This window comes from Microtus pennsylvanicus, chromosome 1 (assembly GCF_037038515.1).
Source record: "Microtus pennsylvanicus isolate mMicPen1 chromosome 1, mMicPen1.hap1, whole genome shotgun sequence".
Taxonomy (NCBI): domain Eukaryota; kingdom Metazoa; phylum Chordata; class Mammalia; order Rodentia; family Cricetidae; genus Microtus; species Microtus pennsylvanicus.
The window spans coordinates 29,692,015-29,760,358 of NC_134579.1; the positions used below are offsets into that span (position 1 = coordinate 29,692,015).

At 46.7% G+C, this 68,344-nt stretch overlaps 1 protein-coding gene across 1 annotated transcript; it reads left to right on the forward strand.

Annotated features, from left to right (window-relative positions):
• The first annotated feature begins 17,671 nt into the window (after positions 1-17,671).
• Positions 17,672-39,404, forward strand: Ifnar1 (interferon alpha and beta receptor subunit 1). Its single transcript, XM_075959992.1, has 11 exons — positions 17,672-18,084; positions 22,371-22,491; positions 27,425-27,603; positions 29,241-29,395; positions 29,486-29,627; positions 30,332-30,446; positions 32,696-32,895; positions 33,148-33,287; positions 35,865-36,012; positions 36,635-36,774; positions 38,414-39,404. The coding sequence occupies exons 1-11, from the start codon at positions 18,012-18,014 to the stop codon at positions 38,639-38,641; spliced, it is 1,641 nt and encodes a 546-aa protein (XP_075816107.1). The 5' UTR covers positions 17,672-18,011; the 3' UTR covers positions 38,642-39,404.
• The last annotated feature ends 28,940 nt before the right edge of the window (positions 39,405-68,344 follow it).

Consider the following 68,344-nt stretch of genomic DNA (forward strand, 5'->3'; position numbering starts at 1 on the left):
CAAGGGCCAAGCTGAGCTACCAGCTGCTATTTCTTAGATAACCCAGCCATTTTTGCTGCTCAAGCCCTTTTTTTGGCCTTTGGCCAATGCTCTGCATTCCCTTCCGTCCCTACCCCTCTCCCCTCCGAGCTCTCCTCAAATGACTGGTTCAGTTTGCTGGTTATGTCTGCTCTGGACTCTCCCAGATGTCACTCCATGCTCTCAGTGCTAGGACCCCATGTGGCCTGACCATGTGCCATAATCTCTGAGTTCACGTGTCTATCAGGAAGACACTGTTCCTTGGGGTCATCTGTCACCTCCGACCCTTGCAATCTTTCTGCCTCCTCTTTGGCATAGATTCCTGAGCCCTGAGGGGAGGGCTTTGGTGTCGACATTCCAGTTAGGACTGCGGGTTCCAGAGTCTCGCTCACTGCACAGTCCAGCTGCTGCTCTCTGTGTTTGTTATTCCACTCGGAGGTTCTCAGCCTCCGGAATGCTGCCACCCTTAATACAGTCCCTCAGGTTTGGTGACCCCAGCCATAAAATTATTTTCGTTACTACTTCATAGCTGTAATTTTGCTACTGTTATGAGTCATAATGTAATATCTGTTTTCCGGTGGTCTTGCGCAACCCCTGTGAAAGGGTCGCTTGTTCCAACGAGTTAGTAAGAACAGGACAGTGAGAAGTGGAGATTGTAAAGACAACCTTAAGTGTGTGTCACTGGGAAGGTTCGTCAGTGAATATGATTTAGTAGCACTCCTTAAAACTTTCTTCCTTTTGGACCCACAGGTCTCCTTAGGATTATATTTCTAGCTATGCCAAACATTGTTAAAACAAGACAATGACATGCAAGCCCCAGACCATTGAAACATGAAATAAAAGAACCAAAACCCCAAAATCATTGACTCATGAAATGAAGTCTAAAGTGCTAAGAAAGAAAAAACAAGTCTTAATAACCAGAGTTACTAAAAATCGTTGTTCACTTAAAATGCATGACTTCAAATTAGTCAGATTACACCCAAGACCTTAAAAAGGAAATAGGTACAACCGCTTTATATTTTCTTTAAAAGATGTGGCGCTCTCTTTCCACTCCCAATATATTGGGGGCTCTCCGCTAACCAGGCGCTGAGATTGCAAGCATGTGCCTGGTTCAATTAGTTCATTGAACCTAGGATTTCATGCACGCTTGTCAAGCATTGTACAGATGGCCAACATCCCAGCAGCTGACAACGTTCCTCATCCCTCTCTTTATTTCATTTTGTACATTTTCATAACGTAGTCTTAAACTATGTAGTTAAATAACCGTCTCATAGGCAGGCTCAAACTGTTTACTGATAGTGTCAGGGACCCATAATCTGAGAAAGAGGCAGTCATTCCGGAGGCCGGTGCTCGACACATCACCTCTCCGCACTTGCCTCGCTGGTGCCTCACTAGTCCCAGCAACCGAGGGCCCCCGGCCCCGGGAGTCCCCACACCAGGTTCCAAACCGAAGTCAGCGACCCCTGGATATCAGCTCTCAGCCTCAGAGCACGAACCACCTCGATGCAAAACCGAAAAGCGAACAACCGCGATGGGGACCTCTGCACAGGCGCACAGACGGCGCGTTTGCGTTCACCTCCGCTACTGGACAGTTAAAGGCTTCCCGGTAGTGGGGTGGGCCACAACCTGTCACGGGTCGGAATTTAGGGGAGCAAGGCTTTTGCAGTGGTCTACTTTCCCACTCCGTGTCCGCCTCCACCTCTTAGGGGGCGGAGCGTTGGCGGGGGGCGGGGCGGGGCGGAGGAGAGTGACACGACGGAGCGGAAAAGGAAGAGCTTTCATGGAGGAAGTCTGCCAGAACGGAGGGGGCGGGACGGAGCGGAAGGGGAGGAGCTCTCACGGACGGAGCCTAGTGGGACGGAAGGGTGGGGCGGAGGCGGAGGGGCGGAGCGTGGGTAGCGGAGAAACAACGGAGCTGTCACGGTTGGGAGCCCAGCCGAGCGAAAGGGCGGGGCGTAGGCGGAGGGGTAGGGAGCCGGAAATAGGAAAGGGGCGGGGCAGAGGCGGGGGCGGGGCGGAGGAAAGGGGCGGAGCGGAGGCGAGGGCGGGGCGGAGGAAAGGGGCGGGACGTATGCAGAGGGGTGGGGAACGGGGAGTAAGAAAGGGGCGGGGCGGGCACAGGGGCGGAGTTCTCCGAGGGCGGCCCGGACCAAGGCTTTTTTGGCGCGCCACTCGAAGTGACCGTGGACTTTGGAAGTCGTTCAGCTGACGTCCAGACACTATGCTCGCTCTCCTGGGCTCGCAGGAAACCAATCAAAAAGACTGTGATCTACATCATGTGTGATAGTCACTCTTTATTTAACAGAGATTGGAAGCCTGTTACGTCACGTACTTTCCTGAATGCCTCCGTGGTCAGGAGCAATAAAGGACATGAAGTTAATTCTTGAGACTAAACTTATGAATGAGTCTTGTATCAGTTAGATAGCCATGTTTCAAATTGTATTCTGCTGTAGTTGTGAGTATGATAAAGTGTTTTTTAAGAAAATATGAAACTCGCTCCCACTGTAAGGAGCTCCCTTGAATGCAGTAGCCATCCACTGACAGATGAGCTCTATCTCCAGGAACACGGAACGACACAGATAACGAATCGTGCTGGGTTAAGAGGACAGTGGGGCAAGTTTCATATTCACGCAGTCAGTCGTTGTCAGTCACGCTAAGCTCAGGGTGTTGCACGCGCTAGGCCAGCACTGACCACTGAGAAACACCCTCTTGTCCAGTGCACATTTCCGTTGGTATAAGACTTTGCTTTGTAGCCAAAGTAATCTCCAACTCCCTGTAGCCCACACTGGCCTCAAGGTTTGGTCCTCCTGTGTCAGCCTCGTCAGTTCTGGGATGACACGCAGCAGGCACCATTCCCAGTGATGTCCCTTTCTGAAGACTAATAACAGTGATGACACAAGCTTTCCTAACAGGTCGTTTGTGCTGGAATTTGTGCATGTTGACATGTCATGATTCTGATACTGGTGGTGTAATAGAATTAAGGAGACAGGAGGAATAGGTGGTTTGGGAAAGGGCAGAGGAAACTCACACCACACAGTGCTGAGGTCTGTCCTGGGGATAGGCAGTCTATTCAGAAAGGGTCAAAGGGGGTCATCATCAGGTCAGTTTCCACTGATTAATAAGGAAGTTAAAGACCCGAAGTCACACAGCTGTCTTGAAGCAGGCCGGTCAAACCTGCGTTGTCTCATGGATCTTCTGTTTCTGTTTCCTCGAAATGCTGATGTAAGTAAGCACTCAGAGAATTGATGTGAGAACCCTGTTAAAATTGACTAAATGTCTGAAGTAGTCCAAGTAGTAACTTGGCTCATATGCATCACAGAAGAATCAAGGTAATCACAAAAATATTGATAGGACATGATCTCAAAGGAAATAAATTCTTTTCTTATTTTTTTAAAGATTGATTTCTTATGTTTACAGTGATGCTGCAGGCCAGACGAGGGCGCCATATCTCGTTGCAGATGTTGGAATTGAACTCAAGACCTCTAGGAAGAGTAGGCAGTGTGCTCTTAACTGCCGAGCCATTTCTCCAGCCCTGGCAGTAAATTCTTAAGCTAACTATGTTGGTGAACAGCAAATGTATTTGCAAATGCTGTATGTACATTAGCTCATTCAGAGAAGTTAACACAAATTTTATGTAGTGATGTTTGTAATCTAATGAATAAAGCTCGCCTGAAGATCAGGGTACAGAACTAAGCCACTAGTTAGCCACAGAGGCCAGGCAGTGGTGGCACACACCTTTAATCCCAGCACTTTCAGGAGACAGTGGCATGCAGATCTCTGTGAGTTCAAGACCACCCTGGGCTACACGAGATTTTGTATATCTAAAAGAAAAACAGAACTCACACAAGGGAGATCCTAGCACTTGGGATCCCATGCCTCTAATCCCAGGACTGATATTCCTGGCTGGAGAGAGGAATACAGGGTGGGAGGAGACAGAAGCTCAAGGCAATCTGAGGATTCCTAGGACAGGTTCACCCCTTTGGTCTGAGCATTGGTAAGAACTCTAGTGACTGGCCGCTCTGCTTCTCTGATCCTTCAGCTTTTACCCTCTGATAACTGATTCTGAGTTTTTACTATTAAGACCAATTAGAATTCATGCTACAATTTTATTCTTGAATTTTTATTCTATTTTTGGTTTTTCAAGACAGGGTTTTTCTGTGTAGCCCTGGCTTTCCTGGAACTCATTTTGTTGACAAAGCTGACCTTGAATTTACAGAGATCCACCCACCTCTGCCTCCCAAGTGCTGGGATTAAAGGTGTGTGCCACCACTGCCCAGCTATTTATAAATTTTTATAATCTTTTTATGGTTGCTTGCTTAAAAATCGACTTGTGGTTTGGGGAGAGACCTCATTGGATAAAGCACTTTCTATATAAGCATGAGGACCAGTGTTGAGATCCCCAGACCCTACATAAAATCTTACAGGTGTGGCAGCCACCTTTAATTTCAACACTTGAAAGTCAGAGACAGGGTATTAGGGCAAACTGGCTAGCTAGACTAGTCAAATCAGCAAGCTGCTAGTTGGGTGAGATGTCTTGTCTCGGTAAAGCAGAGAGCAATTAAGGAGAACACCTATCTTCAGTTTCAGGCCTTCATACCCATACATTTGCACCTGTAAACACATTCACAGCACGCACACATGCACTCACATGCACACACGCGCACACAGGCACAGCTTGCACATTGCCGAGAAGTCCGCGCACACTCTGGAGCTCCCTCGGCTCTCCTTTGTTGGGACCAGTGTCTCCTCCATTGTCCCATGAATTTCCTAAATGGGGAAGCTCTCCCTGGGACCATAGTGCTGACTACAGTGTCTGACATATTGTAAATCCTCACTCTGAACATGTTTACTGAGTTCATGATTGGCTTTAACCTTCTGTTTTGTTTTGTTCTGGTGTAGGAGGGTCTTCTGTCTATGTGTTACATTCATTGGTTAAATAAAGAAACTGCCTTGGCCTAGTTGATAGGGCAAACTCAGGTAGGTGGAGAAGACAGAACAGAATTCTGGGAGAAAGAAGGCAGTGTGGCAGACGCCATGGCTCTCCTCTCCGAGATGGACGCTGGTTAGACTCATGCCTGTAAGCCACAGTCAAGTGGCGATACACGTTAATGGAAATGGGTTAAACAAATATGTAAGAGTTAGTCAATAAGGGGCTGGAGATAATGGGCCAGGCAGTGTTTTATTAATACTATTTCCACGTGGTTATTTCAGGTATAAACTAGCCGGGTGGCGGGGACGCAGCCCGCTCCTCATTACTACATTGTTCTTTCAAAGTGGCTATTTAAAAAGTGTTTCTGGAAGAGATTCAGATAAATGGACACCAGTGGCCGCCTGTGCAAATGTCCAGACTCCACGCTGTGTCTTTCATCAAAGTGCCTTACGGGAACATTCTTTCTCCAGGTACAAGTCTCAGATGGAAATAACACATCTTTCTGGTCTGAAGAGAAATTTATTAATTCCCCAAAATACAGTAAACCAAGTTTTTTTTGAGACAGCATCTAACACTATACCCCCAGGCTGGCTTCAAACTCATGACAATTCTCCTGCCTGAGCTCCTGAGAGCTGAGGTCCTGATTGAGGTTCATGCATGCCTTACCTCAATTTTTTCACTTGGGGCTATAATTCCTCAATTTGGCACACATTCTTTAAAGTATGCACACACACAATAATAATAATAAATTTATTTTAAAATGTTTTAATATGTTGTGATGGCTATTCTTGGTTATTAACTTGACTACATCTAGAATTAATTAACACCCAAGAGGCTGGGTACACCTGTGAGGGATTTTTCTTGACTGAGTTGTTTGAAGTGGGAAGATATGAAACCAAAACACCAGCCACATCCTTATCCATTATTACTGTCTCCATGCCACACTGATACCCATTATTACTGTCTCTGTACCACATCCTTATCCATTGTTACTGTCTCTGTGCCACATCCTTATCCATTGTTACTGTCTCTGTACCACATCCTTATCCATTGTTACTGTCTCTGTACCACATCCTTATCCATTGTTACTGTCTCTGTACCACATCCTTATCCATTGTTACTGTCTCTGTACCACATCCTTATCCATTGTTACTGTCTCTGTACCACATCCTTATCCATTGTTACTGTCTCTGTACCACATCCTTATCCATTGTTACTGTCTCTGTGCCACATCCTTATCCATTGTTACTGTCTCTGTACCACATCCTTATCCATTGTTACTGTCTCTGTACCACATCCTTATCCATTGTTACTGTCTCTGTGCCACATCCTTATCCATTGTTACTATCTCTGTACCACATCCTTATCCATTGTTACTGTCTCTGTGCCACATCCTTATCCATTGTTACTGTCTCTGTACCACATCCTTATCCATTGTTACTGTCTCTGTACCACATCCTTATCCATTGTTACTATCTCTGTACCACATCCTTATCCATTGTTACTGTCTCTGTACCACATCCTTATCCATTGTTACTGTCTCTGTACCACATCCTTATCCATTGTTACTGTCTCTGTGCCACATCCTTATCCATTGTTACTGTCTCTGTACCACACTGATACCCATTGTTACTGTCTCTGTACCACATCCTTATCCATTGTTACTATCTCTGTACCACATCCTTATCCATTGTTACTGTCTCTGTGCCACATCCTTATCCATTGTTACTGTCTCTGTACCACATCCTTATCCATTGTTACTGTCTCTGTGCCACATCCTTATCCATTGTTACTGTCTCTGTACCACACTGATACCCATTGTTACTGTCTCTGTACCACATCCTTATCCATTGTTACTATCTCTGTACCACATCCTTATCCATTGTTACTGTCTCTGTGCCACATCCTTATCCATTGTTACTGTCTCTGTACCACATCCTTATCCATTGTTACTGTCTCTGTGCCACATCCTTATCCATTGTTACTGTCTCTGTACCACACTGATACCCATTGTTACTGTCTCTGTACCACATCCTTATCCATTGTTACTATCTCTGTACCACATCCTTATCCATTGTTACTGTCTCTGTGCCACATCCTTATCCATTGTTACTGTCTCTGTACCACATCCTTATCCATTGTTACTGTCTCTGTACCACATCCTTATCCATTGTTACTGTCTCTGTACCACACTGATACCCATTGTTACTGTCTCTGTACCACATCCTTATCCATTGTTACTGTCTCTGTACCACATCCTTATCCATTGTTACTGTCTCTGTGCCACATCCTTATCCATTGTTACTGTCTCTGTACCACATCCTTATCCATTGTTACTGTCTCTGTACCACATCCTTATCCATTGTTACTGTCTCTGTGCCACATCCTTATCCATTGTTACTATCTCTGTACCACATCCTTATCCATTGTTACTGTCTCTGTGCCACATCCTTATCCATTGTTACTGTCTCTGTACCACATCCTTATCCATTGTTACTGTCTCTGTACCACATCCTTATCCATTGTTACTGTCTCTGTACCACATCCTTATCCATTGTTACTGTCTCTGTACCACATCCTTATCCATTGTTACTGTCTCTGTACCACATCCTTATCCATTGTTACTATCTCTGTACCACATCCTTATCCATTGTTACTGTCTCTGTGCCATATCCTTATCCATTGTTACTATCTCTGTACCACATCCTTATCCTTTGTTACTGTCTCTGTACCACACTGATACCTATTGTTACTGTCTCTGTACCACACTGATACCTATTGTTACTGTCTCTGTAGCTTACAAGAATAAGTTTCTGTTTCCTAAGCCTAATGTATCCTGGAAACCATATTTCTCAACCTATGCTGAACTTGTAACCCTGTGATGTACAGCTACCCCTTTGCCTTGCTAAAGTCCTGACGGCTGTGGTAATTCCCCTTGCACATGACGTGTTCTTGCCCTTATCTACCCTCCACAGGCAGCCTGGAGCCCTGAGTCCCCACTTCTCTGTCCAGGTGCTAGGAGCAGTTATCTCAACAGCTGCTTTCTACCAGCCCTAAACCTTCCTAGTAAAAGGAACATCAAAACCCAGTGCGGGGCTACCCTCTGAAAGTCCGACTTCGGGGGAGACAGTTGTCTGGCCAATCCCTTGTGCACTCCTAAATATATCTTGCTTAGTCAGACAGCTGTGGAAAAGACCCACCCTAAGTCCCAATCTTCTGGGGTGGGAAAATCCACCTTTGATCTGGGTCACACCTTCAGGACACGGAGGAAGGAAGGTTGCTCTCTGCCTGCTTGCTCTCGCTGACGAGTCCATTCCTTCACTGGCATTAGAGCCTGCTACTCCTAGATTCTTATGAGTACTGAAGACCAGCCGAGACATTTTTTGGACTTCGTACTGGGAGACAGCCATTGTTGGACTAGCTGGACCACAGTCTCTAAGCCACTCTAATAATCCCACACATACATGCATACATACATACATGCACGCATGTGTCTGCTTTATCAGTTCTGTTCATGAACCCTGACTAACATGGATGTCTATGTCCATATTCCACATTAATGTGGCTAAGTCCACATTCCATCTTTATAAATCTTCTCCAGCTACCATTCCTCCTCAGGTATTACCATGACCCCGACTAGGGAGTCATTGCGTGTCTGTATCGGTTATCTAAATGATTCCATGAGCAAGTGTCATTGACTAATTTATGAAATTACTTTTAGGGAAAACAGTTCAAATACTGAAGTAAAAACTCTCCACGGTGTAACTCTGCACCTTAGACTTCTAACTGTGCTGTGGGGAAGGAAAGCTTGCCCGAGATGGGGGAATCGAAGCTTTACAGTTGGGTGCAGTATTATGAAGTGTATCCGCAGCTTTGTCTTCTGTGTGTTAGAGTTATGGAGCACCAGCCTCTGGGACCCAGTTTGCTTTTTATGTTTCCTAATCCTTATTTTTACTACATTTACTTGTGTATTATGCATGCTGCATTTGTGGGGGGATCAGAGGTCAGTTGTGGGGGTCTGTCTTCCCACCAGGAGGGTTCCCGAGATTTATTTCAGGTCATTTGCCCTTCATTAAGTGCTTTCTGATGAGCAACCTTGCCAAACCCCAGCTTGCTTCTGAAATAGATCACTGATCGATCACTTGGCATAGCCTAGAACAACCTGGAATTCCTTGCCTGGCTTGAGGAATTGTGTAGATAGGATTGGCCTTGGGTATGTCTGTGGAAGGCTGTCTTTATTGTTAATTGATGTCAGAAGGCAAAGTCCTCTGTAGATGGTGCCATTTCATAGACTGGTGGCCCTGGGCTAGATAAGAAAGCTAACTAACCGGGCGGTGATGGCGCACACCTTTAATCCAGCACTCGGGAGGCAGAGGCAGATGATCTCTGTGAGTTCGAGGCCAGCCTGGTGTACAAGAAGAGCTAATTCCAGGACAGGCTCCAAAGTTACACAGCAACCCTGATGTGGGAGTCCCCTCTGTGTGCTGTGATTGCCATTAATGAATAAAGAAACTGCCTTGGCCTGTTGATAGGGCAGAACTTAGGTAGGCAGGGAAGATGGAATTGAATTCTGGGAGAAAGAAAGGCAGAGAGAGACATCAAGGGGCCGCCACCTAAGATAGACATGCTGAAACTTTGCTGGTAGACCACGATTAACGGAGGTGGGTTAAATTAAGATGTAGGAGTTAGTCAATAAGCAGTGACTTAATTAATACAGTTTCTGTGTGATTATTTCGGGTGTAAGCTAGACTAGCTGACTTAGTGTAGCCTAAGAGTGAGCCAGCAAGTAGCATTCTTCCGTGGTTTCTGCTTCAAGTTCCTGCACCAACTTCCCTTAACAACAGCCTGTGACCTGGAAATGTAAGTCAGATAAACCCTTCCCTCAGCAACAGAATGAAACTGGTATGATTCTTGAGGCCATTGTTGCTAAATTAGAACCCTTATTTGCATAATTTCCACGTAGTCACCTAAGCAAGGGTTTCTCTGCACTGGTGACATTCGGGCCAGGTAATTCCTTGTGGGAAAGCTGTCCTTGCCTCATGGGATTCTTAACATCATTTGGCTCTATCAAATGTCAGTAACACACTCCCTCACTGTAGAAACAACCAACATTGTCACGTGTCCTCAGGCAGCAATGCCACAAGGTGATTCCTGAGAATGAATGCATGGGCACTATCCCCCCCCCCCCCCACATAGGGTTTCTCTAAGTAGTCCTGGCTATCCTAGAACTTTCTCTGTGCACCAGGCTAGCCTTGAACTCACAGAGATCCACCTGCCTCTGCCTCCCAAGTGCTGGAATTAAAGGCATGTGTCACTATCGTCTGGCTTACAGGAACACTCTTAAAGCCAAAGTTCTATATTGCTAGCCAGTGGCTACCTGGGAAGCTTGCCCCCATCATGCAGCCCCAAGCCTCACTGATCTTTGCTTTTTATGCAAAAAAATATAATTCTGGTTGGCACACCCTCAGTTAGAACAGTCAGTGGAGAAGCAAAACTACAGAAGCCAAAAGCAAGGCTAGTACATTTGGGGACTGTCTTAGTGTTCTATTGCTGTGAGGAGACACCATGACCACAGCAACTCTTACAAAAGAAAGCGTTTAATTAGGGCTTCCTTACAGTTTCGGAGGTTTAGTCCATTATGGTGGGGAGCATGACTGCCTACAAGCAGACATGGAGCTGGATAAATAGCTGAGAGTTCTACATCCAGTTCCATGGGCAACAGGAAGAGAGACAGAGAGAGACTGAGCCTGGTGACACATCCCTCTAACAAGGCTACCTGTCCTAATCCTTGTAACTAGTGCTACCAAGCATTCAAATCAATGGGGGTCACTCTAAGTCAAACCCCTACAGGGACTTCCCCAGACCCTGGAACTACAGACAAGATCTTGGATGGGTGAAGTCTTTGTTCCTGTTTTGGCAGGTGTTGGGGCCGGCGAGCTAGGTTCTAAGGTCAGAATGGTGCATCTAACATGGTATCTATTGTACTAAGGTCTGAGTGCCTATTACAGCAACTCTGGGCATACAGAACCGGTTCTTAGGAGACAGAGAATCTTGGATAGCATGATGAATTCTTCCTTATGGTGCAAAAGGAATTAGGAAAAAGTAATATATATCAAAAAAATCAAAAAAGCATCTAAGTTTTTTGTATTTTCTTTATTTTGTAAGATTGACAAACCTTTAGCCAATCTGATAAAAAGAGAAGAAACAAATTAAAATAAGAGATCAAAAGAATGCCATTACAACAGAATCAAACAAATTACAGGGCCTTATTAGAGTATGCTCCATAAAATTATACTCTAAAATTCTGTAAGACATAGGAATAGAGATTCTGAATGCATATCATCTACCAGAATTACAGCCAGAAGATATAAATAACGGGCGTATCACAAGTGATGAGACAGAAGTTGCGATCAAAAGCTTCCTCTCAGCCTCCGGCACTTGCTCACTCAGTCAGCACTCAGGAGCATGTGAGTTTGAGCTCAGCCTGGTCTACAGAGTGTAGTAATAGGAGCTGCGGGGCTGCGTCCCCAGCACCCCGGCTGCCTGCTAGCTTATGCCCCGAAATAACAACACACAAACTGTATTCATTTAAACACTGCTTGGCCCATTTCTATCTAGCCTCTTCTAGGCTAATTCTCACATATTAATTTAGCCCATTTCTAATCATCTGTGTAGCACCAAGGTGGGCTTACCGGGAAGATTCTAGCCTATGTCCATCCTGGGTCAGAGCTTCATTGCGTGTGTCTCAGAGAGCAGAGCTATCATCTGTCTGGGAGAGGGGAGCATGGCGTCTCTGAGCTCACTTCCTCGTCCTCCCAGCATTCTGTTCTGTTTACTCCTCCCACCTATGTTTTAACCTATCAGGCCAAGCAGTTTCTTTATTACTTAACCAATAACCTTCCTCCATCATTTCCCCTTTTTTCTGTTTAAACAAAAAGGAAAGGCTTTAACTTTAACATAGCAAAATTACATATAACAAAACAGTTATCAAGCAAGAATTACAGTTACAATATTTATATCTATTTTATCTTTTATCATAACAATGGAAAACTATAACTATCTATCTTTTCTGCAACTCCATCAAAGACTCCAGAAGAATACAATATTACCTAAGCAAACAAAAAGTAAGCAATTTTCAAAACTCTAGAAATGACAGAGACATCTCGCTGCCTGTACAGTCACCCAAAGTTCCTCTGTACCGTTGGGGCATCCATCTTCAGCCTTCAGGCCCATGGTATCCAGCAGACATTTCCATGAAGCAGGAAAATTCAAAGTCAGTTCAGTCACTATCTGTTGTGTCCTGCAGAATGTCTTGCAGACTCCTTCATGAATCAGGAACCCCGAAAGATCATCTCACCTTTAGGCAAGTTCAGTAGTCCTCTCTCTGCAGGTTCTCTGTTTCCAGTTTACACAATAGTCCAGGCTAGAGCAGTTTATTGCCCAAATGGCTATCAAACTCCATAAGGATCCTCTTCGATGCCCATCTTCCTCTTGAAGTAGATTGGTACTGCCAGGAGCAGAGTGTCTCATTGTCATGAAAAATCCTAAGTTATTAAAACATTAAATGCCATATTCTGCAGTCTTTGAAAGATATGAAGAATGTCTATCTAACTGAAATGTAACTCTATATATCTAGAAAATCTAACTAACATGACTACAAGCTTGACTATTACTGATGATTATCCATTAACCTATATTTCTTAATTATACATTATATTTTTTAATGAACTACACAATCACAATATCTTAATCAATAGCAGAAATATGCATATACATATAACAAAATTGACCTTAAATCTCTATCAATAAAGCAAAATCTATACTAATACAAATTATTCATATCTATATCATATCCCCCTTTAAATGTAAAAGAACGTTTATAAACCATATTTGGGAACATGGGCGCAGTTTTTTCTCTCCAAACTGTCCTGCTGAATGGGGGCGTCGTTAATTAGGTCTTTCATGGTATAACCTGTGTGCTAGTTTCATCTCAGTTGGCAGTTGAGCGAAGCAATTTTCTGAAGATGTTCACAGCAACCCTTCAGGAGGGATTTCCAGACAGAGATAGGAACTCTGGGAAGGAATCAGAGAAGCAGAGGTTCACCAGCGAGATACAGAGGAAGTGGGACACACAATACTGAGGAGAGGTAATGAGCCATGTGGCAGAATGTAGATGAATATAAACAGGTTAGTTTACATTTTTAAGAGCAAGTTCGGAACAAGCCTAAGCTAAAGTGGGGCTTTCGTAATTAATAAGTCTCCGTGTAATTATCTGGGGGCTGGAGGTCCAAAGAAAGTCTAACTTCAAAAACCAGGTAAAGAAACAACAAAGAAAACTACATACTAAAGAAACTGCGGGTATAGATGAAATTTTTTTTTTTGGCAAAATACTTGCAAACCAAATTCACGAACACCTTGAGAAGAATATATATTATATTCAAGTGAGCTTCATCCAAGAAAGGCAAGCTTGGTCCAGCATATGCAAATCAATGAGTGTAATACACTACATAAACAAATTTGAGGACAGAGACACGTAACTAACTCAACTGACACCAAAAAGGCATTTGACAATGGTGAACATGACCTCTTGATAAAAGTCCTGGGAACAGCTGGGCAGTAGTGGCACATGCCTTTAATCCCAGTACTGGGGACGCAGAGGCAAGAGGATCTCTGCAAGGTTGAGGCCAGCCTGGTCTAAAGAGTGAACTCCAGGACAGCTACAGCTGTTACACTGTTGTGTTAAGAGCGGCGGGCTACTTTCCCGGCACCCGGCCACCCGCACAGCTAGCTTTATCCGAAATAATTACATGGAAACTGTATTTTTTTAAACACTGCCTGGCCCATTAGTTTCAGCCTCTTAACCCATTTCTAATAATCTATGTAGCACCACGAGGTGCGCTTACCAGGAAAGATCTTAACCTGTGTCTGTCTGGAGCGGAAGAACCATGGCAACTCCCTGACTCAGCTTCTTTCTCCTAGCATTCTGTTCAGTCTACTCCGCCTACCTAATTTTCTGTCCTCTTAAAGGGCCAAGGCAGTCTCTTTATTTAACCAATGAAATCAACACAAAACAGCAGACTGTCACATCATTACACAGAGAAACTCTGTCTTGAAAAACAAGAAAAAAAAGTCCTGGAACTGTTAGAAACATATGGCACATACCTCAAAATAGTAAAGGATACATATATACAACCTATAGCCAATATTAAATGGAGATGAAGAGCGAACATTTCTTCAAAAATCAGTAATGAGACAAGGACGCTTACTCTCTCCTCTCTTGTTTGAAATATTGCTCATAGTCTTAGCTATAGCAATTAAATAAGAGGAGGTCATAGAGGGACTAAAAATGGAATACCAAGAAGCCACACTATCTCTACTTGCAGATAACATGATTCTATACTTTAAAACTGCTATAGAAGCTACTAGAAAACTGGAGCTAATAAACACAGAAAAGTTGCAGGATACAATCAATACTTTAAAAGATAGTTTTCATATATGCCAACAATATAGTCACCAAGGAAGAAGTTAGGGGGCCTATCCCATTCAAATAGCTTCCCAACCCCGCCTAAAAAGTTCCTAGGGCTATACAAAAAAAAAAAGTTCCTAGGGATACACCTAAAGAAGAAACACCTCTGCAATGAAAATCTCAAGACACTGAAATGGAAATCCAAGAAAATATTAAACAATAGAAAGATCTGACAGGCTCTCCAATTGGCAGAACTGACATGTGAAAATGAATCTATAGATTTAATGCAATATGCATCAAAATTCCAATGTCATATTTCACAGATGCAATAAAAATAATTTGGGGATTCATATGGAACCACAAGCAATGACTAACAGTCAAAGCAGTCCTAACGTTATACACACCTCCAAATTATACTCTAGAGGTATGGAGATAAAGACAGCCTGACATTAAAACAGACCACTGAACAGATCACAGGCCTGGATAGAAACTGACCAAGCTGTGTCCATCCAACTCTTGACAAAAGAGGCATGCGGAGAAAAACACTCAGCAAATGATGCTGGCCAAACTGGATGTCCACCAGCAGAAGAATGAAACTAGAGTTGTGTTTTTCACAAAAGCCAATTCTAAATGGATCAAAGACCTTAATTTGAAACCTGAAACATCTAGACAAAAACATAGGGGACACTGTGCAACACACGGGGGAGGCAAGAAGTGTCTGAGCGGAACTCATCCCCGGCATCCACCGACGGCACGTCACACGCTGAGCTTCTGCTCATCCACAGGGACATCAGAGGAACACACAGGCCACAGGATGGGGGAATCTTCACCCGTTACACCTCAGACAAGGTTCTGATATGGGAAACCCACGAAGAGTTACAGAAGCTAAATACCAAGGAAATAAAACTACCAATCACCAAATGGACCAATGGGTTGAATGAAGTTTTCAAAAACATGAATACATGGCCAATAACTACTTTTAGAGTATTCAATGTCCAGATCCATCAGCAAATGTTGGAGATGCCACCCCACCCCTGTCAGAATGACTGTCATCAAGAAGTTTGACGAATGTTGGAGAGAATGCGGGAAAAAGAAACTATTACTCACCACTGATGGATGCAAATCAATTGTCACTGTGGAAACCATTCTGGGGTTCCTCAAATCAGAACCACCACACGAGCCAGCTATTTCCCTCTGTGCGCTCTCCACACCCCGTCACAGAGATACCTGCACCCTCCTGTTTACTGCTGCTTTGTCGACTGCTGCTTTGTCACTATAGGAGGGAAATGGACCCAGCCTACTTATCCACCAGCAGATGAGTGGATCCTGAGAATCCGGTACATATAAGAAATGAAATACTATTCAGCTATAAAGGAAAACAATCACAAAACTTGTCAGAAAAAAAATAATGTGTACCAGGCTTTTTCTTTCTGGCTACCAACCAGCTCTGAAATCAGGACACGGAGACTTAAAATCAGTTATGAATGTTCAGCCTTATCTTAGCTCTTATTTTAATCTGTTTTTCTTTATCTCTGTTTTGCCTCAGGGATTTTTTTTTTCTTTTTCCTTACTTTCCTGCTGTCTCTGCATCTGGCTGGCCTGGTTTCTGGCTCCAGGCTCTCCCTTTTGTCTCCCCTGGTCTCTTCTCTCTGCAGCTTTCTCTCATTCTATTTATTCTCTGCCCTGGCAGCCCCACCTATCCCTCTCCTGCCTAGCTATTGGCAGTTTTTTTATTAGACCAATCAGGGACCTTACATGGGCAAGGTGAACCAAATGCAACACATCCTTACAACATTAAACACATGCAGCATAAACAAAGGTAACACACCTCTACATGGCTAAGGTAATATTCTGGAGCATTAACAAACATAACACATCTTTGCCCAGTTAAAATGATATTCCACAACATGAATGGACTTAGAATACATAATTAAGCAAGGCCACCATCTTGGGAGGAAAATGTTCTCCTTCATTTGTGGGTCCTAGCCTATGGCTACATGTGTCTAAGTAAACATGTACATGAGGGCATAACATGTTATAGAACATGAATAGGTAAATTACCACAGCTAACGGGCTTATCAGGAGTTCACACGTACACTTTGTGAAACACAAGTCTTTAGTTGGGCATTGGCTACATATGATTTCATGAAGTGCTGTTGGTCTTACTGTGAGACCCGAATTTTAGGTTATGTTTTCATTGACTATTTTTGTTGTTGTTGTTGTTGTTGATGTGCATTGGCGTCTGTCTGTATGCATGTCAGTGTGAGGGTGTCAGATCCCCTGGAACTGTTACAGACAGCTGCGAGCTGCCATGTGGTTGCTGGAAATTGAACAAGGGTCCCCAGGAAGAGCAGCCAGTGCTTCCAACCCCTGAGTCATCTCTCCAGCCCCTCATTGACTATCCTTCTAGAATGTAGTTCTAAATACTATTGAATATAGTGTACTTGAGTCTTTGAACAGGAATTCTAGCTATCCAGATTATAGAGGCAAAGTTTATATCAACTATGTTTAAAGTATCATTATTTTCAAAGCCCAGAAACTACCTGGGAATACTGATTTGTTCTTGAATTTCAAAGGTCAGAAATATGAGAACACAGAAAATTTCTTGGTATTTGGGGATTGTTTCTTTCTCCACTGTAATAATTCTATATTGTATCATTGCTGATGTATAAACATGCTTTTAAAAAATGACTTAAACAACAAATAAATAAAAATCTCTTTAGGAGGTAGTTATGGAAAACAGTTAAAGAGTTAGAGAGATGTCTAAGAGCACACTGTAGAGGACTGGAATTCGGATACCAGGACCCAGGACCCTCAAGGTAGCTCCTAAGATCGGTAACTCCGGTGCCAAGGTATCTGGCACGTTCTACTGGCCTCCATCGGTACCAGGCATGCACATAGGTATAGCGCACATATATACACTTAGGCAAAACACTCATACACGAAAAAACCAACCTAAAAACTATTTTTAGGAAAAGAATTCAAATGCTGTGTAATTGAAAACCCACCAAACCATCGCATGAATCCCAGTGGGATTTCAATCAAAGAATCAAGCGTAAAAATCGTGTGCAGTTGAGATAGTAAATGTGTAGCCCGTGCCGTCCCGCTCCCAGGGCCCTCGGATCCCGGGCGTTCGGGGATGCCCACACCAAGCTGCAAGCAAGCCCGTGCACCGTCCCCGGATGAGAAAACACCCCACAGCCTCCACACCAGCTCCACCCCAGAACAAAAACAGGAAGCTGAGAAGCTAGGGGTGGGGAGTGGAGGGGGTGGGGTGTTATCGGTAGGATCTGAGCAGGCGTACTGGCTGCACCTCTCGTTTTCCCCCTGAGATAATTATCATAGTCGGTCTTTACGAAAGTGGGAGTGGGCGTGACAGGGCGTCTACGATCAGAGGTCACGAGTTTAAGGCTAGACCGCCCGGGACTTTCCAAGCCGCTAGCTCCCGGAGAAGGCGGGGCGTCGCGGAGGGGCGGGGTTTATAGGAAGGGGCGGGACGTCGCGGAGAGGGCCGCGTTGCTCTGGGATCCTCTCCGGCTCCACAGCGCCTCTGGAGGAGGCCGGGGATGCGAGCCACTGGTCTGGCTGCCCGACACCATGCTCGCTCTCCTAGGCTCGGCGGCCCTGGTGCTGGTGGCCGGGGCGCCTTGGGTGCTGCCTGCAGCCGCAGGTGAGCCGAGGGGCCTGGGCGAGGGCTGGGCGGCAGGGAGGGAGAGCCCTGGGCGGCTGGCTTTGGCCGCTAGCTGGGCGTGGGTGGCTCGAATCCCCGCGCGTTGACCCCGTCACCCTCCCGACGGAAGCGGCTCCTGCGCCCCTGATCAGCCTGGGGACGCTGTGCTGGGCCCAAACCTAAGGCCGGATGGCGGTGGGAGACCAGACAGCCGCAGAAACTCGCTCTCCCAGCCTAGGGCGGTTTGTCCCGGCCGCAGCAATGAGTGAGATGAGAGTCTCCTTACGGGCCAGCCGAGGTTGTAGCAGGCTACCAAAACAATAACAAGCAAGCCAGGAAACCGCCGGGCTAGTTTGTTGCATCAAGAGAGCGGTGACTTCTCTGTGGGGAGGGGGGATAGATAAGAGCGATCTTTTCATAGTGGCCTAAGTACCCCGAGGAAGACAGCCCGGCATGCTAGCCAGGACTCCTGGGGTTTTGTGAGGCTGCTAGTAAGTTCCGATTCCTCTTAGAAATCGGTACACCTGGGAGATACGGGACACCCCAAGTCTCACCCTGCAGATAGCACCCAGTCCTGGAAATTCGTGCAAGTGGCCCGATGCAGCCCCAGGTGATGTTTTGAAGCCCTTGGTCTTGGAAAGCTTCACGATCGTGTTTACTTCAGTATAAAAGGGAACCCCTCCCTATTTTCATGTAAAATGGACATTGAGGAGGGTGTACATTAAAAAATTAATTTTAGCCAGTTGTCCCAGCACTGGAGAGACTGAGGCGGGGGTTGAGGTGAGAGGATAATGGTGAGAATGTGTCTCAGAAGAACTGACCTCAAACTGGACTAAAGCATAATTTACAGGAGCATTTACTGGACTCGCCGCTAAGTCTTTTAAAGGGGTAAACTAAACTTTCAGCGCTGCCATTCCACAGATGAGGAAACTGAGGCACTGAGACATTAACTAGCTCACCTAACACTGTGGACCAGTTACTGACTGAATCGAAAATCGTACCTTGTGAGTCTATTCCTGGGAGGCTTGTGGCTTAACTACGCTGGGCTGTTGTTGTTTTGATGTGTGCGTGTGTGCACAGTGTGCTGCCATGTGCTCCTGAAACGGGAGGTCAGAGGTCATTGTCAGGTGCTGTGCTCTGGTGCTGTCCACCTTTTCTGGACAGGGTCTCTGAACGTGGAGCTGGAGAATAGATTGGCCACTCATCAAGCACCAGGCCCCCTCCTGCTGTCATCTGCTGGGCCCTGGGATGACTGGCGCGTGCTGCCAGGCCCAGCTGGAGGCAAACTCAGGTCCTTGTGTGTAGCGCGAATTCTGGTTGATCTTTATAATAAAAACCCAGAGTCAGATATTAGGGGGTGAAAGATCAGAGAAGCTGAGCAGCCAGCCACTAGGTCTTACCTCTCCAATGCTCAGAAGGAAATGGGTATCCCATCTCTACAAGTCCTTAGACTAAATGCTATGAACTCCTGTCTCCTCCCGCCATATATCCCCCTCTCTGCCCAGCCATATCCCTGTAGGTCTCCACCTCCCTAGAGCTGGCATCAGAGGCGTGCGTATATCCCCCAAGTACTGGGATGAAGGGTGTGAGCCACCACAGCCTGGCTCTGATTCTCTTTTAGACTTATCTTGTATAGTCCAGGATGGCCTTGAACTCTCAGAGATCCGCCTGCCTCTGCCTCCTGAGTGCTGGGATTAAAACTGTGTGCCCCCAGTGCCTTGCCTCTATGGCTCACGAGTGGCTCGCTCTGATCTTCAAGCAAGCTTTATTTGTTAGATCACAAATAAATTATCACTACACTCATGCTTGCGCGGCCAGCACATTTGTCAGCTGAGCTGTTTCCCTGCACCCTTGTGTTCGGGTTTATTAAGACAGGCTCTCACTATGTAGCCTGGCTAGCTTTGAACTTGAACGCTCTTGCCTCTGCTGCTTGAGGACTGGGATTACTGGCATGTGCTACCGCGCCACGCCAGAGCTGGGTTGTTTTGAGATGGGTCTCACTGTATGGCCTTGGCAGAACTGGAACTCATAGATATCAACCTACCTCTGCCTCTAGAGTGCTGGGATTAATGTTGGTCCTTAGACCAAATGTCAAAAAAAAATTAATTAAATTAAATCATGCTTTGTATCCTAGTAAAGGAGAGCATCGCATGCCCCCAGGACTCTAGTCCTTTCTTATATATCGTTTGCAATACACAATAATGCAAGGACCTCAGGTGTGCCTGATGTATCTTGTGACCAAAGTCATGGGATGGCTGCGATGTTTTCCTCGAGGATTCCTCAAGGTCATGGTACTCCTGAAACCCCAGCTGTTCATCTTATATCTGCCCGGTTCAGTGACTCTGCTGAGTTCCTACACCATCCATTCACTTAGGAGTTGGTCACCCAAGTACCAAAATACCTCTACCATTGGGCTCTTTCAGTTAGCACTAGGAAGATGCATCCTCCCTGGCTATACCTCATCAGATCTCCACTTCATCTCGGGCTTACATTCATTTTGATTAAAATATTATGAACTGGGGTCTAGAGAGATGACTCAGCAGTTTAGAATATTGGCTGTTCTTTCAGAGGACCCAAGTTCAGTTCCCAGCACCCATGTGGCGGCATTCAAACACCTGTAACTCCAGGTCTAGGTAGATCTGATGCCTTTTCTGACCAGACAAGGACATGGTGTACATGCAGACAAAGTACTCCTACATATAAATATGAAAACGAATATTATGAACAGAATATTCTAACTGCTACAAATGCTATTGGATCCTCTGTTAATCTTATATGCCCAGTTACTGCCCTTCCAACAAATGGGATGGGGCCCAAGTTAAGATAAGGATAGCAGGATAGATGCAGGCTAGGGATGAAGTTCAAAGGCTCTGATGGGGTCCTGGAAATGTAGTTCCTAGCATATGCCAGACCACGACTTTAATCCCCAACACTGAGAAAGTAAATACTGAGAGTGGAGAGACTTGATAGATACCTCCCCCCGACAGGTAAAAAGAAAAAAGAATCAGAAAATGTTTTCTCCAGTATCTCCTCATGTAATCTAACTGTAATCTGTAAACTTCTGGGTTAGAAGCGTGTCAGGATAGGACATGATAGCCTTGCGGCAGACATTTTCAAAATAGGATATAACAGTGGAACCAGATGTGAAAAGATTAAAAATTACAGCCTAGGAACTGGAGTCCATACTCTCTCACGTACCAGCACTCCCATTTCCTCACTCTTTCAAATTCACGGTCTCTTTTCCTGTAACTGTGTGTGTGTGTTCGTATGTATTCCTAAATGTGTAATTAACACCCTTCTTAATCTGTATAATGTTTCCTGCTTATGTGTTTTCAGGCTGACCATTTGATACTGGACATCCAATGATTGACGTGCTCACTGCATTCCCGGTTGCCCGTACTTCTTCGTTTTGTTTCTCTAGGATAGAGGCCTCCTGAGCTTTTCCCTTCCACATTAGCATGTCTGATGCTCAGCTAGGTCATGTTAGGCAGTCATGTTGAGGAGCCATCGTGGGTGTAGCCTCTGGCATTTCTAAAAGACACAGTCAATTCCCTGTTTCCCTGGCTCATAACGCTCCCTCTTCCCCAGCAGTCCCTGAGCCTTAAGTACAACTTGGGACTCCACGACTTTGCATTTTGATCAGTTGTATTTTTCTGTTATGCTCTCCCTCTGTTGCACAGAGAACTACACTTCCCTGGGGGTGTAAGGACAAACATTTAAAACAGAGTTAGGGATTATGATGGTTTATGACATTTGTAGGTTCTCTGCCAAGATCCATGACTTCACTAGGCCTGGGCAGCTGACGAAGTTTCCAGTGCCAGGAAGGGTTTCTGTCTTGTTAAGCAGATCTGAAGTTCAGTTGGTGAAGCCATTGGTGACCACCAGTGTGTGTGTGCCCCTACTGCACCCAGAGGGTTAGTGTACATGCTGGTGTGGTGAGCCATTGGTGACCGCCAGTGTGTGTGTGTGCCCCTATTGCACCCAGAGGGTTAGTGTACATGCTGGTGTGGTGAGCCCTTGGTGACTGCCAGTGTGTGTGTGCCCCTATTGCACCCAGAGGGTTAGTGTACATGCTGGTGTGGTGAGCCATTGGTGACCGCCAGTGTGTGTGTGCCCCTATTGCACCCAGAGGGTTAGTGTACATGCTGGTGTGGTGGTGGCTCTTAGACATCACAGCTAAAAAAAAAATGAAATGAATGCAATCAGTCGTGTTATTGATGTGAATAATAACAATTTATAAAATATCTTTATATAAATAATCATTTTGTTGTTTGTTGGCTTTCTAGGTGAAGATCTGGAACCTCCTGGGGATATAGACGTCTATATTATAGATGACAGCTTTACCCTAAAGTGGAGCCACAATGAAGAGTCAGTGAACAATGTGACTTTCTCAGCAGAATATCAAACGTAAGTGACTAACTGGCTTGCTGGAATGATACGGAGCAGTATTGTAATTGTTTTGCTGTTGTTGTTTTATGGGGTTTTTTTTTTTGAGACTGGGTTTCTCTGTAGCTTTGGAGCCTGTCTTGGAACTCTCTGTAGACCAGGCTGGCCTCGAACTCACAGAGATCCGCCTGCCTCTGCCTCCCAAGTGCTGGGATTAAAGGTGTGCACCACCACCGCCTGGCTCCATGATTTCTTTTTAATGTGGGAAGCATTCATGTTCATCATAGAGTTCTACTTCCCATCACATTTGTGACTGTCTCAGTGGAGGCCGAGCTGAGCTGAAGGGCTGGTGAGACGGCTCAGCGGGCAGAAGTGCATGCCGCCAAGCTTGAGAGACTAAGTGGATTTCCAGGAAGGAAAGAACCAGTTCCTGCAAGTTGTCCTCTGACCCCTACTCATGTGCCGTGGTGTGTTTGCACAGATACATGCGCACGCACGCACAAACAAACAAAATAAAGAAGACGTTTCTTGAGGTCTGTGGTTGAGAGTAGTACACAGCCTCTCCCATCCCTTCTCTGCATGGATGTCACATATTCATTCACTAAATGTGTTATGGTGTCTGAACTGTCTTGACATGTGCAGAGACCCCGGAAGGCATGCTGGGTCCTGGAACAGCCTCTCACAGCCTTCTGCAGTCAGTTTTCCTTTCATTACCGTCATACACAAAGGTTTCACTTTTTAAAAATCAGGCTAATTTATGTGCATGACTATTCTGTGTGTGTGTGTGTGTGTGTGTGTGTGTGTGTGTGTGTGTGTGTGTGTGTACCATGTGCATGCCTGGTGCCTGTGGAGGCCAGAAGAGAGCACAGGACTCCCAGGAACTGTAGTTAGGGAAGGTTGTGAACCATGTGTGTGCTGAGGACCTAACAGGCCCTCTGCAAGAGCAGTGAGTGCTGCTACCCACTGAGCTGCCTCTCCAGCCCTAGATTAAATACAGTTCATATGCATGAGTGTTTCAGACCCTGCATTTCCATAGACTGAATGCTTTCGTCAGTGCCTCTTTCTCGGCACTGACTTTCTGCCTCCCATTTGCCAGGGCGATCAACAGAGGACCTCTAAGGCAGGCCCAAAGAGGGCCCAGCTCAGGAGGTGCTGCCCTCCATCTCCTGCTCGGTGTGGGGTCCCCAACCCCTTTGTCCCTGTGTAGGATGGAGTCAGCAGTGAAGGAAGGTGTCAGGACCCCAGTGCTTCCCCCACCACTGTGTTTCCACGTGTTACTAAGACAGTGACCCAGAGATTCCTAACTGTGTCTGTGTGCACAGGCAGGTTGTCTCTCTAGCGGGTTTCCCGTACATTCCGTTTTGAGTTTTGATACCATTTGTTCTTTGCCTTAGGTTGGGTTCTTCACCCAGCAGCTGGCTTAGGTGTAGTGGGGATCTTCCCAGACGCCTTTAAAGTTACCCATAAGAAAGAGCAGACGGCCAGAGTCTCACGCAAACACTATTATCCCAGACCCAGTTCACGGTCATCTGTGCCCTCTGTCCTGGCAGGTGCATCGTCCTCACCCTGTAGCGCTGCTGGCCTTGCAAGCAGTCCCCTTGCAGAGACCTGCACACTAACAGCAGTGGGGCGGAGTTGTGCAGACTGAGTCTGCCCTCCGCTGCTCTCAGTGTCTGCGTTGTCCCTGTGGTGTTAATGGAGGTGACAGCTGTGGCAGCTGTGGTAGTGAGTAATTTATCATCCGAGTCAGGGCAGTTCCGAGAGTGAAAGGAGCTGTCCAGGTACTCCGGGGAGGAGGAGGAGTTTAGCTCTAAAGTCTGTCTGAGCACAGAGTGAGTGGTTTTGTGTAAAGTACTCTGTGGTGCTAGGGAGATGCCTCAGCAGTTCGGGGCACTCCTGGGGACTCGTCGCCAGGTCAGGCCGCTCACAACCGTCTGTAACTCCAGCTCAGGCGATGTCTGTGGGTCCTGTATTCTCACGTACATACCCACATACTTAAATTAAAAAACAATGTTTTAAATAAAATAAAAATAATTTATGTAAGCAAAACCTGAAGTGCCCAGAGGGTGATGGGAGTGGTGAGCTGGGGTGTGAGCAGACCTGGCCTACTCCGTGTCTACTGTGTGTTCCTCACCATGTGGACAGGCAGCACTGATGATAGACGGAACGAGTGAGCCCTTCAGTCTCTGCATCTAGAACACACACTGCCTAAACATCACTGTCACTATGTCTCAAATGACCTGTCTGCTGGCAGAGTGGCTCACGCCTAGGATCCCAGCACTCAGGGGGCAGAGGCTGGAGGATAGCAATGACAGGCGATCCTGGGCTATGCTGTGTGTTCCGAGCCACCCTGGAATACCGAGGGAGACACTGTCTCTAGGGAAACCAATCGGAAAGACTGTGATCTACATCATGTGTGATAGTCACTCTTTATTTAACAGAGATTGGAAGCCTGTTACGTCACGTACTTCCTGAATGCCTCCGTGGTCAGGAGCGATAAAGGACATGAAGTTAATTCTTGAGACTAAACTTATGAATGAGTCCTGTATCAGTTAGATAGCCATGTTTCAAATTGTATTCTGCTGTAGTTGTGAGTATGATAAAGTGTTTTTTAAGAAAATATGAAACTCGCTCCCACTGTAAGGAGCTCCCTTGAATGCAGTAGCCATCCACTGACAGATGAGCTCTATCTCCAGGAACACGGAACGACACAGATAACGAATCGTGCTGGGTTAAGAGGACAGTGGGGCGAGTTTCATATTCACGCAGTCAGTCGTTGTCAGTCACGCTAAGCTCAGGGTGTTGCACGCGCTAGGCCAGCACTGACCACTGAGAAACACCCCTCACCACATTTTTTATTATTTAATTTTTCTTATTTTTGTTTGTTTGTTTAGATATTTATTTGTGGAGTCTTACTATATAGCCTAGAATGATTTCAAACTTACTATGTAGCCCAGGCTGGCATCAAAGGTTCAATCCCCCTGTCTCAGCCTTCCCAGTGCTAGGATTCTAAACATGGATCACCATCCCCAGCCATGCCCCATTTTAAGACTATTAATACAAGTCACCTAACATTTTCTGATTGGACATTTCTGCTGGAATCCATTTGTTTACATTGACATACCAAGGCTTTGTTTCTGGTGTTGTAATAGAAGTAAGGAGAATGGGGCTCTAGAGAGGGCTTGGCAGCTGTCTGGCCTTGCAGAGGACCCAACTCAGGTGCTCAGCACAGGTCAGACAGCTCACAACACCTAGAACCCCAGCTCTAGCTGTTCCCCACAATAACGTGCACATGCCCACACATAGACACATGTGCACATAATTCTAGAAAAAGTCTTTGAAGAATTAAAGACCCCAGGAAACAGAGTGATTGGTTTGAGATTGGGCCAAGGAAAACATGCCACACAGTACTGAGTCTATCCTAGGATAGGCAGTCTGTTTTTTGAGGGTCAGAAGGCAGTCATCATCTGTAAAGGGAGGACCACACTTCTTTTCCCAGCCACCCAGACCCAAATAATCACACAGAAACGATATTAATTACAACACTGCTTGGCCAGTGGCTCAGGCGTATTCTAGCTAGCTCTTGCATCTTAAATTAACCCATTTCTATTAGTCTGTGTATTGCCACGTGTCCATGGCATTACTTCATTTTCTACATGTCTTGTTTCCTTGGTGACTGCCTGGCATCTGTTTGCCTCTGCCTACTCTCTCTATATATCTCTGTTTGGATTTTCCTCCTGGCTTTATTCTACTAAGCCATTGGCCAAAACAGCTTCTTTATTAACCAGTAGTAATAAAACATAGCCATAGCATATGGAAGGGAATCTCTCATCGATTATCAGACCAATTACCAAGCTTCCATAAGGAAGTTGAAGTCCAGAGACACAGGTCCAGAAGTCACACCGCTGTCCTAGGCCGGCCACATCTGCTCTGTCCAGAGACACAGGTCCAGAAGTCACACCACTGTCCTAGGCCGGCCACATCTGCTCTGTCCAGAGACACAGGTCCAGAAGTCACACCGCTGTCCTAGGCCAGCCACATCTGCTCTGTTTCATGGATCTTTTGTTTCTGGTTTCTTGAAATGCTGATGTAACCACTCAGAGAACTGACGTGAAAACCTTGTTAAAAATTGACCAAATGGCCAGGTGATGGTGGCATTCCAGAGGCAGAGGCAGAGAGATCTCCAGGTTTGAGGCCAGCCTGGTCTACAGAGTGAGTTCCAGGACAACCAAGGCTACATAGAGAAACCTGTCTCAAAACCCAGCAATAACAAAAGTTAAATATCTGACTTATTCCACGTAGAAACCTGTCTCAAAACCCAGCAATAACAAAAGTTAAATATCTGACTTATTCCACGTAGTGACGTAGCTCATATGTATCAGAAAGGTGTCAAAGAGTAACCAGGTAAGTGTTAGCAGGACATTATCCCAAAGGAAATACTGTTTTAAGTATAATTTCCATTTTATTTTTCCCAGATGTTTTTCTTCTGTCGTTAATGAAGCCACTTCTTTGGTGGACTTTGGTGGAGGTCGTAGGGCAGCACCAAGAGGCCTGTGTCCAGGCTTCCCAAGTAGATCCGACCACCTCGCTCTCTGGCTCAGCTCACGTAGTAACCCAGCGTGGGAAGCTGGAAAGCACATGACCTTTGAAGGCATCTGCTTTAGAAACGTCCCTGTCCCTGACGGCAGCAGCCTCTGCTGTTCCAAATGACAAGCTTCTTAGTGGGCTTTCCTTGGGCACCTCCTGGGCGCACTTTGCCCCGTGGCCTTTTTCTACAGCTGTTGTTAATGTGTTGGTATTGTTTCTGACCCTTCCCTTCCGCTCACATGCTCGGCACACGGTGACGCTCAGCATGGGAAGTAAGTTCTTAAGCGAACTACGTCGGTGCATAGGACATGTCTCTGCAGCTTCTGTGTGGACCTGAGCTCATTCAGTCTTTTTTCTCAATTAAAAGAGACGAGATGGAGAACTGGTTAAAGATGCCCGAGTGTCAACACATTACGGGGACTGAATGCGAATTCTCCTTACGGGATGCAGATATTTTCACCTACATGAAGTTTCGTGTGAGAGCTGAGAAAGGAAAGCGCACTTCTTCGTGGAATGAGGTCGAGCAGTTCATTCCATTTCAGAGAGGTGAGAAGGCATCGCTGGCCGCCTCGTTCCCTAATAAGTGTCACCAGAGAAGTCCTCGGCCTGGTGCCGCTCCTTCCCGCAGGTGTTAGTGGCTCTCTGGGTGTGGTCACCTGGAGCCTTTTAGTAGTCCTAAAGTCAGTGCTCCCTAGTAATCCAGAGACTTTATTGCCTCATTCATTTTGATATTTTGATTGTCTGTATAAGAGAATTTTGAAAGGAGGCTAGACAAACGGCGAGAACCTACTGGCTGCGGATGTGGGTCTGTGCTGGTTAGTTCACAGGGTAATGAGATGTTTTTAATGTAGGTTTTTTAAAATCACGCCTTTAAGTTCTTGGTTTTGGAAATTACTTTTGTAACAATGTGTCTGATAATTTTATCTTTGTGAATCCACATTTTGTAATTTTGTCTACTTTCATGGGCAGTATGCTGAGTGTCAGAGTCCATAGCCAGTGTAAACAAATCTTCAACAGCTTCCGTGATTTCTATGGCAGCACAAAGAGATCTAGAGACCAGAATTCAAGACGCACTGCCCTGTCCCCGTCTTAAGGCCTGGCCTGTGTCCACTGTCATTTCCTCCCATTTCCTTCTCATCGCTGTCTGTTCACTTCCTTGCTTCTCACATGTTGTCACCTCTGCAGATGGCAGCGGCCACCTCTTCTCCCGGGTGCACTCCCGGTCCTCAGGCTGGGTGCGTCTGAGCGCAGCATGCACAGGGCTCCAGTCCCTCGAAGCTCTCTCCCAGCTCCCCCGGAACTGCTTGCTCCTGGGTCTCCTGGTGTCCTGTTGTCTCTCTAGGAGATGTCAAGCTTGGGCTGCAGCCTGCCTTAGTCATTGGCCCTGCTTTTGACTCCCAGCATTCCATTCCCTGCCCCAGGCTCCCTCTGAGCATTAGACTGGTGTCTGCCGAGATGGCAAAGCCGTCTCACGGTGAAAATGGTCAAGCACAGCGCTCAGTCTCACTCACAACCCTTCCTGCAGCCCTCGCCATCTCAGGGAATGACATCGGCTGGTAATTTGCTCGACCCTAGACTCATTTTGATCCTCTTCTACATTTTATACCTCACAAATGTCACGTGAGGATGTCTGAAACGTCCCTTTTTGCCTTTTTACTGAGGCCCTTGTCGTCTTCTCTTGATTTCTTTCTGACCTCGCTGCTTCCTATCTTTGGCCAGGCTGATCATTCCAGAACCTGAATGGGATTTGGCTCTTGGCCATCCTCAGCCCCCAGTGTCTTCTTAAATTGTTACCACTTCCTTCTGCACAGCTTCCAACCACATGTCTGACTCCTCCTGAGCCCTCTCACGCGCTCTGTGCCCTCAGTGTCCCGTCTTAGAGAGTTCACATGTGGTCCCCGGTCCTGGGCTGCCGTTCTGCCGTCTGCACAGCTTGGTGCTTTGTTCCGGCTTCTGCTCGGAGGTTTCGGAGCGGCTGGCTTTCCTATTTGTGCCCTTCCTGTTCTTCACGTGTTTGTCTGCAGCACCTGCGTGCAGACCTTGGTTTAGGGTTGTTCTTGCCATGTCCTCCCAAAGTGTCAGACCCATGAGGGCTGTCCTCTTTCTTACCTCCAGGCAGATGCTTGTCATGAACATTTTAGAGGAGTCTCTGAAGTCCTGTAATTGTTCTCTGATGTCAACAGCTCACATTGGCCCCCCGGGAGTACGTTTGGAAGCTGAAGACAAAGCTATATCAGTCCGCATCTCTCAACCGGGAGAAGGTGGGAAGATGTGGGCAGCCGAAACTTACAACTTCAGGTACCAGATAGTGTTCTGGCAGAAGTCTTCAGGTGTGACCGTAAGTGTCTCTTGACCCCGATTCCATGTGAGAGAGAAGGCGCTGAGTGAATTCTAAAATTTGACTCTTTATTTTTTATCTTTTTTGTAGCAAAATGTTACAACTAAGTATTGCATAGAAAAGATTTTAAAACTGTCACCAGAGACTACTTACTGTTTAAAAGTTGAAGCCATGCATCTGTCCCTCGGGAAGCAGAGCAACTTCAGTGAGGTGCAGTGTATAAACACCACAAGTAAGTGTGAACTCTTGACCTTAGGTCAGTAACCCACTACGGACAGCATGGAATTTGCACATCTTCCATGACGGAGTTGAATGAAGGTTTAATAATTATTAAAACAGAGCATTGGGTAGGGGCGTGTGATTGAACGCTTGTCCAGCACACACACAGAAGGAAGGGAAGGTAATAGCACTTACAGAATCAAGTCATTTACTTAGTAATTTTTGTCTCAATAATAATAAAAATTAATTCTACTTAAAAGTTAAAATTTTATAGTATCATAAATGCTTATTTACTTGCCTGCAATCCCTCATGCAGCTGCTAGCAGAATAGTTGGTATCCAAAGCCTCTACAGATGAAATGTCCACAGTGCTAGCACTGCCAAGCTTACCAGAAATTAGGTCAGGGGTGGGAACTGGTCTTGTTCGTGGTTTTAACTGTAAATTTAGTATGTTTTGTCTCTTAAAATCAGACAGGATAAATACGGTTCTGTCGCACTAGTTTAAAGGCTGGAGAGATGGCTCCGAGGTTAAGAGCCCTGGCTGCTCTTCCAGAGGTCCTGAGTTCAATTCCCAGCAACCACATGGTGGCTCACAGCCATCTATAGTGAGATTTGGTGCCCTCTTCTGGTGTACATACTTACATTCAGGCAGAGCATAATTTTTTAAAAAAAAAATGTTATAAAAAAATGTATGTTTAATGGATTCTTTGACTTCTAGAGGCAAATAGATTGCCTGTGCCAGAAAACCTAGAAGTGGATGCCCAGGGTGAGAGCTATGTTCTCAGCTGGGACTATGCATCTCCAAATGTGAGCTTCAGAGCAGAGTGGATCCCGTAAGTCCCTTTCCTACCTTTTCTTTACCCAGTGTGCTTCGATGTCCATTCACGCTGCCTCTGTGTGCCACTGACCGCACACAGAGTGACTGACTGAGAGTGGGTGAGGTGCTCTGGGAAGCCGCAAGTCTTATTATAGGTTCCCTTATTGTAGGTCTCAAGGGGACATGGTGGCCTGTGATAGAACAAGACACCCAGTGGCCAGGCCTGGCCCCGTACACATCCCAGCCCATATACAGATGCACACACCATACTCATCCACGTGTGCGCACTCGCCGGCTCACACACAAAGTGACAGGACACCCGGTGGCCGGGCCTGGCCCCGTACACATCCCAGCACATATACAGATGCACACACGATATTCATCCATGAGTGTGCGCACACTCGCCAGCTCACACACAAAGGAAAGAGAAGTAATGTCGCCAAGGAGGGTGGCTTCATCCGAAACCTACCTTGCTCCTGCGGTTGTGGGCAGAAGCCCTGTCTTGAAGCTGTAGAACTCAAGGCCTCATCTCAAAGGCCATTAGGAGGGGACTGTGACCTCTACACCTGGATTAAGGGTTCATCTCAAAGGTCATGTCCACAAAGGAGATGTGCTGTTCCTTTAACTCGGAATGGTGAATGGACCCTTAAGCTAAATCTTCAGAAGCCCTCCTCCTGCCAAACAATGTAGCCTGACAGAAAAGCGAAGCAGCCACCATCTTTTCAGCTCTTGCCCACACTGTGGAGGGATTGTAGGAAGTGTGTGGTATGGGGGGGGGGGGGGGGGCGGAAGCCTTGAGGGTGTCCGAGAAGAGCAGAACAGACATCTGGACAAGGAGAAGTGACTTAAGAAAACAAAAAGACTTGGCACTGGCCGCCTATCTCAGAAATCTTTGGGCCATTGGCAATTTTGGTCTGTGAGGGGAGGTGGCCTGGGGTCTGTTTGGCTATATGTGGCCGGATTCTATGTGGGGCCCTGTGCTCAGGTGGCAGAATGCCTGAGGAAGGCACCTAGGAGGTTTGCAGTTCTGGCCTTCAGTTGAGATGCTTCGAGCTCTAGTGTCTTGGCCAGTAGATTTTCTTCTCCAGCCTCAGGGAGGTACTCCTCCTTGGTGGGATGCGCTCTGTAAGGGACGCCATGGAAAAGTTATGGCACTTTTGCTGGGGTGTTGTCCAGAAGGGAAAGTCCCTATTTGTAGTGTTGGCAGGACTTTGTGGCAGAAATGTTTGACACGCATGCACATGCATGGTGAAGTAGTGTGGTTTAGCATGTGAGAGTCAGAAGTAGCTTCAAGAAAAGATAACTGGGCTCTCTTACTTGTGGTTACTATTGTGATGCATCACTGTGAGCAAAAGCAGTTGGAGAAGGAAAGGGTTTACGTAGCTCGCTCTTCCATATCATAGTCCACCACGAGGGAAGTCAGGGCAGGAGCCTGGAGGCAGGAGCTGATGCCAAGGCCATGGAGGGGTGCTGCTTACTGGCTTGCTCCTCAGGGCTTTCCTATCAAACCTATGACCACCAGCCAGGGGTGTCCATACCCACAGTGGGCTGGGGCTGCCCCCCCCCCGTATATCAGTAACTAATAAAATGCCCTACAGGCTTGCCTGCTTACAGCCTGTGTATCCTGGAGGCCTCTGCTCAGTTGAGATTCCCTTCTCGCGGATGACTATAGCTTGTACCAAGTTCACATAAGACAAGGGATACTTTGAATATTTTTAGTAAGTTTTTATTTCTGAATTTTATATCAGCCTTTTAATAATAATTTGTTTAAAAGACATGTACTTGGAAGCGATGACTTAGCCGAGAAAGCGTTTACCATACAAACACAAGCCGGAGTTGAGGTTCAGGTGTGGCAGCCCCTGGGAGTCAGGCAGGGTTCTGGGGCAAGCTGACTAGCTGGACCTTCCAGATCAGCACGTTGCAAGCTGGGTGAAATATCCTGCCTCAGGAAAGTGGAGAGCAACCAAGACACCCTGAGTCAGTTTAAGGCCTACATAAACACACGCTGCTCCCCCCACGCACGTGTACCTCCACATACGCACTCACATGCACACACACACAGAGGAACAGCTTGCACACTCTGGAGCATCCTCGGCTCTCCTTTGTTGGGACCAGTGTCTCCTCCATTGTCCCACGAGTTTCCTAAATGGGGAAGCTGTCCCTGGGACCATAGCGCTGACTACAGTGTCTGACATATTGTAAATCCTTAGTACGTGTTTACTGAGTTCATGATTGACTTTAACCTTCTGTTCTGTTCTTTCAAAGGCGCTATTTAAAAAGTGTTCCCGAAGGATGTTCAGGTCAGTGGAGACCAGTGCCTGCCTGTGCAAATGTCCAGACTCCACGCTGTGTCTTTCCTCAAAACACCACCCACACGAATACGTTCTTCCTCCGGGTACAAGCCTCAGATGCAAACAACACATCTTTCTGGTCTGAAGAGAAACTTATTGATTCCCAAGAATACAGTAAGCCATGTTTTTCTGAGACGACATCTGACACTATAGCCCAGGCTGGCCTGGGACTCAGTGTAGCCCAGGCTGGCTTCAAACTCATGGCAGTTCTCCTGCCTGAGCTCCTGAGAGCTGAGGTTACAGGTGTGGTTCGTGCATGCCTTACCTCAGTTTTTTCACTTGAGACTGTAATTTCCTCATTTAGTTTAAGTTTGTAAGAATTGTTCTAAGGTGTCTAATTCTTTGTTTTTCTGTATGTCTTCCCAGCTACCATTCGTCCTCCAACCGTTGCCATCACTCCCACTGGGGAATCTCTGCTTGTCAACGTGAGCTGTCAGGATAGTTCCCGCAAGTGTCAGGGACTAACTTACGAAATAATTTTTTGGGAAATCTCTTCAAACACTAAGGTAAAAGCCTACACAGTAAACTTTGTGACTTAAACCTCATAACTGTGGCTTGGGAAAGAAACCGAGCAGGGAGGGAGAGAGAGACTGAGACGTACGTCGTGGCTTTAAGATGTGTGAATGGGGGGGTGTCTTGTAGACATTTATGTCTGCGGCTCTGTGTGGTAGAGTCGGTATCAGCCTTTCCATGTTTCTGCAGGACAGTTATGGGCTGCCTGCATCTGGGTCCTACTTTGTTTGTGTGATTGCATGTGTGCGTGTGTGTGTGTGTGTGTGTGCATGTATGTGAGTGTGTGGGTAAGTACGTGTGTGAGTGAGCATGTGTCTTAGTACGTGTGTGAGCACGTGTGTGAGTGCATATGTGTGTGTGTTAGTGACCATGTGTGTGAGTGCATGCGTGTGTGTGTGCATGTATGTGAGTGTATGTGTGTGTAAGTACGTGTGTGCGTGAGCATGTGTGTTAGTACGTGTGTGAGCATGTGTGTGCTTGCGTGTGTGTGTAACAGGCTTTCTTGGACCACCAGCCCCTAAATCATGACAGGAGACTTACTATGAACTATGCATGCTCAGCCTTAGCTTCGGCTTGTTTCTAGCTAGCTTTTTTTTTTTAACTTAACCCATTTCAGTGTGCTGCCCCAAGGCTCGTTTCCTCGTCTGTGTACTGTCCGTCCTGCTTCCTCTGTGTCTGGACAGCTGACCCTAGGCTGCCTGGCCCCCTTTCCCTCTGCCCGCCAGCCCTGCCCTTCCCTCCTCTGCCTAGCTATTGGCCATTGTGCCTTTTATTAGCTCAGTCAGGTGCCCTGGGCGGGCAAGGTGAGAGAGCCACACATCTCTACATAGCTCAGCAAATGCTGCATAAACAAGCGCAACACATCTCGACCTAATTAAACAAATATTCTATCCCACAATATGTGTGTGTGTGTGTGTGTGTGTGTGTGTGTGTGTGTGTGCACATGTTTACAATTGCCTGATTATTATGTGTGTATCCAAGGGCACATGTGAACTTCTAGGACAGATTGTGGAAGTGATTCCACCGAACCCAGAGGTTAAACTGGTGATCAGGCTTCTCAGGAAACCCTTTGACCCACTGGGCCCTCTTGCCAGCCTTCTACTTTGCTCTTGAAATATAACTTGAGTCTATTGCTATGGCATTAGAACCATTTTACCATGATTCCCAGCACTGTCCTAAACTAAGATTCCTTTATAAGAATGACATTTGTGCCTGGGAATTCCTTGTGGTAAAGCCGCCCTTACTTCGGTGGATAAGGAACATCACGGTTTCTACTGGGTGTCCACAGCACTCCCTCAGAGGTATGTCAACCAAATATCTCCAGATGTTGTCACGTGTCCTCAGCTGGCAGCTCAGTGGAGACAGAGAGCTTTGTGGACCGCAGGAGAGAAAGCCTCCAGAGGTCGGCTTAAGTTGTGTGAGAGCACCAGCTAACACCCTTCTTACGGAGGAGTAACGGGATGGACTTCAGTGCTGCTCTGAGCCAGTCATTCTGCAGAGCCCGCCCAGCCCATGCCCTGAGCCCCGGTGGAATTCCAGTCAAAGAATCAAGCATAACAGTCTGGGACAGCTGAGACAGTAAATGTTATCTCTTCATGTTTGGTTGGAATGTAAACAAATCCCAAAGCTCTGTCTGCTTCCCCTCCAGCTGTCTGCCTACGCTAACTGTAGCGTCATTTAACTCCGAGAATTAGCCTCAGCGTCACCAGTCCAGCAGACGTTATACTGAACTTTTATGTAGGTCTGTTCTTCTCTGAAGCACTGGTAGCCCTAGCAACTCGATGTCAGCAGGCGTTTGTCAGGTCTGAAATGAGGCGGCATCTGAAGCACCTGGCACAGACTCGGGCCGCCTTAGTGGCCGTGCTGACCCACGCAGCAGCTCGTTGTCCGACTTGTGCTGAGGTCTTATATGACCTGCCCCGTCTTTTTTCCAAAAACAGTATTTGCAGTTAGTTTGTGCGTCAGATACTGGTGAGCTCTGCTCACTGATGCTGAAGGCTGAGTGCACATGCGCAGAACAGAAGCCCAGGCGTGCCTGATGGCGTGGTGTGTGCTGCACAGGCTCTGGGTCACAGAGGATGGGACTGGTGGACCAGGCCTTAGCGGGAACTACCCCAGGCAGTTTGTGGCTTGGTGTTGAAATGGCTCTGTTCCCCAGCACGGTTGTAGTATTGGCTGACCAGTGCAAACAGCAATGGCAGGTTCTCCCTCAAGGATCGGGGAAGAAGGTCCCAGTGACAGGACTTCACCAGCAGTGCAGCTTGCCTGGTGATTTACTGGGAACAGCGGCCGCTGGAGCCCTTACTCTTAACTGTCCCCACCGGTATGCGGCAGTGGCAGTTAGGATGAAATTGCCTGAGGGAGGCATCATATGCTTTTTTTGGCGACAGATTTTTAACTCTGATTTGGTTATAATGGGTAACTTAAAGCATTTATATTGCTTCGCTACATACCGGCTAGGTGTTTGGAAGAGACCAGTCATGAAGAGAAAAGAAATACAGAAAATGCATATTCCCTGTCAGATTTTATGAAGTGACTGAGTTTCATCACGGATTTTATTATTCTTATAGAGAAAAGTGGAGCAGAGTAGCCCGGAGTTCACCATCATGAACCTGCCGCCGCTGACTGTGTACTGCGTGGAAGCGAGAGTGTACCCCTTTGCCTCGGAGCACAAGAGCAGCAACTTCAGTAACAGGGTGTGTGAGAAAACAAGGGCAGGTGAGCATCTTCTACATGTTTTCAATGGAGCTCGGGTTGATAAAGTGCTGCATTGGGATTGGTGGAGAATTCCATCTTTGCTTCCAGTGGTAGAGAATGTCCTTCCTCAGCCACAGGAATGGAAAGTGAGCCCAGCGAGTCCTCCGGGGCCAGGGACACTCTGTCTCCCAGTTCGTGTTTCCTGTCGCTCTGTTTCACTCAGTCCTTGCTCACACGGTGCTCACACAGTGATAACCGCCTTCAGTCCTTGCTCACACAGTGATAACCGCCTTCAGTCCTTGCTCGCTGGCAGACAGCCAGATCACTCACTGGGAGTGCTCCCGTTTTCTGGTCTTTAATAACCGGTGAGAATGGACGTTTTCGTGAAGGTTTTCATGTGTTCGGGCCTCATTCTCCTTTGTATTTTAGTTCCTGGAGGCGACTGGCTTAGCCACCGAACGCTGTGACTGTACGGGTGCGGGGGACCCCAGCTGATGAGACTGCTCTTTTTCTCAGGGCGGCCGTCAAGTGTGACTGCCACTGCCCACAGCGGTGTGTTGAGTGCTCCCAAAGGTCCTCAGGGCACTCGTTCCTCTCCTCTGACGGTCTTATGTGCTTACACGCACGTCCTCGTGTGTTTCAGGGAATTTTCCTGTAATCTGGGCCGTGACTGGACTTGGCATTCTGTTTTTTTGTGCCCTGGTCTTTTATGCTGGGAAGAGCATCCTGAAAGACCTCAGCCAAGTCTTTTCATCACCCAAGCCTCCCCCAAGTATCCATGAGGTAAGTGTCTCTTCTCGTCACCAGCCAGGAATTGGGAAGCAAGCATTGGATTCAGCAGATGATCTGTCCAGAAAGTATTCTGGGCTGATGTGCTTTTTTTTTCTTCAGAATTCTGGTGATGTTGGAAGCCTGGTATGATAGTGCATGCCTGTAAAACTCAGGAAGCTAAGACAGGAGGATTGCAGTGAGTTTGAGGCCAGCGTGAGCTGAATAGTCCGATTCTATCTGCAAAAACAAGACAGGAGGTTTTCAGAAGCTCCAGGCCAGCTAGAGCTACAGAGAGACCCCAGCACAAAGAAAGCTGTCGTCAGCTTTCACCTCAGCTCTTAGGAGGCAGGTGGATCTCTGAATTCAGGGTCAGGCAGGGCCATACAGTGAAACCCTGTCGGAAGGAAGGAAGGAGGGAAGGAAGGAACGAAGGAACGAAGGAAGGAAAGGGAAAGAAACGAAGGGAGGGAGGGAGGAAGGGGAAAGGAAAGGAAAGGAAAGGAAAGGAAAGGAAAGGAAAGGAGGAAGGAAGAGGAAAGGAAAGGAAAGAAGGAAGGAAGAGGAAAGGAAAGGAAAGGAAAATGTTTAGAAACAATGGCTTACTGAGTACTTGCTGCATTCTGGTTCCAAATGAGTACATGTCAGTGTGTAGCAACGAAAGTGAAAGTGGACAGCGGATAGTAACAGAACCACCAGGTTGGCACTAACAGCATCCCCAGGAAATCACCAGAGAAGCCCTGATACCCTCGCAGTCTTCCTGGAGTGGGCACAGGACGTTCTCTCCATGAGTGAGATTTCTGACTTCCTCATGCCAGGGGATGGACACTGGAGATGCGCGAGCATGTGCAAGGCTACCTTATTCCCATAGTCAGCCGTCAGTGACATCTGACCGTTTGCTAGAGAAACGTATGTTACAGTCGGAATAATGACTTGTCCCTGGGTTTGTCTTTCCGCTTCCTCTCTGTGTGGTTTTCCACATCGTATGAGAAACACTGTTACCCTGTTATCCGTCTGTCTTCACCTGGTCCCCTGCGTGAGGTCAGGGTAAACCTGAAACCACTGAGTGGCTCAGGACTCCTGTGAGGTTAGCACCTGCAGTCACAGCACTGAGTGAGGAAGGGCTCGTCCTAGACCCTGGGACCCAGAGGATGAGCCATTCGCTCAAGGCAGGGCAGGCTGGCCTTGAGAGGTCAGGCTTTGGATAAAGACCTCCAGGGACCCTTGCAAGTCTGTACCAGGATTCCCCGGTGCCTGAGTTGTAACGATGCCCTCAGAGCTCGGCACCCAGCCTCCTGCATGCTGGCCTTTTCAATCCCCCTTGGTGCTCTGCCAGTGGCTCCTTACCAGCCAGACCACCAGGAAGATGTTCACGTCTCCCTTGTGCTTTCGAGTGCCAGTGAGCTGGATGCTGCTCCCTCAAAATCCAGTGCCCGCCCCTGCCCCAGCCTTTGACAGCACAGTATCTGTCTAAGTGTTCTCAGACTTGCCCAAAATATGCCGTACACGCATGGCTGGGTTTAGCTAATCTGTTGGAATGCACACGCCAAAAGGTAGGTCTGCTAACGTCGGGCATAGGAAAGCAAAGACATTAGAGCTAGAACATCAGTCTTTGTTTTAAACAACCTGTGTTCCCTTCCTTCTTCATCCTTAGCTTTTCTCTGAGCCGCCTTCAAAAAACCTTCTGCTTTTGACTCCTGAGGAGCACACCGAGAGGTGCTTCATCATCGAGAGTGCAAACCTGGTTACTGTAGCAGAAGAAAACCATGCGCCTGAGGAAGATCACAGAAAGTACAGTTTCCAGACCAGCCAGGACTCGGGGAACTACTCTAACGAAGAGGAAGGTACTGGGAGTGAGAGCAGCCAAGGGCTCAGGCCATAGGACTGAGTCTGCCCCCAGTGGGCTCTTTCAGAGTTCCATGTAGGAAGGCCAAGGAACACGCCTTTGTCCTCCTGGGACTTGAGAGAGGGCGGCTGCTCCTTGGGAAAGGAGGAGCATCTTCAGAGCCCAGGCCTGCAGATGCGGCAGCTCTCCACCGCTGATGTGGAGGGGCAGGGTCTGGAGTGATGGACCTTCGTCTGTGAGGAGACAGGCCTCACTGAAGGTGGCCCATTTCTGCTGCCAGCTGAAGTCCCGGGGTGCTGTCTTGTGCCACAGCGGTGGCCCGTTGCTGCGTATGCCATCTGGTCTTCTCCCACTGTTCATTTTCTAGAAGAAATCCAGCACATTCGGCTTTTTACTACTGCCGCAGCCCCTAAGGTGTCTCAAAGGTGCTATTGTCTGCACTGGCACTTCCTAACCCCTGACTTGCCACAGCAGTGGCGTCTAACTAGAACTCAGAAGGGGCTGAAGCAGTGGAGAGGGGAACTCTCCAAGCCGAGGAGTTGGCGTTAAATAGTGGATAGGCAGTCTAGCGCTTGTAGGAGCAGAAGATGCCAGCAGCAGACGGAAGTGAAATCATTCCGGAAGGAGTAAGCTGGAGCACCATTGACAGCCCATGCCGGCTTCTGTATGTAGCTTTTCTTTGTTCCTCTGTAAACCAGGCTGACCTCTCCCGTCCAGCAGTATTCAGGGACCCTGTCTCAGAATCCGTGTAGCTAAAGAAACAGTGTCAAATACTAAGGCGAAGGAAGAGTTGATTGTGTACCGCCGTCTGCAGGTGCCTGTAACTAACTTTACATTGCTGCTCATGAGTGTCTGTTGTAGGCAGGTCATCTAACGGTCCCTGTTGTGTTCCTTTCCCAGAGCCTACGAATGTATGAGTACTTACAGACAGGTGTAGATACATGTATGTACATGTGTATAAAGTACAGAGCCCAGCAGGCTATGATACTTCAGACAACCTTGTATTTCTCCTGGGCCCTGGGGGCATGTGTTACCGAAGCCTCCCACCCCCAGTGTAGCCTCATGTACCTGGCCTGCTTGGTTCCTTCGGTGTCTGTCTCCCCTCTAGAGCAAAAGCTTCACGCAGGGACCAAGTTCCCCACTGTGACCCAACCCCATCATAGTGTGGTACTCGGCACAGACATCTTGTCCTTTTGTCTATCTGCCTGAGTGTCTGCCGCTGCCATGGTTTCACAGAACAAACACTGGAGCCAACACTCAGGGTTTTGGCAGGTGCTACTTTGAAGTTGGCTTCTGTGTGCCAGGGGTGCTGAGACAGAGCCCTCCAAAGACATTCCCAGCAGCAGGATACTGCGGACGGTGTCCTGTGGGCAGCAGCCCTGCAGACGGTGCCCTCCAAAGACATTCCCAGCAGCAGGACACTGCGGACGGTGTCCTGTGGGCAGCAGCCCTGCAGACGGTGCCCTCCAAAGACATTCCCAGCAGCAGGACACTGCGGACGGTGTCCTGTGGGCAGCAGCCCTGCACATGGCGTCACGAGGTGAGCTGTGTAGGACTGTTGCCCTCTGGCTTCCTGGATCCAGACTGCTCACCCTCGCCAGTGTCTGTGTCACCTGTCCCTCCACCTCACGTGTCCTGAGATCCCTTCTGCTTGGAGGGTGAACACAACTCGTGTTTGTCAGTTTCCTTCCTCGCAGTGGAGGAAATAATAAATTTATCATCTTTATTCCTAAATGTCCTGTTACTTAATGATAGTGACAGACCCTATTGCCTCCAGGCTTTGATTGACAGTGCTCCTGCCTCAGCTCCCAAGTGCTCAGATCACTGGCTGTGGCCTGACTCTTCCTAGGTGAACATTAAGAAACGTCACCGCCCAAGATCAGGCACCAACAACAGAGCAAAGAGAGGGTGCCACCCAAGTCCGCGGTTCTCAGCCTGTGGGTCGCAACCCCTTTTCAGTCAGCGCTTTCATAGGGGTCTAATATGGGTTACCCTGGGTATCAGATGTTTAACTATGATTCATAACAGCAAAATTATAGTTATGAAACTGCAGTGAAATAATGTTATGGTTGGGGTCACCACACATGAGGAACTGTATTAAGGGGTCCCAGCGTTAGGAAGGTGGAGAACCAGTGCCCTGCAGCTCAGGTGAGGACTGGAAAGCTGTATCTCAGCGCCCCTTGTCGGACTCGCAGGCAGCTCTGCTGGGGGTCCCCTCTTCCTGAGCGACAGTTCCCTGCTTTCATCCCCTCAGCAAGGGCTCTCTGATCCCATGACTTCCTGAGCCTTGGAAGAGTTCCTCGCTTCCTAAATTTTGGAAGCTTCCCTCATCTCTCCAGTAGGTAATGTTTCAATTCATTACATCCAAAACTCACGCTGGGCAGTGGTGGCGCACAAGCTCTTGAGAGGCAGGCGGATCTCTTGAATTCCAGGCCAGCCTGGTCTACAGAGTGAGTCCCAGGACAGCCAGGACTACACAGAGATATCCCAGCCCTCCCCTCTCCTCTGTGTCTGTGCTGCAGGTGAGCACACACTTGTGCATGAGTGTGAACACGCAGGTGTCACAAGTGTGGAGGTCTGAGTGCGACTTGAGATAGGATCTCCCTGTGGAGAGGAAGCTCAGGATTTCCGCCTGGGGTGGTTGAGCAGTGAGCTCTGGAGATCCGCCTGTCTGCCCCAGTGCTAGGGTTGAGGTAAACAGCAAAGCTTGGCTTTTCTGTTAGGTGTTCGTGGTGTGCGCCCAGTGCTCATGCCGACCAAGCCCTCGCCCAGTGAGCCGGCTCCCAGACCACTTTCCGCTTTTCTTGCAGCTTTTCCCAGGCTTAGGATGATCACACAATTACCAGTCCTGAGGGCAGCATAAATACATGTGTGTGGGGGTGATGGACTGGTTATATTAACAGGAGAACAGTATCTTCTCCATCTGCGAGAGCCCTGCAAGTCCCCGCCCCCGCCCCGCCCCCTCAGCCTGCGTCTGCGAAGGAAATTCTGCAAGGAAATAATGATGGAAATGAAGAAGGACTTTGGCAGGGTTGATACCCTGGCTTTGGTGGGGAGGGGCAAATTGGGAAGAGGAGGGGAGCTGAAAACACTGCCCCGTGGCTGCTAGCAGTTAGACGTTACTTACCGTGAACACACACACACACACACACCCTAAGTTTTCTGGCTCCATCATGGAAGAAGAGGGGAGAGAGCAATTGTGTGCTCCTGACAGAAAGTGAAGACGTTGTTGTTGTTACTGTACGCCATCCCCAGTCTCATCGTGCTTGTTCGTATTCGAGGATCTGACGTACACAGAGACAGCGCTGGTTTTGGTATGCAGGTCCAGCATCCTCTGCGCCATCTTCCCAAGAACTGCTCCACGTTCGCATGTCGAAGTCAGCTGCAGTTTTGTGTAGCGTGCTTCCTGGAAAGAGCGTCCATAGCATTGCACAGGACGTCTTCTTCCAAGGTGGGCCGGGAAATAAAGATCCGTTTCTTCTCCCCGTCTTTTCACGGCTACTGTGGGAGACTTCAATGCTGACTTTTGGCAGCGAGTGTAAATACGTGGTCATGGAAAGTCCATGCATTGACGGCATTCGCCACTAGAGGGAGACAATTCATCTGTGTGGGCCCAACTGGCTGCTATATAAGAAAAGGGTTTATCCTCTGGTGTATGACGGGGCTTTTTTTTTTTCTTGTGTGTTTGTTTGTTTGTTTGTGGACAGGGTTTCTTTGTAGGCCTGTTTATTTGCTTGCTTGCTTGTTTGTTTGTTTGTTTTGAGGCAGGGTTTCTTTGTAGGCCTGGTTGTCTTGGACCTCACTCTGTAGAGCAGGCTGTCCTCAAACTCAGAGATCCACCTGCCTCTGCCTCCTGAGTGCTGGGATAAGGAGTGAGTGGGCCACCACTGTCGTATGTTTGTTTCTTTGGTGGAGATGAGGTCTCACTGTGCAGTCCTGGCTGGCCCAGAATTGACTGTGTGGACCATGCTGGTCTGGCACTCAGAGATCCTCCTAACCCTGAGTGCTAGGATTAAAGGCATGCCACACCAACCTTGCTTAGGGAAAAGATTCTTAAATGACTGTCATGATTGAAGGCAGTAGGTACCATGCAAAGTTGCCAGATGTAGTAAATAAAAATAGAGCACCCACCCAATTGAATTTCATTTAAATCTCATGTAAGTTTAGCCTGGATATGGGTGGGCTAGCTTTACCCTTATTCTTGTCCTGCATTGTTCTTAGTCCCCGTTACAAATGTTCCTGGTCACATATACCCTTAAGTCCTTCAGTTCCCAGCCTAGCAGGTTCCAGGGCCAAAAATCTTCTGCTGCATAGAAAACCAGATAAGGATGTTCACACACACACACACACACACACACACACACAGAGAGAGAGAGAGAGAGAGAGAGAGAGAGAGAGAGAGAGAGAGAGAGAGAGAGAGGTGCTAAGAAAGGAATTAAATCATCAGGGAATTCTATTATTAACTCATCAGGGAATTCCACATTTTTCGGTAATAGATAAAAGGTTAAAAGATTTATTCTCAGCAAAATTATGAATAGGACACAAATTGCATTTTAAATCAGCATGCTGCTTCTTTTCTCCCAGTATGCATAGAGACTACCAGGTATCTAGGCAACCTATGTAAACAGTCAGGGAGAAGCCATGGCTCCTGCGCAGATAGCACAGACACTGGACGCTGCAGTTTCTGCAGATCTAGGAATGCAGTTAGACTTGCTGCTCTAAGAAGGGACTCAGGCCTCTCAGTTTTCAGTTCCAGGCTATGCTGTTATCAGCCATTCTGATCGTGGGTGTTGTGAGTCTTTCTCTGGGTCGCAGTTAATATCCCTTCTGCTGTCCTTGAGAGTCCTGAACTAAAACTCTCAGTAAACTGGAGTGCACGAGAATGCAAGGAGTTAGGAATCTTTTGAGTGAGGTAAAACCAGAGCAGCCGCTTGGGCGGGTAATGTTCTATGCCTGGACCCTAAGCACTGACCAAATGCTGCTGATAAAGATTGTTGCAGAAAGGCAAATCTCTGTGTTCACCTAGAAGAGAGGAACAAGGCCTGGCAGTGGGAAACAGATCTGAACTGTGGGAATTAATTCCGAAATACGTAGCAGAGGGGAAGTCAGCTACAGCGAAAATTCTGCAGCAAAGGGAGGTCACTTTATTGACAAAGCAGTAATGCCAAAAAGCCTTGCCTTTTGGTTTAGCCTTTACCAGATCCCTTGGCTCGGCTACGTCGTCACTCATGAAAAGATGGCTGAGCAATTGCTGTTCAATGTTGTGGCTTGTAGCAGCTAGCCTTACCTTGAACTCCAAATACACAGCATTTGGCCTGCATATGGGTGGGCTAGCCTTACCCTGAGCTCTGAATACACAGCATTTGACCTGCATATGGGTGGGCTAGCCTTACCCTGAGCTCTGAATACACAGCATTTGACCTGCATATGGGTGGGCTAGCCTTACCCTGAGCTCTGAATACACGGCATTTAGCCTGGATATGGGTGGGCTAGCCTTACCCTGAGCTCTGAATACACATCCAAGAATTTAATAACCATTTTGCTTACAATATGGATGGTCTTCTGCAAGGCTTATGTGATTTTCCTTATACATCCATTTATTTGATTTGGGGAATTAATTTATTCTTCAAATTATATCCTAAAGAAATATTTTGATAGCAGAGCCAAGAATGAGGCACTTGTAGAAATGATATAGTCTTTATAGACTAATAATGAACTGTTAGCTGAAAAAATTAATACCATTGAAAAGGATAACATTAATTTAACAGACAAAATTCTCTCCAGTTCAAAGGGTGCTGAGAAATTATATGATAAAATTTGTATTGTTGAATTTAACAATCGGAATCTATTGAAAAGTTATGATGGGTTAACAGATATGGTATCTCTCCAGGAAGGCAATATACACACCATCCAAATAATGTCCAAGGATGAGATATTATCTTGACTGGAAAAATTTCATACCCAGGAATCATATGTGCAGAGTAAGGACCAAAAACTGAATGAATGAATGAATGAATGAATGAATGAATGAATGAAGGCACTATAACTGTATTCTGGACACGAGATTTAAATTTCACAAAAGGCAGAGGTAAAAAGATTTGACATGAGTGAGGAAATGATCAGGACTGGTGAGCAGGGGAGAAGGTACAAGAAGAGGATTTAGCCCCGTCAGTGTGTGCCAGAGTCTTAGCTGCCTATCTGGTAGTCTCCTCTGAGGAGCCATCTGGTATAAAGTACCCTAAGGTAGTCAAAGAGCGTGAATGGCAACCTACATGTATGAACGATCTAAAGGAAATTAAGTAGGCGATAGTATGGCTTACACTCACCATTTGTTAGGGAAATGGTGGGAATTTGGACTTCACACAATAAGATTACCCCACACTGTAACGGCGTAAATGAATGCAGATAGATTGTAAAAATATATACAGCTTTAATGGGGAAATAGACTTACAGAACCACCGTTCCTGCGGAGACCAGGAAATCAGAAGCGACCGCTGGGAGCACACTCGCCGGATTTATAGGTAAACATTAGCCGGAGGTGAACACGCCCCCTAAGGGGCGGGACTTATCCCTACATCTCCCCTTTTTGTCTAAATAAGACAGAACTAAACCAAATACAACTATATACAATAATAACAAATAATAAATATAACAAACAATATTGAGAACAAAAGCTTTTCTAAACATTCTATCTCAAGGAGTCTAAATAATGTAGAGAGTAACTACAATTATATAATCTTCAACTCCGTCAAAGATCTGAGAAGGGAATGAATCCCACTTCTGACACCAGAAAAGGGGGAAATGATGGAGGAAGGTCATTGGTAATAAACAAACTGCCTTGGCCCATTTTGATAGGCCATCCCTTAGGTGGGTGGAGTAGACAGAACAGAATGCTGGGAGGAAGAGGAAGTGAGCTCAGAGGCCATGCTTCCCTCTCCCGGGCAGACGCGATGAAGCAAGCTGCCAGGTCAGACATGCTGAATCTTTCCCGGTAAGACCAGTGCTACACAGTTTATTAGAGATGGGTTGATCGGGATATCAGAATTAGCCAGTAAGGGCTAGAGCTAATGGGCCAAGCAGTGTTTAAATGAATACAGTTTGTATGTTATTTCTGGTGTAAAGCCAGCCGTGCGGGAGCCGGGCTGGACGAAAAGCAGGCCCGCAGCTCCTACTACACCACACGTTTGGCTTCGGTTAGCCTCAGTGGTCCTTGAAGACAGACCACAGCTGCTATGAAAGTGCCATTAGCGAGAAGAGGCAAAACTTTTAGAAAAATGGGGAAAACAAAAGGATTTGAGGCTTCCCAAGATCAAACTCTTAGCTAGGGCTATTACACAGACCCACAAGACCAGGCTCTATGTGATAAACACAGCTTGTCCTTATGCCACACAACAGCCTTAAATGCTTAGGACAGATTCAGGAACCAAGAAAAAGAATTGAATCGTATGCCAGCATTAAACAGGGTCAGCCAGAAAGAGCCCTTTAGTGGCTTTTGAAGAAAAAAAAAAGCCAAGTAAGAATAACAGATCCAGAAGCTAGACAAGTACTTATTGAATCTCTAGGTTTGAAAATGCCAACTTAGAATGCAAAAAGATATTTGGGCCTTTAAAGGTCAGATCAGTACCAATGGATGAATGGATCCTGCAAAACAAAAATGATGCCTGAGCCGGGCCGTGGTGGCGCACGCCTTTAATCCCAGTACTTGAGAGGCAGAGGCAGAGGCAGACAGATCTCTGTGAGTTCGAGGCCAACCTGGTCTACAGAGCAAGTTCCAGGTCAGGCACCAAAGCTACACAGCAAAACTCTATCTTTTTTTTTTTTGGATTTTTTTCAAGACAGGGTTTCTCCATAGCTTTTGGTTCCTGTCCTGGAACTAGCTCTTGTAGACCAGGCTGGCCTTGAACTCACAGAGATCCGCCTGCCTCTGCCTCCCGAGTGCTGGGATTAAAGGCGTGTGCCACCACCGCCCTGCACAAAACCCTATCTTGAAAAACCAAAACCAAATAAAACAAGAGCAACAGCAGCAACAACAAAACAAAAAACAAAGTGTGACTCATAAAAAATTACCTGTACTCTGGGCTGATAAGAGACCAAACTATGGAGAGACAAGAAGAAAATAATGTCTGGGAACCAAAGGCAAAGTGAGTAATGAAGGGGCTGCAGTAAGTATATTCCGTTAAAAACACAGCACTTCAGGACCCGGAGAGGTCAACCAGCCTGGAACTTGCCAAGTCAGGCTGGTTGACCAATAAGCCCCAGAGATCCACTTGGCTCCATCTCCCCAGCAGTGAAATTCCATGCATACACCACCATACAAGGCTTTTTTATGTGACTTTGGGGTATTGAACTCAGATCCTCATGTTTATATGACAGCACTTTACTGAACCCTCTCCAGGTCCTGAAGTGCATCGTTTTTGTTGTTGTTTTTTTTTTATTTATTAAAGAATTCTGCCTCCTCCCCGCCACCGCCTCCCATTTCGCTCCCCCTCCCTCAATCAAGTCCCCCTCCCTCATCAGCCCAAAGAGCAATCAGGGTTCCCTGACCTGTGGGAAGTCCAAGGACCACCCACCTCCATCCAGGTCTAGTAAGGTGAGCATCCAAACTGCCTAGGCTCCCACAAAGCCAGTGTGTGCAGTAGGATCAAAAACCCATTGCCATTGTTCTTGAGTTCTCAGTAGTCCTCATTGTCCACTATGTTCAGCAAGTCCAGTTTTATCCTATGCTTTTTCAGACCCAGGCCAGCTGGCCTTGGTGAGTTCCTGATAGAACACCCCCATTATCTCAGTGTGAGGTGCACCCCTTGAGATCCTGAGTTCCTTGCTCATGCTCTCTCTCCTTCTGCTCCTGATTTGGATCTTGAGATTTCAGTCTGGTGCTCCAATGTGGGTCTCTGTCTCTGTCTCCTTTCATCGCCTGATGAAGGTTAATATTCAGGAGGATGCCTATATGTTTTTCTTTGGGTTCTCCTTCTTATTTAGCTTCTCTAGGATCGAGAATTATAGGCTCAATGTCCTTTATTTATGGCTAGAAACCAAATATGAGTGAGTACATCCCATATTCATCTTTTTGGGTCTGCCTTACCTCACTCAGGATAGTGTTTTCTATTTTCATCCATTTGTATGCAAAATTCAAGAAGTCCTTGTTTTTTACTGCTGAGTAGTACTCTAATATGTATATATTCCATACTTTCTTCATCCATTCTTCCATTGAAGGACATCTAGGTTGTTTCCAGGTTCTGGCTATTACAAACAATGCTGCTATGAACATAGTTGAGCATATACTTTTGTTGTATGATAGGGCATCTCTTGGGTATATTCCCAAGAGTGGTATTGCTGGGTCCAGGGGTAGGATGATCCTGAATTTCCTGAGAAACCGCCACACTGCTTTCCAAAGTGGTTGCACAAGTTTGCATTCCCACCAGCAATGGATGAGGGTACCCCTTCTTCCACAACCTCTCCAGCAAAGGCTATCCTTGGTGTTTTTGACTTTAGCCATTCTGACGGTGTAAGATGGTATCTTAAAGTTGTCTTGATTTGCATCTCCCTTATCGCTAAGGAAGTTGAGCATGACCTTAAGTGTCTTTTGGCCATTTGAACTTCTTATGTTGAGAATTCTCTGTTTAGCTCAGTGCCCCATTTTATAATTGGATTGATTAGCCTTTTACAGTCTAGTTTCTTGAGTTCTTTATATATTTTGGAGATCAGACCTTTGTCAGTTGCGGGGTTGGTGAAGATCTTCTCCCAGTAAGTGGGTTGCCTTTTTGTCTTAGTGACAGTGTCCTTTGCTTTACAGAAGCTTCTCAGTCTCAGGAGGTCCCATTTATTCAATGAGGCCCTTAATGTCTGTGCTGCTGGGGTTATACATAGGAAGTGGTCTCCTGTGCCCATGTGTTGTAGAGTACTTCCCACTTTCTCCTCTATCAGGTTCAGTGTGTTTGGACTGATATTGAGGTCTTTAATCCATTTGGACTTGAGTTTTGTGCATGGTGATAGATATGGATCTATTTTCATCTTTCTACGGATTGACATCCAGTTTTGCCAGCATAATTTGTTGAAGATGCTCTCTTTTTTCCATTGTATACTTTTAGCTCCTTTATCGAAAATCAGGTGTTCATAGGTTTGTGGGTTAAAGTCAGGGTCTTCTATTCGATTCCATTGGTCGACTTCTCTGTTTTTATGCCAATACCAAGCTGTTTTCAATACTGTAGCTCTGTAATAGAGTTTGAAGTCAGGGATGATAATGCCTCCAGACGATCCTTTGTTGTATAAGATTGTTTTGGCTATCCTGGGTTTTTTGTTTTTCCATATAAAGTTGATTATTGTCTTCTCCAGATCTGTGAAGAATTTTGATGGGGATTACATTGAATCTATAGGTTGCTTTTGGTAGAATTGCCATTTTTACTATGTTGATCCTCCCAATCCAAGAGCAAGGGAGAGCCTTCCATTTTCTGGTGTCCTCTTCAATTTCTTTCTTCAAAGACTTAAAGTTCTTGTCAAATAGATTTTTCACTTCCTTGGTCATAGTTACCCCCAAGATATTTTATGCTATTTGTGGCTATTGTGAAAGGTGAGGCTTCTCTGATTTGTTGTTGTTTTTTTAAAATAATTTATTTACTTTACATTCATTGGTATTTTGCCTGCATGTATCTTTGTGTGTGTCAGACCTTAGAGTTATGGACAGTTGTTAGCTGCCATGTGGGTGCTAGGAATTGAACCCAGGTCCTCTGGAAGAACAGTCAGTAGTTTTAACCACTGAGCCATCTCTCCAGCCCCTCATGCATCGTTTTTGAAAGTGAGCATGGAATGGTCCCTCAGACCTTTACTGATGGAGCAAATATTTCTCTGTTGCTCTTGGCCAGAGAAGAAAATGGATGCAGTATTTACACCGAGAAGAAGGATGAGGACATCAGATGCATGATGACTTTAAACGCTCTGGGTGTTGATGCTGGGCATGGTGGCAAAGCTCCTGATCCCAGCACGTGGGAGGCAGAGGCAGGAGGATCAGGAGTGCAAGGTCAGTGGTAGCTATATCAATACCTGGTGTGGGAAGCCCTTCTGTGTATGTGTTGCTTTTATTGGTTAATGAATAAAGAAACTGATTTGGGCCTATAGCTGGGCAGAACAGAGCTAGGCAGGGAAAACTAAACTGAATGCTGGGAGAAAGAAGGCAGAGTCAAGAGAAGCTATGTAGCCCTGCCAGAGACAGCCGCCAGACAGAACCTTGCTGGTAAGCTACAGCCACGTGGCAATACACAGATTAATAGAAATGGGCTAAATTAAGAGTAAGAGTTAGCCAATAAGAAGCTAGAGATAGTAGGCCAAGCAGTGATTTAATTAATACAGTTTCTGTGTGGTTATTTCAGAGCTAAGCAGCTGAGAACAAAAAAGCTGGCTTCCCCCAACAAATTTGTACCCAGTTAAATCCACATATAATCTGAGAAAGCTTGAAAAGGAATTCTAAAAACAACAGCTTCTTGCTCTGTTTTCTAGTGGCTCCTTTAAGAGAGGTCTTCCTGATTCAGCGGTAGCAACAACAACAACAAAACAAAACAATAACAAAAAATGTGTGCTTTCAAAATGGCAGCACAAAAGGCTCTGACCCTTTTGGGAGGTTCTGCTACCGAGCACTTAAATGGGGTTTGTGGGCCCGGGTACTTGTATGCCCACTTGGGTTTAGGAGGAAAGTGGCTGAGACCATGCCTGTGGCTCAAGGCCCCCTGCCTGGGCAGGCAATGGGATCAGGTCTGCTAGGAGTACACAGGCAGGAGAGCATGGTGGATTTCCACCACCATACACAGAGATATCTCCAGGCCACGCAGTGCTCTGCATGACAGACTTAGATGTTGCTCAGATAAAAAGAATTTATGTGCTGCACGCTCCTTCTCAGAGTTAAAGTGGTGAGTGTGGCTCCTGCCTGGTGGTCCCAGAGCTGGCGGTAATGGTACCTCTGCCATTTTGAAAGGTGGGGAGAAGAGGAGCCAGCATCCAGGGCCACTGCAACCAAGCTTCTTACCGTTTTAAAAGCTCTCCAGGACAGAAAAGGATTACAGCTACACAATAGGATAGAGTCAAATGTTTAAAAAAAAAAACTCTAAACGAAACAATGAGACACTGTGTACAAAAAGTGTGCATAGACTTGGGAGAGAGAATGACATAGTAGAGAGACAGTAAATGTAATATAAACATAGTACAGTCATAGATTAAAGGAGTAAAAATAACAAAATAAAGATTAAACTTGTAGGAAAAGTAATAGAGTAAGAAAAATAAGCCATGTAAAGATGGAATATACGCAGAGAGTCTGGATTATGTATATTATTGTGTTTTCTTTGAATTTTTTGATTGTTAAAGAGCTACATAACAAGAGACATTTCATTGTATGGACCGCTAAGTTAAGCCAACATAAATGTATCTTGACTTCAGAATTTGGGTCTAAGGATTTGTTGTTTTGGAAAAGAGGTTCTGCTTTTGTTTCCTCAGAGGATGAGAACCTGTGGAATCCTTCCAGACTAATGTGGTTTGATGGACCAAGACCCTGCCAAAAGGCTGCCATGAACACCCCCAAAAATTACTTCACCCAACAAAAAGCAGGAAGCAGAGAACTATGCCCAAATTCCCAAATACTGTTTATAAATGTTTGTTTACATTTAAAGGGGGATATACTATAGAGATTTACATTGGTATGGCTCTTGGTTTATTGATACAAATTTAAGATCAATTTTGTTATTTGTATATTTCTTCTCTTGATTAAGGTATTGTTGTGCACTTCATTTAAAATTGTAATATATAAGTAAGAAATACAGGTTAATAGTCATCTATAATAGTCAAGCTTGTCATCATATTAATTAGGTTTTCTAAGTGTATAGAAATATATTTCAGTTAAATAGGTATTCTTCAAATCTTTCAGAGACTTTCAGAATATGGCATTTAAAATGTTTTAATAACTTAGGATTTTTTATGACAATGAGACACATCTGATCCTGGCAGCACCAATCTACTTCAAGAGGATGATGGGCATCAAAGAGGCTCCTCAAAGAAACTGCTCTTTCTTGGACTGTTTGATGCTATGCTGTATGAACTGGACATGCAGGACCCACAGAGAAACGACTGCTGAACTTGCCTAAAAGTGAGATGATCCTTCAGGGTTCCTGCTTCTTGAAAGAGACTGCCGGACATTCTTCAGGCTACAGAAGAAAGTGACTGACAAACTGCCAATATAGGTGGAACTGTCTTTGAAATTTCCTGCTTCTTGGAAAAGTCTGCTGGATTCTATGGGCCTGTAGACTGAAGATGGATGCCCCAATGGTACAGAAGAACTTTGGGTGACTGTCCAGGCAGCAAAATGTCTCTGTCAATTCTAGAGTTTTAGAAGCTGCTTACAAGGCACTTCCTGTTAACTTGGGTAATATTATATCCTTCTGGAGTCTTTGATGGAGTTGAAGGATAGTTATAGTTTTCCTTAGTTATAATAAAAGATAAAGTAGCCGGGCAGTGGTGGCGCATGCGTTTAATCCCAGCACTCGGGAGGCAGAGACAGGCAGATCTCTGTGAGTTCGAGGCCAGCCTGGTCTACAAGAGCTAGTTCCAGGACAGGAACCAAAAAGCTATGGAGAAACCCTGTCTCAAAAAAATCCAAAAAAATAAAAATAAAAAATAAAGTAGATATAAATATTGTAACTATAATTCTTGCTTGATGCCTGTTTTGTTGTATGCAATTTTACTATGTTAAAGTCTTCCTTTTTATTTAGACAGAAAAGGGGAAATGGTGTGGGAAGTCCTTCTGTATATGTGTTGCTTTTATTGGTTAATGAATAAAGAAACTACTTTGGGCCTATAGCAGGGTAGAACAGAGCTACACAGGGAAAACTAAACTGAATGCTGGAAGAAAGAAGACGGAGTCAAGAGAAGCCATGTAGCCCACCGGAGACAGACACCAGAACTTTGCCAGTAAGCCAGTCATGTGGTGATACACAGATTAATAGAAATGGGTTAAATTCAGATGTAAGAGCTAGCCAATAAGAAGCTAGAGCTAATAAGCCAAGCAGTGATTTAATTAATACGGTTTCTGTGTGGTTATTTAAGGGCTGAGCAGCCGGGAACAAACAAGTGCATTCTACTACAAATACCCTCTCTCAAAAAACCAAAATAACAAATTAATTGCTTGATTAATTTAACATTTAAAAAGAGGAGAGATACAGCTCAGTAGAGAGCTTGCCTATAGGCCCAAAGCTCTGGGTTCTATTCCAACCACTACATAAACCAGGCTTGATTATATGTGCCTGCAATTCCAGAACTTAGGAAGTGGAGGCAGGAGGTTCAATTCAAGGTCTTTGACTACCTGAGTTTGAGTAGCCTGGGCTACACCCTTTCTCAAAAAGGGGATGGGAAGAGTTACATTCTAAACATGGTGCTTACTGTCCCTACAAAAGAATTTTGTGTTTATATCCCTTCCGTTTTAATTAACATCTAAAATATCTCCTGAAAAGTTCAGGTAGTTACAAAGGCTGTCCTTTCCAGGGTTGTGATACTAACATTTTAAAATAAACTTATCTGGGACATGGTGAGAAGAGAGGCTGGGGGAGGTGGTTCAACCAAACTTAGGATATGTGAAAATCCAGAAGGAAACATGCTTCTTGCCAAGCTAATTAAAAAAATTAAAGTGAAAACCAATTAGTTTGAGCAGAGTACTCTGTGAATAGGCACAGCTGATCTCAGAAGCCACAGATTATTAAATGAAAATCTCAGTGCCAGGGGAGCAGCCTCCCAGAGTCAGTGGTCAAGGAGGTTTCTGAGACCCCAAAACAATACAGGCAATTGGCTGCTGCTGTTTGTTGCCCACCAGAACTTGATGGTAGAACCATGGTGCTGAAGCCACCGCAGGCCCTGGTCACAGGACAAAAATCAAACTGAAACTAGGTCACAAGTTCCCTCCCTGGATACTGTCCCTCTGCACATCAGCTGCTCTGTAGGCGGCTGTGGGGAGAACTGCGGCCCAGGGCCTTACTCAGCTGTGGGCCCTTATGCAGGTATCCTGACCAGCCAATGCCCTGCTGGTCAGAAAATGGCAAGTTAGTTATGGGTGACCAAAACTTGTGCTCAAGTTAACGTGCTTGGATATGAATTTAGTAAGGTGTCACAATGTAGCGGTCTGCTATGGCTGCATGCAAGGTTCAGAAGCAAGGTGCTACAATATAGCATTCTGCTACTGCTGTCAGACAGGACTCCAAGTAAGGGGCCACAAAGCAGGGCACTGCTACAGCTGGGCTGTTATGCAGGGTTTAGAAGCAAAGGTCTTGATCCCTACCTGCCTGGGGGTTGCCAAGAAGCAGGATGCTCTCTGCATCCTCAGAAGTGCCTCACTGAGAAGTCCTGACTTTGCCTCTATGGGGACACTCCTGAGGGTCATCCTGGAGCCTTGTCTCCCCAGCCTTGCTTTCCCCCTCTCCCCACCTTCCTTACAGAGTTCACCTCAGAGAGCACAACTACTATACTTCTTGAAAGTCAACCTCAACAATGGGGGCTTACAAGGAAGTCTATCCTGTGGCCAAACAAGACATGACTGGCCATGAGTAATCATTCCTCAAGCTGAGCACAGTGGACAAGTCTAAGGCAGTCCGCGGGATTTCCATTCCACATAGATAGGCCCTTAATAATCCCAGGCCTGAGAACACGATGGATCTCAGCCTGTGGTGAGGTTATAGTATATAGAACTCTTGGCCTCTGTTGTAATAGGAGCGGTGGGGCTGCGTCCCCAGCACCCCGGCCGCCTGCTAGCTTATGCCCCGAAATAATTACACGGACACTTTATTCTTTTAAACACTGCTTGGCCCATTATATCTAGCCTCTTAACCCATCTCTAATAATGTGTGTAGCACCCCTAGGTGCGTTTACCGGGAAGATTCTAGCCTACGTGCATCCTGGGTCGGAGCTTCATCAATTGCATCTGCCCGGGAGAGGGGAGCATGGCCTCTGAGCTCACTTCCTCTTCCTCCCAGCATTCTGTTCTGTTTACTTCTCCCACCTATGTTTTAACCTATGAGGGCCAAGCAGTTTCTTTATTATAATTAACCAATGACCTTCCTCCATCAGGCCTCGAGACAGGAGGTCTCTGCAGATAGAAGCCAGCAGCTCTGCTCTTCACGCCAAGGACCAGAGACTTGTCTGGCAAAGCTTGGGAGAGGTCCAGCTGGCATCAAGCAGGTATGTGGGTGAGCCCCACCCTGGAGAGGAAGCATGACTTCACCTGAAATGAACAAGAACAGCCCTAAGTTCTCCATGGAAAAAAGTTCTCCAGGAAAGAAGACTCACAGGAGATCCAGAATGTGGATTCTGGAAGGCTTGTCTCCTTCCTCCTAATCTCAAGATATGTAGTCACTGCCACCAAAGTGAGATTCGCCTAAGATACTGAAATGCCGGGAGTCAGGCAGCCTGGGAGTGAGGAGAAGGCAGGCTTTCACATCCTGTAGGATTTGAGAGTGTCCTGGAGGCCACTGTTTAAAAACTGGTCACATGTACTGGACCTTCTTCTCCCTTTACCCTGGGCCCTGCAGGGAAGTCCGCACACCTGCAACTTTGTCTTTAGTGGCCCTTTGGGGGACCTTGAGGGGCTCTGTGTCCACACCAGATGGAACCAGTAGGCCAAAGTGGCAAACATATCCCACAGCAGGTTGGCAGGGTGGCAGCAAGGTCAGGGTGGGGAGTGTGTTAGGTCCCGAAGCAAAAACTGTGGTTTTGAAACAGGAAGAACTCATCATAATGAATTCACAATATATATATACCCAGTCAAGAAGAACATGTTTGCTTTTGTTGAAATCACAATGCGTGGAAAACTGTGGATTTGGGTTTACCTTTTTCAAAACCAGAATGGATAGAAAGAAGGCTTTGTCTTAAGTTGCTTTTCTCTAAAATTCAACTGGTTGTACCCTGAATCTTCCTCTACATCTGCCCCGGCTATAGGCATTGGGCGGTGCCTGCTTTCTGTACATTGGGATCCTTTTTCTTTGTTTTGTTCTGTTTTGTGGTACTGAAGACTGAACAAAGAGGGTCCACGCGTGCTAGGCAGGCTCTCTACCACCGAGCTGCAGCCTTAGCCTGGCCGTCATCTCTAGGCCAGTCATCATCAGGAATAAACAAACTTACCAAAGCCGTGGGTCATCTCGGAACACAGGCCTCCTTCAATCTCACAGACCTACACTGAATACCTGCCCACAACCTTCCATTAACCTCCCAAGGAAAGCTGTCCTGAACCAACTATAATACCAGTATCTCGCTAGTGTTATTCCTTCCATTTTACATAATTTTGTTATAAACATACATACAGATGTCTGATTCTTTACTGGTCTGCTGGCCTGTGGAGCCACTTCCTCAAATGTATGGGCTTTTTTGTATGTTGAAATTTCCCCCCTTGACTAAGCGTGCTGTGTCTAGTTACACTTCCTCATCAATGCAGGGAAGGGTTTTTGGGGTTGTTTTTTTTTTCCATGCATAGAATTTAAAAAGCAAGCACTGGATGCCCCAAAAGATATTCACACTGCCTTTAACCACTCTGGAGCAGATAAACAGATAGCTCAAAGTTATTGTCATGCATGTGTTTTTGAGACAGCAGACCCAATGTACAGTTCTGCAATTAGGCCCAAGTGTCTTGAAGGAATAAGGATCCTAGGAACCAACCTAGTTCAAATTCAAGCCCTGACAGCTCTTTCCTGTGCACGCCTCTCTATGCCTAAAACCCCACAGGTGCTCAGGAAGAATAGCTATGGGATAGTAATAACCATGGAAAAGATGTTCTCGCGCATTGTGAAGATCGGCGGCCGTAAACTACACAGATCTAAGTTGCAGCGTTATCTAGACGATTCTGCAAGTACAGACTCCAGACTTTTTTTTCCTGTGGTTTTTCAACAAACATATTTTCCTTTCCTTTAAGAAAGAAAGAAAAAAGCTTCCAACATTTAAAAAAAAAAGTCTTCCATTACTAAAGAAAGAGCAGCAGCCAGACATAACAGTACATCTAATGCTATTACCTCTGTGCTCTAGATCTAAGGCAGGATAAGCGTGGTAAAGGCCAGCCTGGTCTATCACAGACCTTGTCTCAAATAAGACAGACAAAGGAGGGATGAGTGTGCTGGTTTGAAGCCAAGTCAAACTGTCTTGTTGCTCAATAATTTCCCATCAAAATTAGGTTAGTTCCTGACTTCTGCTTAAAGGCGTGTGCGAGTCATGACTTCCCAGTTCCTCTGTGCCCTACATTCTGTCAGGAAATCCTGCCAGGGTCATCTCAGTCTCAGATCTAACCACCATCACCCCTTGCATGGCACTACACTGAGGCAAGCCAGCCCAGAAAGATCTAGAATAGTGTTTAAGCAGATATCTGGGCAGCGCCACACACACACACACATTAACCATTGCAGGATGCTTGACAAAAGATGGGCAGCTATAGATTCATTCAGATTGTCCAACTGGTTTCATTTAAGCTATTGTCACTGAGAGAAAAAAAATGCAATGATTTAAGAATATTTTCATGGGATCTGGAGAGATGGGTCAGCTATTAAAAGCACGTATTGCTCTTGCAGTGACCTGAGGTTGGTTCCCAGCACACACATCCCGTAACTCATAACTTCCTTAACTTCAGCTCCAGGGAATCCGATTATTTCTTTTGGCCTCTTCTGCACACTAGCTCACTCATGTGCACACACATACCCGTGAACACACACACACTTTTTAAAAAGTATTAAACCAACTCCTGATGACTTAGCACTACACACAGGTTGACTCAGCTCTCAGCCCTCGCCAGAGAAGCGTCTGTTTGCAGTTGATGGTGACCAGCACCGAGACAAGACCTACAACCGACCAAGTGAAGGGACTCAGAGACTACAAAACGCTTAGCCCCAAACAGAACATCTGTATTGTATATCTTCCCCTCCAGAGACTCGGGGATTGTTGCATGAGAAGGGGTGCAAACACTGTAAGAGCCAGAGGCAGCAGATGTAGGATGGCTACAAGGAAGTGGTGTCCCCTGGACACAGCAGGGAACTGCACATATGAACTCTCCACAGCTGCACAGTGGGCACAAGAACTTTAGAACCTCAAGCCATACAGAATCCCATCACGGCAGGTGTCCCCACTCCTAGGTGGGGAGATACTGGCAACTGCTGACCACTGGGAGAGAAGGGTCTGATTTATTGAGTGGTGTTGTTGGCCAGGCTCCAGAGGGAGGCCATACATTCATAAGTATCTGAGCAGAACAAGTTGGACTTGTTTTGGTTTTTTGTTTTGTCTTTTTTAGGAGTGTGTAGAGAAGGGTGGCAGGAGTTGGGGAAGAGAATGGATGTGACCAAAACACATTGTATGAACTCTCAAAAAAAACTCATAAAAAAGAAGAGGGGGGCTGGAGAGATAGTTAAGAAATTAGAAGCACTAGCTGTTCTTCCAGGAGACCTGGGTTCAATACTCAGAACCCGCGTGGTGGTTCACAACCATCTGTAACTCCAGCTCATCAGCGTTCTGTCGTGGATGGAGGGGGCTTTTGAGCCCCGCCCTCCCCGCTGAGGAGCTAAAGGTAGTTAGTCGTTGCTGGGGGTCATTTTCTTCAGTGCTGTAGCCACTTGCTGTCCGTGCCCCAGTTTGCCCCTGTTGTGCGCACACAAAGAGCCCAGATTAAACTCAACAGCTCCCACAAACAAAATGAAACAGGACATGAAAGGGGGGGACTTTTCAGGAAAGGAAAAGGCTCAGCAGAAGTGGATGGGGCATCAGAGAGGACACGGAAAATGACCAAACACGTTGCATGAAATTGTCAAAGATTAAAAAGATAAAGTCATCCCTTTAAAAATTTTAAAAGGAGCCGGGTGGTGGTGGCGCATGCCTTTAATCCCAGCACTCGGGAGGCAGAGGCAGGCGGATCTCTGGGAGTTCGAGGCCAGCCTGGTCTACAAGAGCTAGTTTGGGACGGGCACCAAAGCTACAGAGAAACCCTGTCTCGAAAAACAAAAAACAAAAAAAAAAAATTTAGAAGGAGACAGAAGTTGGCAGAGTTTAATCTCCAGTAGCAAGCAAGCAAGAACATGGCAAGAATGACACTCTGCATGTATAATAAAAAGGAAGGAGGGAGGGAAGGAAGGAAGGAAGGAAGGGGAAAAAGAGAGAGAGAAGAGAGAATACATGAAGTTGGAGAGATGCCCCGGTGGTTGAGAGCACTCTCTGCGCTTGCAGAGGACCCAGGTTCGGTTCCCAGCACCCACATAGTGGCTCACAGCCATCAGTAGCTCCAGTTCCAGGGGATCCAGTGCCCTCTTTTGGACTGTGTGGGCACTACGCATATATGGTACATATGTACACGTGTGCAAAACATATGCACACTTTTATTTAAAAAAATACAAAATTCTGTTCACAATGTATATATATTCACAATTACATAATTAAAGATTACAAATTTTGAATAAAGAGAATTAAATATCAGGAGCCTATTAAAGCATAAACAAGATCACAGAGGGAGGGACCAGGGGTTGAATACCACAACCTCAGGGCTCACTGGTGGCTCATGTGATCTCCCAAATGAGCAGACAGCCTATGAGCATGTTTGGTGCCGCTAACCTTCCTCTACACGTTTCAGATGAAGAGAATCATGCACTCTGTGGCCTTTTGTGCCTAGGTTATTTGCTGAGTCGCTCACTTTCCAGTTCCGCCCACATTGCAGCATCAAACACGACTCTATCTATCTATCATCTATCAATCATCTATGTATCTATCTATCTGTCTATCTATCTATCTGTCTATCATCTATCTATCATCTATCTATCATCTATCTAATCCATCATCTATCTATCATCTATCTATCTATCATATGTCTATCATCTATCTATCTATCATCTATCTATCATCTATCTATCTGTCTATCGTCTATCTATCTATTTATTTATTTTTGGTCTGGAAGTTTTATTACACACACTAGGGATGGGGTTTCGGTCTTCCTTGGCAACTGCTTTTCTCTTGGTGAAGGGGATGTCTCTCAACTACTTAAATCTTCGTCCCTTAACTCTTCTTCATCCTTGGAGTCCCTGGGCAGCTGTGGCATGGCCACTGGCTCATAAGGGCTGTCATACTTTCATGTGGAAGGCCCCCCTGAAAGGCTCATTTGATAAGGGCTTGGTCCCCAGCTAGTAGTGCTAATTTGGAAGATTCTGGAAGCTTTAGAGGTGGGACCTGACTAGAGGAAGTAGGTCCCTGGGGGTATGCCCTTGAGGGTGTCTTGTCCCTAATTCCTCCTTGTCTGTCCCTTTGTTTCCCTGGCTTCTGTGTTATGACCTGTTCTGCAAGCCCTCAGCCAAATTTTCTCCTTTTTGGTTTTAGCTATAAATTTTTGGGTCTCAAGTAGCCCAGACAGCCCTTGAGCTGCCGTTCTGGCTTCTGCTCTCCACATGCTGGGATAACAGAAATGTGCCACTGTGTCCGGATCACGGTGGGCGATTGGTCACAGCAATCAGGAGCATGGCCTCTTGGACAGAGAGTGCTCCAGCCTCAGTGGCTGTACCATGGCTCCCACATTCTTGGTGGCCTTGTGGCCTTATTGAGGCTCATAGCCATGGGGTGCCACAGAACCCCTCATCAGTGCTGCTCAAGATTTTATTTCTTACATTTATTTATTAGTGTATGGATGTGTGTGTGTGTGCAGCCTTGTGAGCGCCATGGTGCCTTCGTGGAAGTCAGAGGACAGCTTAGAGGACTCGGCTTTCTCTTTCCACCACGGGGGTCCCAGGGATCAAGTTCCAGCCACCAGGCTTGGTGCCAAGCCCCTCTGCCATCTGAACCATCGTACTGACCCAAGACAACTTTTTAAAAAATTCCCAAATAATTTCCACAATACACCACATTTTATTTATCCATTCCTAAGTGGACAGATGCTTGGGCTGTTCACTTTGGGGCTAATACACATAGTACTTAGCTGCCCACGTTTGATTCACGGACAGCCACTACCTCTAATACAACCCGTAAAATGCGGGCAGCCATGTCTCTTGCAGTCTATCCCAGACTGCTCCTCTCACAAGTGGGTCACACTCCAGGACCACAGCTCACACTCTCTCACACCCTCACAAGGTAGCGATTAACCTCACTGTCGACGTCATTAGCTTTAGAGTTCCCTGGAAGACACCCTCTGGTACGTCCGTGAATGTGTTCTCAGAGAGCTGTCACTGAGAAAGGAGACCCACTGAGTGCAGAGAGCACTACCCCCACGGGCTGGCAGACTGGAAAGAAGGAAAGAGGCAAAGGGGAAACGCCTGCCGGCCCCCAGCGTTGTCTGCCTCTGCCTCCCAGCCACAGAAATATGACCAGCCACTTCACACTTTGCCACCACCACGCCTTCCCTGCCACCGTGCCCTGTGTTCCCTGTAACCTATAAAATAAGATCTCCCTTCTGGAAGTCGCTTTTGCAAGTGTTTGGTCACGGCAGTGAGACAGCTGGCCCCGGGGAGGGGAACCTCTGCCCTCTTTTTTGGATTGGCCACTGTCAAGCTTTCCCGGGCCCCAACCCGTCAGATGTGCTGTGGTAACTTGAACCCTGAAACAGACAGAGAAGCAGAGCCCTGCCGCTCTTATAAACTAGCCAGACTGTTGGCATCTCCCAGGTGCCATCTCACCACACCCCAATTGCACCAAAGCTCCCGGCATCCATGTGACTGAAGAGGCCTCCCATTGTGCTAACCCTTGACCTCAAGATGAACTCCAAGGGGACAAACTGGCAGCCACTGCTTTAGAATTATCCTACACCCTTGACCTTAAATCCAGCTTCCTAACTAGCTCATGGAAATCCTGCTCATCCCTAACCGAGGGAGGCTGTAGCTTTGACTTCTGCGCACCCCCCCCCCCCACATAACCAGCTCATCATGTATGACCCGGGACTTTCCCAGTTTCTCACCAAAATTCCCTCATTAGGGGAAACTCCTTGGTCTCTGACGAAGCAGGGCCGACAGTCACCATGCAAAGTACAGCACCTTAGCATTGGTTGGTGATAGCGATGCAAGGCCAGGTGTGGTAGTGGAACTCTTGGAGGTGAGGCCAGTGGGTCATGAGTTCAAGGCCAACCTGGACTATATAAAGCGTTCCAGTCCAGGGGAAAGAAAAGATTGAGATAGAGCGATGCTCTACAGAGTGCCACGTGGCCCTAGGTGGGGAAAGCCTATGGGAAAGCCTCTCTTAATATTTATTGTGCTGTGACTAATCCACCAGACAAGTATTCAGTGACCGGTGGTGGCGTCCCCACCCACAGATTCAAAGCCAGAAAGTAATAAGTCCTTGGCACGAAAGATGCAGCAATCAGGAACAGGAAGTGCCTGGCATTGTTTGTCATTTAAAAGGAGAACGGAGAACGGGGTTGACCCAGGGGCTCGTGTACACAAAGATGACCTTGAACTTGTGGTTGTCCTGCCTGCACTTCCCAAGTGCTAGGAACATAGACCTGCAGCAGCAAGCCTAGTCGATATTGTGTTGGGGGCAGGACCTAGGACATCCCTCAGTGTTGGGGGCAGGACCTAGGACATCCCTCTGTGTTGGGGGCAGGACCTAGGACATCCCCTCAGTGTTGGGGGCAGGACCTAGGACATTCCTCTGTGTTGGAATGGGACCTAGGACATCCCCTCATGCTAGGCAAGCACTCTCCCAACTGAGGAACAACCCTGCCTTGTTTTAATTATTGCTGTGTGATTGATTGTTCACCTCACCAATGTGGAATGAGAAACACCTAGCAGATTTGCAAAAACACAGTTGCAGGCGTGTCCACGAGGGATTTTCCAGAAATGATTAGACTGTGCACCCTGCACCTGCCTGGCATCAGATCCTCTGGACTAGGGTTACAGATGACTGTGAACTGCTTTGTGGGTGCTGAGAACTGAACCCAGGTCGTCTAGAAGAGCCTCTTAACGACTGGGCCATCTCTCCTGCCTGCTCTTTGCAGCCCTTCAGACAGCTATCTGCCTAAGCCTAGGATCCTGTCTGTAGTCTCGTTTTCTTCGCCCAGAGACCCAGAGAGCATCTGAGATGCTGTGAACTAACAGAGAAATCTTTGGTGCCAACGGACTTAGAGAAAGTGGTCTTGTCATCCCTCAGGCTAGCAGCATCCCTGGTGCTCAGAAGACAGTGTTCCCAGGCTGAGCTGCCTATCCCGGGGGCTAAGGACATGGTGCTGATAGTCCAACAAGGGCCATCTCGTGATGGAAAGGCTGAGAATCCTAACCTGCACACAGTCATCATCTCAAATAGAACTCTCACGCCCGTGAAGTCGGTCCCGCCCTCCCCCCCAGTCTCCCTCCAGCCTCTGGGAAACACCAGTCTGAGTTCTGCCTCTGTGAACTGACCTTTTCTGGGCATTTCATAGAAGTGGGTTTGCTAGTGAGTTCCCCTGGACACAGAGTCAGCTGGGGAGTCAGTGCTAATGAGAGACTGTCCAGACAAGCTTAGCCTGTGTGCATGTCTTGTGGGGATTGCCCCGATTACACCAATTAGTGAGGGAAGGGGTTGGAAAGCTGGCTCAGCCAAGAGCACTGGCTGTGCTGGCAGAGCCTCAGGTGCGGTTCCCAGCACCCACTTGGTGGCTCACAACCATCTGGAATGCTCTGGAACCTCACACCCTCTCCCGATCATGGCACTTGACGCACGATGCACACGTATACATACAGATAAACCACTCACATTCACAGAATAAAATAAATTTTTATTCTAAATAATTGATATGGGAAGACCCAATCTAAAGGTGGGTGACACCATTCTTGGGTTTGGGTCCTGGACCGTATAAAAGAGAATGAAACTTGGTTATAAGCCCGCCTGCAGCCATTCTTCCTACTCCTGATGGTGGGTGTGAAGAGCTGTTGAGGTTCCTGCCTTGGCCCCACCACAGCGACAGACTGCCATGCAGAATCGTGAGCCAGCTCGCTCCCTTCTGGGCACTTTTTTGCGGGGTATTTTGTCATAGCAATGGGAAGGACACGAGGACAAGGGGACCCACTCTTGTGTGGCTAGCATCTCCAGGCTTTCCGGTTCTTTCCTGCTCAGCATCAGTACTTCATGCCTTCCATGGCTAGTCCTAGTCTATAGCAGGGTAGACCACATTTTGTTTATCTATTTTCTGTGGTACTGGGACTAGAACTCAGACCCCTGTGCATGTACGATAAGTAAATGCTTAGATAATGAGCTTGCCCGTCCCCTCCCTTTTTTTGGAGGTTTGAGCTGAGCTCCAACTCGCTCTGAGAAGCTTCAGGAACAAGGTTGTTCTTGCTGTTGTCTTTAACATCACAGATAAAATATCAATATAAACTGTTAGCTTCATTTCTGAGGCTGTGTTAAAATATTCTGACAAAAGCAACTCTTATGCCAAGAGTACACACAGGAGCCAATGGTCACATCTCCAGCCTAGAGCAAAGAGATGGATGGTGGCGGGGGTGGGGATAGGCAGGGCCCTCCCACTTTCTTGGCAAAGCCCCAGACTGGAGTAACCTTTAAAAAGCAATTAAACTACCTTTAAAAAAAAAGTAAAGAAAAACCAAAATTGAGAGAAGGGGAAGAGAAAGAAGGAGGGGAGGATTACAGTTCCTATTGAGTGCAAACCCCAATGTCCTAAAGACCTCCCCTGGCCTGTTCCCCAAAGGACAGCACCACCCTCAGAGCCAAGGCCTAAACATGTGGGACATTGTGGGGACTTCTAAATTAGCATCTCAGCGACAGCTCCAAATCTTTATTCCCACCTTCATGGCTATCTTCCTCCTGCCTGCAAGGATGCCCAGATCCCCCCAGCTTCTTCCTCCACCATTTCCCTGGCTTCACCTCTGCACTTGACTGCCACACCTTTCTCTGCTTCCGCACGCCCACTCAGTGGTTAATCATCGCTAGGCTGGCTTCCCCGGCTGCTGCTTTATCACCGTTCTCTACAGTCACTGCTGTCTGCAGGAGCCATACCTACACACTGGTCCAACCTCCTCCATCCTTCTCCTCATCCGCATTTGACATGCTAACCGGCCCCTCCCTTCTCCCCCGCCTCAGCCTGGCAAAACATGTGTTCCCATCTGTGTTTCTTACTTGATTGGGAGATCCTGGAAGCAGAGTCCTTGCCAGGAACACCTGCCTTGTTGGTTGTTGTCAGCATTGACGGAGAATTCTGATGAGCCCTGTAGGTGCATGTGTTCCAAAAAAAGTCAGTGCACACACCCAGACTCAGTCCTTTCAGTAAGAGATCAAGAGCATCTCCTCTTTTAAATAAAATTTACTACTATTATTATTAAATTATTATTTTACATGCATGTTGTATGTCAGATCCCCTGGAACTGGAGTTACAGACAGTTGTGAGCTGCCGTGTGGGTGCTGAGAATTGAACCCCGGTCCTCTGGAAGAACAACCAGTGCTCATAACCGATAAGCCATCTCCTTGCTCATCAACGTGACCCTGGAACATACCAAGATTCATTTAGCAGGCTCTGGTTTCCTGGTACCTGGAGAGGCCTTGGGCACAGGAGAAAGAACACGACTTTGGCCTCAGAGGAACTGGTGTGATTTTGACGTGGTTCTGGCTGCCATCAGAAAGCTTCGAAGAAGGCTTGCCAAGCTTCCCTGATGTTCGTAGAAGTCACTGTTGCTTTCGCACTTAGCAAAGTCACCTTTGATACTGTGTGGTTATAGTCTGCTAACCACGTTGCTGTCTGCAGGACTTTCACCACCGACAGAAGTGTCTTCTCACATCAACCACACAGCAGACTGTTCTCCCCGAGGGGGTTGGGTACACAATACACACTGACTGCAGGGTTGCCTGGGCTGAGTGGAGCATGGGCTAGCCCACAGATGTGGTTCCCAGAAGCACCATCTCCTATCCCTACTGGATGGCCATTAGTTCTGAGTAAACCTCCCCGGTTCTGCACACGGCATAGCGTATGGTGTGTGCCGTGTTCTGTGGAGCACACTGGGCCGTTCTGAGCTATGACCCCGCCTTCTTTGCTTAATGGATCTGCTTTAGGAGGGCTGGCCTTCCCCAGGTACGGTCTGGTCACCCTCATTGATTATCCAGGAAGCAGACTACTTCACGGGAAATGTTCTAGAATCTAATCCTCTAGAGTCTATAGGATGCTCCCCTCGCCTCTCCAAGAAGGGTTCCAGAGCTGCCCCATCTTCAAAGCTCCTTCTCCCTTAAGACCCTTCTGGGTCTGAGATGTTCTGAGGGACTGAGAACTCATTGTCTCTTTATCTGGCCCCAGCTGGGAGACTGCTGAGCAAGCCACCATGTCCTCAGTCACCAGCTTACCTTCCTCCTCATCTAGGATTTGTCTCTTCAACTCCCCGACTCCAGCTCCCAGCCAGGGCACCATGGCAGTCCCTAACAGGGGTCCAAAGCCATTCTTGACCGTGATGGATTGTGAAGCTTATCCTTAGCTATATCCAGTATATTATATCATCTATCTAGTGCTATGCATCACCCTTCTAAGGGCTCCTCCCCTCCAGGAGACGGAGCTCTTCCAGGTACTGTGACTCACACGCCACTTACCTTTGCCATGTCCCTGCCGGTCCAAGGGGAACTAGCTAGTGCCATTACCAGCGGCGAGGCCACCTGCTCTAAGATCTAGTCCAGAGCCTGGATAAGGAGCATCCACTCATACCGCCAACCCAGCCCATGTGGTGCGCGTACATTCGTGTGGGCATGCGCATATATACATAAGATCCATAATCCTTTTCTGAAAATGATTCTATCTAAAACAAAAAAAAAGCAGGTGGCATTCCTGAAGCACCGCACCCAAAGTTGGCCTCTGGCCCCCACGCTCACATGCATGTGCGCCCACAGAAGCATGCACAGACACACGCAAAATAAACAACACAGCGGTTCTCCCTATCTCTGGAGGGGGACTGCCAAACCCCCTGTGGATACCTGAAACCCTGGATGTCACCAGCTATATAACATACTGTCTTTGCCTAGAGTAAATATTTATATTTATACAGATAAAATACATGTTTAACATACCTATTTAGTATACATTAAGAACAATAACTATGGTAAGACAGCACAATTACAGCGATATACTAGGCTGTTCTTCAAATGTAGTCTTTTGTTCTCAAAATATCCTGTCGAACTGTACCCACTCTCCTGGTGATGTGAGACGACAATGCCTAAACGGGAAGATGGCGTGAGGTGACGGTTGTAGCAAGGTGATGTAATGGTAGGTTACTGTCTAGGGTTCCTTGACACAGCACTGTGTGACCCAGACCACAACAGTCAACTGGACAACCAGAGAAGCTGCTGAATGACTGAGGGGTGTATAGAGCCGGCAGAGTGGGCACACTGGATAAAGGGGTGGATGAAACAGAGATGGGCCTCAGCATGCAAGATGCTGAGTGACTGAGGCGTGTGTATGTTGTAGATGGAGCAGCGGGCTGTGTCCCGCCACCCGGCTAGCTTAACCCCTGAAATAACCACATGGAAATTGTATTAATTAAACACTGCTCAGCCCACTAGTTCTAGCCTCTTATTGGCTAACTCTCACATCTTGATTCAACCCATTTCTAATAATCTGTATCGCCGCTTGACTGTGGCTTACTGGGATGAGTCTAACCAGTGTCCGTCTAGGGCAGGAGAAGCATGGCGTCTGCCACACTGCCCTTCTTCCTCCCAGCATTCTGTTCTGTCTACTCTGCCCACCTAAGGGCTGCCCTATCAAAAGGGCAAGGCAGCTTCTTTATTCAAACAATGAAATCAACACAAATGCAGAAGGACCTCCTACACCAGTGTAGAGCCGGCAGAGTGGGCACACTGGATAAAGGGTGGATGAACAGAGATGGGTCTCCAAAGTGTTTATCCCACTGCTCAGAATATCCTGCATATTGAAGCCAGTGAAATGCTTCCTACTAAAACCACAGAAGTCAAATCACGAGCGAAGAGTGAAGGGGAGGCTCCTGTGTGTGCACCCAGCACAAACGGCCGTATCGTGTGTTCATTGTTCGGAACTGCTTTCCAATGAACTCTAAATCAGGGAAGGGGGTGCAGCATTAATGGGGCACAGCATTAATTTGCTGTTATCACTGGGGGTCAGCATCCAGCTGACTTCCATACATGGTGACCAAGCTAATCCGGGAGGGTGTTTGGGCTGCTCCCTTCAACTTTCCCAGAAGCCTCAATTCTAGCCTGAGCCTGTACAAGAGGAGTATGTCCCCAGGACTTATCAGTGAAACAGTTAAAAGGATTCAATAAAGAAAGCTGCTGTTTCAGCTGGACAGTGGTGTAATCCCAGCACTTGGGAGGCAGAGGCAGGCAGATCTCTGTGAGTTCAAGTCCAGCCTGGTCTCTAGAGTGAGTTCCAGGACAGTCAGGGCTACACAGAGAAACCCTGTCTTGAAAAAATACAAAAGAAAGAAAGAAGAAAGGAAGGAAGGAAGGGAGGAGGGGGAAAGGAAGGAAAAAGGAAGGAGAAGGGAAGAGAAGAAAGGAAGAAAGGAAGGGAAGAGAAGGGAAGGGAAGGGAAGGAAGGAAAGAAGGAGAACACAGGGAGGGAGGGAGAGAGGGAGGGAGAAAAGAAAGGAGGAAGGGAGGGAAGGAGGGAGGGAGGGAGGAGAGAGTTTACTCAGTAAACTGTTTCCCTGTTGGTCTCCCTGCTGCCCTTCTGGAGGCCAGGAAGCTGAAGCCCTGTCCCTTGATTAATGCTAAGGATTAAGAAGTGAAGCAAATCCTTCCCGCCTTCCATTGCTGTAGTGCTCCAGGCCAGAAGAAAGTTCTGATCCTTCTACACCT

What these genes read in the sequence shown, in the direction of transcription:
- Ifnar1 (XM_075959992.1), top strand. Translation starts at nt 18,012, where the DNA reads ATGCTCGCTCTCCTAGGCTCGGCGGCCCTGGTGCTGGTGGCCGGGGCG. An exon ending in GTTCATTCCATTTCAGAGAG is followed by an intron (nt 27,604 to 29,240) that starts GTGAGAAGGCAT and finishes TGATGTCAACAG; the next exon opens with CTCACATTGGCCCCCCGGGA. An exon ending in TATTGATTCCCAAGAATACA is followed by an intron (nt 32,896 to 33,147) that starts GTAAGCCATGTT and finishes ATGTCTTCCCAG; the next exon opens with CTACCATTCGTCCTCCAACC.